Here is a 72,089-nt window from a genome sequence, read left to right as displayed (position 1 = left end):
TGCCCAAGCATACTTGCTCTTCCCCTCCAAACTGAAAATTATTATCAGGGACAGACTAGATTTTTCCTCTCTGAAATCCAGGCTAAGGAATTTCTGGGTACTATATAGTTATGAAGTTGGTGGCATTTGCTATATCTATTCAATTATTATTTTAGGGAGCCAGAGGACTAAGGGTGGATCAAGTCGATTGCATGGGGTGTTAACCCCTATCTACTCTTTACCATTTTTTTTTCGTTTCTGGAATCCAATTGTCTCTAACCCTTAGTCATTAACTATGAGGGGGTGAGGGGATCCAGATGAGAACGGATTAACCGGCTCATCCCATCACAAGGACCTAGGTCCTGTTGCCACATAAGGGGGTTGTAGGGGATGGGTGGGTGAGGGGGGGTCACTATGGTTTTGGATGCTTATGGCAGTTGTGGCCTTAAATCTGGTCAATGTTGTTATACGTCAGTTTATTTGTTTAAAATATTGGAAGGTTTACAGCGGGGCTTAAACTATTGTTTTGGTGCTGATGGGGCAGGGTAAACTTATTCTAAGTTCATGGAACATTTGTGGTCTCAATGATGCTAAAAAACGGGCACTATTCTCTAAAATTGTCTACACTATGCAACTAGATGTATTATGTATACAGGAGACGCATATACCTTGGGGAAGGCGTGAGTGCTTGAAGTTGTCTGGATATGACTTAATCGCATGCTCTAGACAGACTTCCATGACTTGAGGTGTGGCCATCTTGCTGAAGCGAGGAGTGGGGGTCTGTACCAAGGTCCGAGAGGACAGGGTGGGCAGATGGGTCTTAGCTGAAATGTGGTTGATAACAGACCATTCACAATATGTACGATATATGGGTCAAATTTAGACGACACGGAATTGTTTAAATATTTAAATGTAGAATTAGCTGCTTGGTCGTATCCACTGTTTGTCTGTGGGGATATGAATAATAATTTATCTAGTAATTTAAATTTTTCAGGGGATCATAAGTACTTTGGTAGGAAACCTAGAGTGTTTAAGTCTCTCCAGACCTTAGTGCAAGAACATGGTGTGATAGACTTGTGGTATCGACATATTAAACTTGATGATGGGTAAACATAATATTCTGCCCCCCACAATAAAATGGCCTGGTTGGATTATTTCTTTGCTTCTGACCAGGTGGCTGAAACAGCCTCTATCTTTGCTCCTCCTAGAATCTTATCAGATCATAATCCGTTGATTGTGGACTGCCCTTGGTCTCGCTTAGGTGGAGCCCCTAGGGCTTGGACCTTAGAAAGGAAACTTTTGTTGGATGAGGCTTACCAGGCTCATATGAAAAAGTGGTTAGTTGAATTTCTAAATGTCAATAAGGGGACTGCATCTCAGCATATGTTTTGGGATGCTCTATAGGCCGCAGTCCGTGGCGAGACCAAGAGCTTTGCCTCCTTTCGCTGGAAGGCAGGACAAGATTTGGTTAAGAGCCGTATTGAGGAGCTCAGGCTCGCAGAGTTGGAATTAGCTTCCAGAATCAAGAACGGCCTTAATATAGAGCAGTGTCAGCAGGCGGTCACCATAATGAAGTACAAACTCTTGCAGTCTTTTGGGCAGGACCTTGCTATCAAGTACCTTCAATATCGTACAATGATGTTTGAATATGGTGAAAATTCGGGCAAGGTACTGGCCAAGAGGCTCCAACAGAAAAGTCTGCAGAGTCGTGTCATTAAAATCCAGGATGAAAATGGGGTGGTTCAGGATACTTAGGAGGGAAAATCTATGTTTTCCAAAGGTGTTATGCTGCGCTCTATACCGAAGATATCAGGAGCGCCCTGGCGGAGTCTGAGATTGAGGAGTTCTTCCTGGGCTTAGATACCTCCAAGATTACAAATGAGCAGAATGAATTGCTATCGGTCCCTATTATGTGGGAGGAGGTTGAATTAGCTGTAAAAGCTTTAGCCAATGGAAAGGCCTCTGGTCCGGACGCTGTGCCTTTGAAGTTCTATAAAACAATTCTCGCAAATATCCGACAGGATCTCTTAACTGTTCTCAGCGCGGCCCAGAGAGGCGTCGTACCTGTTTCATGGCGCCAGACCACGATTGGTCTGTTTAAAAAAAAAGGGAACACCTGAGTTGAATCCATCATCTTTTCGACCAATTTCCCTCATAAACAGTGACAGTAAAATATACTCCAAAATCTTGGCATCCAGGCTGGCAGAGGTGATTGTCCCATTGGTTTCTTTGCGTCAGCATGGATTTATCCCGGATAGGGACACTGCGGACCATATCCGGCGTGTTATTGCTCTATTGGATTGGGCCCAGGTCTCTGCTTCTCCTCCCCGGGGTGATCCTGTTGGACGCCGAAAAGGCATTTGACAGGGTCTCCTGGGGGTTCCTGTGGGCTGTGCCCCGTTGGAAGGGCTGAATTTATTCAGGCCATTCGGGCGCTTTATGTTTATCCAGCAGCGGCACTGCGCGTCTCTAGTCAGGAGTCAGGGTATTTTAATAGCAGTAGAGGCACCAGGCAAGGGTGCCCCTGCTCATCCTTACTCTTTGCTCTGTACATCGATCGTTCCTCAGCAAAATTGAAGGGAACTTGGATATATCTCCAATAAGGATCGACGGTACAGAGTATCGGGCTCTGGCCTACTCGGACGATAATGTTGTGTTGACATCAGACATTTTTTATGCCTTTTCGTCCCTTAAGGTTTCTGCTGAACAGTTTGGAGTGGTATCAGGGTATAAGCTAAATGTGGCAAAAACTCAGGTTGTACAAACAACAAAAAAGCCATACTCCAAGGCCCCAGTGGTCAGCAAAGCAATATATCTAGAAGTTAAAATCACAGCTGCAGTAGAAACCATTCTGTTTTTAAATATTCTTCCGTAAACATCAAGCTGGAACGGCTAGTTCACTTACATCTTTCCCTTTACGGTCGTTGCAGCGTTCTTAAAATGTTGGTCCTCCCAAAGTTTTTATATCTTAGGGGGTGGTGGATCGTATAGTCTACACTACAGGCCTTCAGATAGCAATGAACCCCCTGCATTGTTTGCTGGCGTTAGTCCCCAAGCCCAAGAAAAGAATGCTCTCCTATAAACTTTTACAATTGATGTTGGTGCTTGCCAGCCACAGGGTGGCGATCACTTGGATGGGACAGAGGGCTCCAGAGGTGCCCACTTGGTTTAGGGATGTTAGGGAGTGGTCCCTGGCCGAGGAAACCCACATGCAACTTACTCGGAGAGACAAGAAACTACAGGAAGACTTACTCACCTGGCGCGTCATGTGTGCTTCGGGACTGGCGGAGAGGGTACGGTCCTCCCAGAGCGAATCTGGCAGTGTGAGTGGCGAGGTGTGTGCACCAGTTGGGTCAGGGGTGAGGGAGGGAATGAACCCTAGAGTTATATACCACCTATAGTTGTGACGTGCTTGGCTGCTTCCTCACGATGTTTTTTTATTTGTCTGCTATTCGGTCAACTCATGTGTCTGAACCTTTCTGGATACTGCCAACGTTCCTAAGTGCCAATAATGAGGTTGTCGAATTGTATGCATACATTGTAGTGATGCCAATTGGATGTTCTTGTAAAGGCTACGTAAACTGAAAAATAAAGTTTAACATTTTTTTTTATATCTTGTCAGGACAATTCCTTTAGAACTCTCACAAAGTAGTTTGGTGAAGGCTGATAGGATTTGTCATAGGTTTTTCTGGGGGTATCGCCGCTCCCGCAGGGCTGCCAAGTGGATGGGTCTCCCGCGCGACCGTGGTGGTTGGGCTGGTATTATATTACTGGTCCATGATGGTGCAATTTTTAGGAGTTCCACTGCCAGGAGATAGTTCTGGAATAGGTCTACTATTTATGAGATTGGCCTTCGTACGGCTGCAAAGGGTATTCTCACACAAGTCTGAAAGCCGAGTTATTTCAAGAAGACTAGGTTCAAGGTGATTATTGCTATGTTTCTAGTTTGGCAGAAGATCCGGAGGAAACTGTCTATTCCTAATGTTAATATCTACACATCGTTCAAAGCCGCCCGACTACTACCCTCTATTTTCCAGGATCAGACTATTTTTAGATGGCAGGTACTGGGTATTCAGGTTATAGGGGATTTAGTGGGGACTGGGCAAATACTTTATTTTTTTTATTTTTTAGGGATAAGTTTCAGTTGAATACTCATGATTTTTTTTAAATATCTTCAGGTTAGAAGTTTCATCTATAAACGTCTTAGTGAAACCCCCTCAATGCTAGACAAGTTAACTATATATGTGTGAACTGATTCAAAAGAAAGCCAGAATAGGTACAGTGTATCACCATCTACTATCTGGCCTTCCGGATGATCTGGAAGCACAAAATCTTAAGTGGGATGGCAAATTGGGGAAGACTGGGGTTGACCTGAGGCCTGCATTGGACTTAGCCAGCGATATTCTGGTCTCTGGTAGCCTCCGGACCCAAAGCTACATGGCAATGTTCGATCTTTATTACATGCCTGTAAAAATAGCGAAATGGGGCGACAGAAGGGTGATCAATGCGCACGGTGTGGGCTGCACGCAGCTGATTCTATTCATATGTTTTATTCTTGCCCGAGCCTGCGGGCATTCCTGTCCGATGTGGAGCGTTTTATCAATTCTCCGCTTAATATTCCATGTACACTCTCTTCGGAGATGGTGATAATGGGTCTTGAAGGTGCAGCAGGGGCTAGAGATACGTGGTATGTGTCTGCGTTTTTGTTTATAGCCATGTCAATGATTCTGCTGTGTATCACCTCACAGTGGTTATGCCCAGATGCACATACATTTTCTAATTGGAGAGCTAGGTTGATTGCTATACAATCTGGAGTTTTCAGTATTTTCATTAAAGGGTAGTCAGAGGCGGAAGCTGGCCTGTAAGATCTGGGCCGGGTCGAGGAATGGCTAAAATAGTTTGTGTGCCCACAATATTTAAGCGGCTTCTATCACGCTGGTATAGTTCCATGAATTATCTGATGTTTATTTGATTTTTTTTTTCTCTTTCTTTTTTGTAGCCCTACTCTACTGATGATTTTGCTTTATTGTTCATTGATTCCCGCTGTTTATGAAACCTGATGTATGTAATTGCTTTGTTATTGACAGCCACGACTGTACTGCTTGACTTTTTTTTATGTTCTGGATAGTAAAAAAAAAAGGAAACTCATGTAAGAAACCGAGCTATGGCACAAAGTAGTGGTATATACTAAACTATGGCATAGCCTGGTCACTGGCATATTCAGAACCTTGTGGTGATCAAAACGCTGCCCTTAACAGAGGACATTAATTAAAAAAATAATTGAATATGCAAACTGTTGTAGTTGGAGGGCAGGGTTGTCATACAAGAGTTAGTAGCCATTCAGGTAGGAGGCAAGTCCTCTATTCCATGTTAGGCACTAATGGTACAGTCACAATAGATTGGTACTGTTAGGGCTCTATTCTCCCTCAAACTGCAATCACTCTCAGGACCTGGTGTTTGGAGAAAAAATCTCTCAAAGGATGAAATCAGACTGCAGGGGTTGTTTTTTGTGACCCCCTCTAATTAGTTGATCAAGTCTTGATTTTGACTTGCAAACAGATGCAAAATTAATCTTGACACGGCTGAGCAGATATTTTGTTCATGTTCTGCCACCTCTGAAAAATGCTGCAAGCCGACGACTTTCTTTCCAGAGTTCTTCAACACTGTATGTAAGTTGGCAGTCAGGAGATCGTGCTCATGTCCCTCTGAACAACACAACCTTCCTCACTCTGACCGTCTATGAAAATCAATCTAGTCTAAGCTTTCTAACTTCAGTGATGCTCAAAAAATGAAAGAGAAATATTGATTGTCCACATTCCGAAAAGGAACATAAATCAGTTTGGTGACCTAAGCACACCTACATCTGGAGAGAAAAAATAACCCAATACATTGATATTGTGTCCTTAACTCAGCCTCAGACCCGTGCAGAGCAAATTGGCAGCTGCTCCTGTTCAGGAATTAATAAATTGCTGAATAGAAGAATAGCAACGAATGAGATTGTTCTAAAAGTAACATATAACGTGAATGTTGTTAATGCAGACTTACTTGCAGGGCTGGGAAAGTATTGCTCCACCATTCTGCAGGAATCTAGTCACTGTTAGTGGAGTAAGATGTGTGCCAATCGAAGCTCAAACACCGGTCTTGGCAGTGGAGGAGGGATGGGCGCGGGGGAACAAATGGAGCAAGAAAGACAGAGGGACACTATGCAGGGCTACCATCATTCTCCAGAATTGGGACCTACCATTGATAATTCACATCCAATTGATCATTTGTAGGAATCTGATGAGCATTGTTTCCTTAAACTCTTTTGATTCAAAGGTAGTTGCTGGACAGATTGGCTAGCTGGGCTCTTTATTGTTTCAGTCTAATGAGGCGATTTTTAAGCATGGTCTGTCTTTTGCCCTAAGATTTAATACAGAATTGTTCTTCTTGTACTGTTCCTAGATAGATTTTTCTGCTTTTATTATTGCAGATCCTGGATACAGTAAGACATATGCACTACCTGTGCATGTTTGAAACCCATCTTGTACCCTCCTGGCAGGTTGTTGAAACGGGTGAGTTCTACAGCTCATTGGTCTTCAGTTTTCCTGGAAGGGGGCCCACCTAGCTTTGGTTGATCCTGGAGCAGCTTTTCAAGGGCCATCTAACGGATCATCGCTACACATCTGTACTTCAAACTCCCTCTGTTTGTACATTACCTCTTTGGTGGTTTTCAGGGACGTTGCTGCAGACTTTGGATTGTTTTAGTATGTTTAGTTGCATTGTTTCCACAAGAATCAGCTTTACTGTTGTTGCAATGTTCTTTGGTCTATTAGATGTAAGGTTCTTGGTGTGTACAGTTATTTAAAATCTTTACTGAGGAATGTAATTTGCAAAAACCTGTAGATTTCCTGCGGTATCTAAAATCCTCGTTACTTAGTCTTCTAATTTAAAAATTAATGTCCACAATCCCCTTACAATAAATGGCCTTGGGAATGCAACGGCATTCCAAACAAGCATTGGCATAGCCAATAGGTCTCACTTTTGGGATCTTATAAGTATTTATTTATGCAGCACAATATCCTTTGTGCAACAACATCAACCGTTGCATGGCTAAACAATTATAATGTCCTAAAGGTGAGACCTATTGGCTATGCCAATGCTTGTTTAACTAGGGATGAGTAACAGCTCTTCTCCTAAGAAGGCCAGTAGTAGTCGGGTTCCTTTTCTCCTTGATAGGCTATTTCATGGGGTTCCTTTTAGGTCTGTAAATTTGTGATCTTCAAGTGAATAATGTGTGGGGAGGATGAGGACTATAGGCAGGAGTAGAAGGGTGGACAACTGCATCAACCTTTATACTTAAGGAGAGAGAATGTCAGTGGTCACCTTTGTCAGCCACTAAGTTCCGAGATGTGGGGATGTATCAGTAACCTTCCATCAGTAGGTGTCAGTGGATTCCCCCTCCAGGAGCGTCACCCTCTCTTTGTACTACCAATGGTCGACCCTCCTGACGGAGGTGTCTGCAGCCCGCTACCTTTTTGTAAAGGGGGTCTCTGTTGCCTCATCCCAATTGATGAGAAAATATCTTCTTGGGATATAGTTTCTTTGCTCCTAGTAAGAGGAGCTAGTCACTCTCCTTCTCCCTTGAGTTAAGGGAGTAGCGATAACCTTCTCTGCGAGTAACCTCTGGTTTATCCTCGTTCTTCCCCTCTGTTTGCACTGGTCACATCAGAGTACTCCTCACTCTAAGGTGTCAGTTAGAGGTAGGGGAGTGTCTCCAGTAGTATTATCCTCTTTCCAGGAAAGTAGATAGCCTCCTACCCAGTGATTACTCAAAGATGTAGCTACATTTCTATCACATCAGCACCCGTCCACACTCCCACCCCTGCCATACTCACAGACCGCACGCTCATCCGGATACGAGTCTCCAGGAGACATGCCATCACGGTACTCCCCCTCCCTGCCCGCATTGGCCGCCATGGAAAAAAAGAGGACTGGAACAGTGGTGTTCACCACAGTGAGACGTAGAACAGTGCTGTTGTCATCTTGGAAGGGAAGGTTTGAGTTTTCACTTTGCTTGAGCTAGCGCGATAACACCGTACACTACGCGATGTTTAAATCCTTGTTTTTTCACTGTTATTTAGAACGCATTGTTATACAGACTGTCCAAACACATTTGTAGCAAATAATTAGCTTTTAGATATATGCTGACATGAGTTAAGAATGCAGCAAGGACTTGCCTGTGATGTTACGTGATCTCTAAGTATGCATGTGTTTACTGGCAACAATATAAAAAGTGACCACCCGTTCACACGCACCTGGAGTCTGCACACAGGTTGGCACATGGGTAGTCTTCTTCTATATCTATGACACCAAGGTTCCGCACTGTGTGTGCTGGGGATATAATGGAATCTTCCTCCGCAGTTTCAACAAGCATTTACGCAAGACCTGTTGCATTGAAATGGGAGTGCGGGCGGGCGAGAAGGCATGAGCGGGAGTGGGGGGCCGAGAAGTCACCGACTGCGGGAGAGGGTGTGGGGGGGGGGGACACAGGGTAGTGCTGGAGTAAAGGGGCCAGTAGCCAGGGAAGGATACAAATGACAACATGGTCATCAGGAGGAGGGACTAACAAGTCTAAAACCAATAATAAGGCACCATTTAAGACCCAAGCCAATCAAACAGATGGGCGGAGAGTGGGGGGAGCTTCCACGAAGCTTCCACACTATAGTGTATACTGCATGCCTTAGCAAAGCGAGCAGTGCACGCACTGCAACGCTAGGCGAGACCTAAAAATCGACAAGGGGCTTTGGCGTCAAAAAGTTTGAAGACCTCTGCTCTAGTTGAACGAATAAACGCCAGCTTCAACAGCAACAAAGAAATATTTGCTATTGTTAAGTATTTCACCACACCCACCACTGCCACCGGCTACATCATACCATCACAAGATCTGTGTAACAAGCTCTAAAACTTCTTTTGCATTAAGATTACAACCACATACAGCAACTTCGCTCTGCAACCAAGTATCTTGACTTTCACCAGAAGCCTCAGCGTGATCTGTGGAGGAAATGCAAATCACTACACAGGACAGCATCAACACAGAGGAAATTACAGCAATAATGAAGACCATAAAGTCCCGCCCCGGAGGATCTCTGTCCTCCCACATCTTTGATAAAGGAGCGATCCCCATCAGTGAGGCCCTCATCCCCATTCTCAACACCTCCATTAGTACAGCCACCTTTCCAGAACCATCGAAACATGCAGGTATTAACGTCATCCTTAAGAAACTCTTAGCCGACCCAACCAAAGTCACCAAATACCAACCAATATGTCTCCTTCCCTACACAGCAATGTTCTTGAAAAAAGGCCATCAACAAGTGCCCCTTGACCACTTGGCCAATCACCAGTTTCAAGATGCCACACTATCAGGATTTAGACCAAACTACAGCACGGAAATCGCTCTCATGGTAGCTATGGATGATATCCACATGACACTTAACAGGGGGGAAACCATAGCACACATCCTCCTAGACCTATTAGACACCGTCTCCCATTCCGTTAAAATCCAAAGACTTCACTTCGTAGGCATTCAGGGACATGCCCTCCAATGGATCCGCTCCTTCCTCACCGGAAGAGCAGATATCATCAACATGCCCCCCTACTCCTCTGCAGCACAACGAGAACTTATCTACAGAGTCCCAACTCTTTTCAACATCTACATGACTCATCTGCCAATGTCACACGGACTCACAACATAAACATCCTCACATATGCTGACGACACACAACTGATACTATCCCCTCTGCAAAACACCCAACACCAGGGACAAATTCAATAAATGCATGATGGAAGTGGACACCTGAATGAAATCCAACTGCCTCAAACTGAACTTGGACAATACCAATTTGTTGGTCTTTGAGAGACGCTGTGCTATGGAACTCCACCTGGTGACCCAGAGACCACCAACTCACCACCCCATGTCCTGCTAACTAGCATAAAACCTCAGAATCATCATAGACAACCACCTTGATATCTCGACACAAGTCAATGAAGTGGCCTCGTCCTGCTTCAATACCCTAAGAATAGTGAACTTCTCATAACCGGCTGCTAAAGCCTGGGATAACCCCTCACAACACATCAAAGCCTCCTCCACTCTTCTTTACTTTTGATTGAAACTGAAGACCTGGCTCTTCAAGTAAGTTCATCAGCGTTGGCCTCACAAACCGGCTACAGAGCACCTGGATATAGTGTCCAGCAAATCTTATGTAAGACCATGTAGAATTGATGTGTATCTATATTTGGACTTTTTGGACAATAAATATTGACCAAGGTTTTGTCTAGTGTGTTCAATTTCGCAACTACAGTAACATACCTGCCCCCTTCAGCTGCTATACAACCATTAGTGAAAGTAAATTTTCCTGTTTATTAGATTAATCACTCCCCTTGAACTAGCAGAGTCGAGTAGGAAGAGAAGCCCCTTTGGTTACCCATTTATGGCACATGTGTGCTGTTTGAGGGCTCAGGTGTCTCTCCTACAACATGGCTATATCTATTTTATGACTGTCAAAATTTGTCATGATTATTACCATTTTCTTTGGATTGTCAAAACTTGGGATAACTCTGGTTGTGGTGCTGTATTTTATTAATATTGTTGCGCAGTTTGAGGGGTTTTCCGAATGCATTTCTTTTGCCCTGGCCTTCAAAGTGCTGCTTTGTTATCTTGTACATTTCGAACCCCACACAACATCCAACTTTAAGCCACCTCCCTCAACTACGTTGAGCCCAATTGTCAACTCCATCTTATATTTATGATGCAGGGTCTTGCCTGCTTCTTTGGTTAGTATATATAAACAGAAGTGGTATGCCGTTCTTAATATGTAGTGCAGGTAATGGTATGAGATCTGAGGGATATGTACAATCAGTAAGCAGGAGAAAAGTTTCCTCCTTTCGGAAAAAGACCCTCACACACCCAGCCAGCTAGGTGTCTTGCTTCATCATCGGGTCAGCTCCTTATCAGGTCGGAGCTGCAATACCCCGACTGGCACCCATGATGGGGCCTTCTTGGCGGAGATCTTTATTTCTAATGCCGTTGGGTGCAGTGCGTGTGAGGGCCCTAAAATAGTTGTGGTGACGATGATGTGTAGGGATCTGAGATTAAAACAGGGAATAGAGGTACACTCAGAACATTTTTAATGAATGTGGCCACTACCCTGACTAAAACCAAAAAAGGCGCGTACTATCACTCTAAGGTATGTGAGGTTATACGCTCATGAAATGGGTCAGAAAAGGGGGTGGTGATGAACAGAGTGTCTGAATTAAGCAGACCACTCTTACCCAGTCCAAAGATCAGGGCTTGATCCATCACCGTTATTTAGCTCACTGCCCCATCCCAGCTCAGAACCTGGCTATATGCAAATTAGTCTGTCCCTGGCCCAGTGCATCATGGGAACAGGGCAGACCAAACTACCAAGCCAATTCTTCACCAGAAAGGAGACAAGCTTCCGGGGACCGGTTTCTGCCATTCCAGGCGTCGTCGGCCCAGCTTGCTTGAATCCTGATGGAGCAGTGAGCAAGGGACTCATGTCTGAGTATACCCTTCCACGCTTATGGTGGACAAAATGATTCAGAAAAGGGGGTGGTGATGAACAGAGTGTCTGAATTAAGCAGACCACTCTTACCCAGTCCAAAGATCAGGGCTTGATCCATCACCGTTATTTAGCTCACTGCCCCATCCCAGCTCAGAACCTGGCTATATGCAAATTAGTCTGTCCCTGGCCCAGTGCATCATGGGAACAGGGCAGACCAAACTACCAAGCCAATTCTTCACCAGAAAGGAGACAAGCTTCCGGGGACCGGTTTCTGCCATTCCAGGCGTCGTCGGCCCGGCTTGCTTGAATCCTGATGGAGCAGTGAGCAAGGGACTCATGTCTGAGTATACCCTTCCACGCTTATGGTGGACAAAATGATTCAGAAAAGGGGGTGGTGATGAACAGAGTGTCTGAATTAAGCAGACCACTCTTACCCAGTCCAAAGATCAGGGCTTGATCCATCACCGTTATTTAGCTCACTGCCCCATCCCAGCTCAGAACCTGGCTATATGCAAATTAGTCTGTCCCTGGCCCAGTGCATCATGGGAACAGGGCAGACCAAACTACCAAGCCAATTCTTCACCAGAAAGGAGACAAGCTTCCGGGGACCGGTTTCTGCCATTCCAGGCGTCGTCGGCCCGGCTTGCTTGAATCCTGATGGAGCAGTGAGCAAGGGACTCATGTCTGAGTATACCCTTCCACGCTTATGGTGGACAAAATGATTCAGAAAAGGGGGTGGTGATGAACAGAGTGTCTGAATTAAGCAGACCACTCTTACCCAGTCCAAAGATCAGGGCTTGATCCATCACCGTTATTTAGCTCACTGCCCCATCCCAGCTCAGAACCTGGCTATATGCAAATTAGTCTGTCCCTGGCCCAGTGCATCATGGGAACAGGGCAGACCAAACTACCAAGCCAATTCTTCACCAGAAAGGAGACAAGCTTCCGGGGACCGGTTTCTGCCATTCCAGGCGTCGTCGGCCCGGCTTGCTTGAATCCTGATGGAGCAGTGAGCAAGGGACTCATGTCTGAGTATACCCTTCCACGCTTATGGTGGACAAAATGATTCAGAAAAGGGGGTGAAATGGGTCAACATGTTTCTTGCCGGTTATCTATTAGATGGCAATTCTTCAGGACCAAACTTAGATCTACCTACACTTTTTGGTGGTGGTCAGGAACTTAGTGAAGTGTAATTAAGACCACCCATACAGCACCCTAAAAAGTGGTACCTGTAGATCTATAACAAAACCTGCAACAAAACACAAAATGACAACATTACTATATCGTCTCCAAGTACTCTAGTTAATTACAATGTGGTAGGCGCACCATTAAACATCCATGGTGCTTCACACGCATGTAGAACACAGGTGAGCTGTGACATGCTTCATCTGTGAACTGGGTATAATAAAAACATAAAAGGCAGCAGACAAAACAACAAGGAAAAAACCAAGAACACCAATCTGTTGGTGGCATGGTCGTGGAACTCATCCTAATTGGGTCAAGAACTAGCCGCATCATTTACCGGGAGAGGCAGACACTAAGGTGTAGTGCCCTGGTAAATAAGAAAAACAGAGTTTGAACACCAGGTCCCAGATCTGGTGCCTCGTGGGCAACGCTACGACCAGAGTCAAGAACATGGAACCCCCGATCTGTGTCTCATCATGGTGGGGTATTAGTGTCAGAGAGATGCTCAGAGTTACTATACTGCTGTGGCAAATATACTGGCAGCGCAGAGCACCCCCCACTAGCAACGGCCGGTTACTACTCCGCCACCAACCGAGGTTAGTGTCAGACTTGCTCCCGGCAAACGCCGCGTGGGGCAATTCCACGCAGACCTTTCTACTTGACCGTGCAGTATTATAAAAAACGTATGTGCGGTGGGCATTGCTCCAAAGTCCAAAAGCGAGAAATTAAAAAGCTGATGCAGATCCCAACAGCCGTCTGCAGCCAGTCTGTCATGCTGGGTCAAACAACCGCTGAGCAGAATCACAAGGGACCTAGCTGCAAAGATCCGCGGCAGCTTAGGAGTCCTACAAGACCGCCTCTACGTCCCCCAAGCACCGAGACACACAGGAGGGCAGCGAGCACCCATATATTCACAGTTTTGTCACGAAGTATCAGCCGTATTCCTATCCCTTGCTCTACCGTTCCGGGTTGTTCTGAGTGCATTGTAGCTCGGACAGTTAACCCGGCTGGCCGAGTAGAGGGGGCGGTACTTCTGGTGAGTCCGGAAGAATCTGTGCAAGTGGCTGGAACGCTGACCCCTTCTCGCGGGTGCCATGTTGGAAAGGGCCTGTGTGATAGCACTACCACCACGCAAGTCAGCCACATATGGGGATGTTGGGTTACACTGTCATGGTTTATTAATGCCAATACCTAGAGTAATTTGTTACCATGTAGGTGGCAAAGAAAACGTTGCAAGAATGTCAGCACTCGCGTTTCCAATGGAAGAAAGAACTAATTAGAGTAGGGGTGTAAAACCTGGAGTAGTAGTGGGGTTTCAGGACTTGATGTCAACCAGGTTCCGTCATAATATTAAAATGTATTAAACTGGTGTCAGTGCTGATAATTACAGTAGAGGTCATCCCATATGAGGGAGGGGACGGATCTTTTTATGGTGACAACTGGGTAAGCAGCCAAGTTAAGAAATGCTGCTCAAATAAGCAAGAATGTACGGTCAGTTCAATGAATGGGTTAAGTGAGGAGGCTCCAGGGGATATCTTCGTTTAGCCCTCCCTTGTCAGTGGCTAATCGCAGGACCCAAATAATCAATGAGAGAATGGACACTTGTAGCTGCGTTACAATGATTCTCTTAGACAACCCTCATAAACGCTATGTTGATCTCGGTTGCGGTTTATTTTGTTTCTCCGCCCCACATATGCGTTATGGCATTATCACCGGGTTCTCTAAATTTGTGCTGTATGCCAGCCTCAAGCCTGAGGCAACCTCTGGTGTAACGCAGTAGTGTCCAGAGATATATATGAAGCCCACAAAAAAGTCATAAAAAACAAACCTACAACATAGAAATGTTTTATTCACCAAGGGATGAGGTTTGTTATTAAAATAGTCGGGTATACACACAGATCGAGTTACTTGGTCTGATTATACCACTTAAAAGATCAAAAAATAGTCAACATGTTTCTGCCCCACCTTGCCCAGCCGGGTCTAGAGGGCATTCGTCAGGACAAAAAGACTAAAAATAGTACTATACTCACACGATTTGTGTAGTAGTCACAGTGGGTCTTGTGTTGCCACTTAGTTTCTAAAGAGGTAATGTGCACCTGTAATAAGAGAAACATACAAAAATAGGGGGTGTGTATGTTATGTTATGTTATGTTATGTTATTTCGGTTCTTCTATAGCGCAACAGCTACTCCAGAAGGAGTGTCCCGGCGCTTTGGCGAAGGAAGCCTTCAAAACGGCAACACAACACGACAGCAAAGGATATATAGCAAAGTGTATACAGCACTTATTATTAAATTCTAAATTTGAGATAAAAATGCACAATTATGCTTATTGAATTCACAGGAATAGTCCTATATGGAGACCATCGTGTTTGGGCTGATGGATGATGGTATTATATTCTTCATAATTGGGGGGAAATGTTAGGTTCTTGATTATGTAGGGAAATGTCGATTTGTCATAGAAGTCGGCTTTCAAGCTCTCAAATATCACTAACCACACCTTCTATGACGCTCACACTCAACTGAGATTCGATTTTAAAAGACATTACCTCTGTTATATTATAGCTGCGTGGCGTCAGGGGAAAGTGGACACAATGGTCCCAGGCTGTAAGGGAAGCATACGAGGGTTTGTATTAAAAAGGGGGGGGTGTTGGATCTTACCCAACGATGCTCTCCCTCTCAAGACCGGCTATCAATCTCACCCGCAAATGGAGGCTCCTCCGCGTCTTGTGCTGGCTCTGCCCCTGGACGCGGAAGTCTCGTACGGAGCCTTCCTTTACTGTGTGTACCGCGAGGCATCGTAATATAGAGAGGACTGGCGTATTCTCGTCTTATTTGTGTTTTTTGTGTAAAACTATTCTTAGGGAATCGCACAATTACTCTAAAAGTGTTTATCGTGTACATTTCTACTGAATCTATAAATACAATAGTATTCTAAGTTTTGTATAACGATGTTATGCGTTCGATCTTTAATTATTCAAAATGTTTAACAATTTGTTAGGATAGTACATTAAATATCCATGGAGCGTCCTACATTAAGAAGATGTAGTTTTAGGGTTTGAAAGATACTTTGGACACACATTGTGATATGATCTGGGTACATATCCTCGTGCCTAAGTCATAGACTCCTGGTGGCCCCCCGCCCTGGGCACCGCACCAAAACGGACGGACCACGCACGCAACCTGGGCTTCATCCTGGACTCCTCCCTCTCCATGACCAGACAAGTCAACGCCGTCTCCTCGTCATGCTTCAACATCCTACGCATGCTACGGAAGATCTTCTGGTGGATCCTCACCGAGACCAGGAAGACTGTCACCCAGGCCCTCGTCACCAGCCGACTGGACTACGGCAACGCCCTCTACGCCGGAACCACCGCCAAGCTCCAGAAGAGACTCCAGCGGATCCAGAACGCCTCAGCCAGACTCATCCTCGACATCCCACGAAACAGCCACATCTCCGGACATCTGAGAGACCTGCACTGGCTCCCCGTCAACAAAAGAATCACCTTCCGTCTCCTCACCCACGCACACAAAGCCCTACACGACCAAGGCCCGAGCTACCTCAACAACCGAATCAACTTCTACGCTCCCAAGCGCCACCTCAGATCATCCAGCCACGCCCTCGCCGCCGTCCCACGCATCCGAAGAGCGACAACAGGAGGAAGGTCCTTCTCCTACCTGGCCGCCAAGACCTGGAACTCCCTCCCGACCGACCTGCGCCTGACCCAAGACCACCTCTCCTTCAGGAAGAAGCTCAAGACCTGGCTGTTCGAGCAGTAACGGCACCCCCCCCCCCTCCTAGCGCCTTGAGACCCTACGGGTGAGTAGTGCGCTCTATAAATGTATTGATTGATTGATTGATAGACATTAAAAAAGGACAACCGAGTTGTTCATATACTGCTCAGTATTCAATGAAAGTTGGAGAATGAGTTTGTAATACAATGTCTTCCTATCCTAAGTTAGATGTTAAAATAATTCTTATTCTCCAGGTTTAATCATAGTTATCACCTCATGGTTGGCGAGGTAAGTATAGTTGGAATGTTAGTATGATCAGATTTAGAATTTTTATTACGCAAATTGGTGCCACGGTATATTATCATTGAGTCCTTCTATATTAGTTCTCAATCGGTCTACCCATCTTTGTTCTTTTTCAAACAATGTTCTCTCTGCATTGATAGTTTTGCCATGTAGCATTTCGATCACAGTCCACCTGAGTTCTTCTGCTTTGTGACCGTATTCAGTGAAATGGGCAAATAATTTCGTAGTGATCTTTTTTGTCTTGATATTACTTTTGTGCTCCCTGATTCTTGTCTTCACTTTTCTGCAAGTCATGCCAATGTATTTCTTTCCACAGGGGCACAGAATCATGTAAATTACATGAGTAGAGTTACAGTTAGTGTGTTGTCTTTGAGTCCAGAGCAGGACAACAAATGCAATTTTTTCAGCCATACATACCGCACTATGCAGGTTGGATGAATCCCTATAATCAGGGAATGCAACCAATGCCTCACATGATGGGTCAACACATGCCGGGAACCGAAAATCCACACCAACAACCTCCTTTTTTAGCGAGAGATCAGAATCAACAAAGAGGACGCCGAAAGAATGTAACGTGGTATGATCAACAAAGAAACATGATGACCCGGAGCATGTCCTCATATAGGACGCTCCATGGATATTTAATGTACTATCCTCACAAATTGTTAAACATTTTGAATCATTAAAGATCGAACACATAACATCGTTGTACAAAACTTAGAATACTATTGTATATATAGATTCAGTAGAAATGTACACGATAAACACTTTTAGAGTAATTGTGCGATTCCCTAAGAATAGTTTTACACAAAAAACACAAATAAGACGAGAATACGCCAGTCCTCTCTCTATTACGATACCTCGCGGTACACACAGTAAAGGAAGGCTCCGTACGAGACTTCCTCGTCCAGGGGCAGAGCCAGCACAAGACGCGGAGGAGCCTACATTTGCGGGTGAGATTGATAGCCGGTTTTGAGAGGAAGAGCATCGTTGGGTAAGATACAACAACCGCCCCCCTTTTTAATACAAACCCTCATATGCTTCCCTTACAGCCTGGGACCATTGTGTCCACTTTCCCCTAACGACACGCAGCTATAATATAACAGATGTAATGTCTTTTAAAATCGAATCTCAGTGGAGTGTGAGCGTCATAGAAGGTGTGGTTAGTGATATCTGAGAGCTTGAAAGCCGACTTCCGTGAGAAATCGACACTTCCCTACATAATTAAGAACCTAACATTTTCCTCCAAGTATGAAGAATATAATACCATCTCCATCAGTCCAAACACGATGGTCTCCTTATAGGACTATTCCTGTGAATTCAATAAGCATAATTATGCATTTTTATCTCAAATTGAGAATTTAATAATAAGTGCTGTATACACACCCCCTATTTTTGTATGTTTCTCTTATTACAGGTGCACATTACCTCTTTAGAAACTAAGTGGCAACACAAAACCCACTGTGACTACTACACAAATCGTGTGAGTATAGTTCTATTTTTAGTCTTTTTATCCTGACGAATGCCCCGTAGACCCGGCTGGGCGAGGTGGGGCAGAAACATGTTGACTATTTTTTGATCTTTTAAGTGGTATAATCAGACCAAGTAACTCGATCTGTGTGTATACCCGACTATTTTAATAACAAACCTCATCCCTTGGTGAATAAAACATTTCTATGTTGTAGGTTTGTTTTTTATGACTTTTTTGTGGGCTTCATATATATCTCTGGACACTACTGCGTTACACCAGAGGTTGCCTCAGGCTTGAGGCTGGCATACAGCACAAATTTAGAGAACCCGATTATAATGCCATAACGCATATGTGGGGCGGAGAAACGAAATAAACCGCAACCGAGATCAACATAGCGTTTATGAGGGTTGTCTAAGAGAATCATTGTAACGCAGCTACAAGTGTCCATTCTCTCATTGATTATTTGGATTATTAAAGGAGAACTGAATGGACATCTATTCCTCCTCCCTATCTGGTGATCGATAATTGCAGGACCCATCCTTGTTCAAGGCGGAACAACGACATCTTTGGCATACCCGGGTGTGTTTCAAGTATGCCCCATTCATTGAAATGAGCCTGGGGCGTGTTTGGCCTGGTGAAAGTGTGCAGTCATCTTAGTGTTGGTTTTGCGGCATCTGAAGTTACTTCTATGTTCCATCATACAGACTTTGATCTGCCTTGTAGTCATTCCTATGTACAGGAGTCCGAATGGACAACTCAGTATATAGATACTGTTGGGTGAGTTGCAATTGGTGTGTGTTGTGATTTTCCAGGTAACTCCAATAGGGACGTCAGCTCTTTAATGATTTTATTTTGGGGGCACACTGAACAAGAACCTCAAGGGTAATTTCCCTTCATCGGTGGAAGATCCCATAATGTTCTCTGTGAACTATTCTGTTGCTTGTTTGTGTGTATGAGTAAATCCTTAAGGTTGCTTGTCCGTTTGAACACAAACCTTAGTGTGGGTAAGCTCAGTGTCCCTGTATTGAGAATATTTCAATGTTTACCAATGGTGTTTCACAACCGGTTGGAGTCGGGGGTGAAAGTGGTTACACATGTGATTGTGTGGTCTGGCTCTCTAGTTATGTTTTCCAGCAGGCTTTCACAGTTGTTAGGTCTTGCCCGTTTGAGAGCGAGAGCAACCACTTGTTTAGGGTATTCACTTTGACAAGATCTCTCAGCAGGGTGTCTGACTCTCTCTGGTAGTCTCCCAATGTAATGCAATTTCTTCTAATACAAAGGAATTTCCAGAAGGGTAAGTTCTGTCTCAGGGCCCTCGGATGAGGACTACTAAATAACAGAAGGCTATTCTTGTCGGTAGTTTTCCGATAGAGAGTAGTAGTAATCCTGTCTCCCTCTAGTTTAATCAATAGGTCAAGAAATGCGTTTGCTATCTCTGAAATCGTGTTGGTTAATTTCAGGAATGGATTCAATGTATTGATCCATGCGCAGAACTTGCATTTAGTGCGTTCTCCTTTCCATAGGACCAGAATAGGCATACCATTGTAGGGGTTTCTGGTGATTTGATTGGCAGCGTTGAGTTCTTCTATGGTTCCTCTGCTTAATGCTATCTGCAGAACCGGTTTAATTTTTGTTGTTAGTGTTCAAGTGTCTAATAGGGGTGGACAGAACTCGTGGAGTTTCACTCCATGAAATTAAGCGGAGTTACTCAAAAACTCAGCGAGAGTTCGCAGTTCCGCGAGCGGCAGAGTTGTGGTACATCTCACTGCTCGTGCAGATTTTTTGGCCCCGGGAGCTTGTCCTGTGCTGTAAAATCAGCTCAAATGGCACCCAAAGGGCACAGTTTCTTTCGGACGCTCAAGTAGATTTTCGAGCGGTGGCAACCTGCCGCAACCGACTGCGTTGAGAAATATCGCCGGGGCGGAGGTCTAGCATTTTATTTTCTTGTTTGCCAACGTACTGCTGGCGAGCTGCAAGCAAGAAAAAAATCTGGCAAGTGGCGGTTGCGAGAGGTTTTCCAAAAGTGCACACTCCAAATGGAGTGCGCTCCACGAATTCCGCCGCAGGAGTGGAGTTTACCATCCACCCCTAGTGTTTATCATGCCTGTTGCACTTTTCCATGTGTTTTATTAATCTTGTTTCCTAATGCTGCCTAATGACCGTCTGAGATGATTTCTGCCTTTGTGCTATAACTATAGCATGGCAGGGTACATCACTGTATATTCGATTTCCAGTTTGCATTGTCTTTTCTTTACTTCCTGTAGGTTTATCCCGTCTCCAGAACGGTCAGGGTGAAGTTGAGTAAAACAAGGTGTCTGTTCGGATGCTGTATTTTCTTATTTATTTCTGGCCCAGCACTCCATCATGACCAGTCTTGGAATTTAGGAGATATGCTTTCACTGATCATGGTGCTTGGCCTAGAGATGATTTAGACACCAACACTATGTGCACATGTTCTACTATGAATACACTTGAGAGGGAATTTTGATCAAACAATGTGCAGATAAACCATTCTATTTTCTCTTCCACTGGCCTTCTGCATTTGTTTCTGACACACCTACGATACAGAAACTGCTCCTCAGGGAGCAGCCGTCTAGATCTTGATTCTTAGTTCAATGCACTATATTTCAAGACTCTCACTATGACTTTTCCAAGTTTAGCAGACTTATTATATTGTATAAATTACTTACTTCTGTTTGGCTAACTGGCCCTTGTTGCAGTGCGCATTGCTACTACTTGAGTGAATTTATTTCCTACTCAGAGTCAGGCCTGCTGTGTCCTCAATTTTAGATTACTTTCAGGGTCCCTCACTCGGGCCTGCTGGGGTAGCCCTTGGTGTCTGAATTGTGTGGGGTGCCCACTTTTCACTCTGCAGCGTCCACGCTGTTATTACTTGGTGAGCCGTTGTAAAGGGCTGGAGAGCGATGCAGAGTTTTCCAAGAACACAGCCTACTTCCGTGGGTGGGTGCAAGCCTGGTTCTCGCCTGCACCCAAGAGTCACAGCTGCACAGGCACGCCACTTGGGTGAGGCTGCAAATTCTGCTGCTCCACTTACTATCACGGGTGGTTGGCACATGTTCATCTTTTGGGGTGCTCAACATTGTCCCGAAGTAGCTACCAACAGCTCCTCCCATCCGATATGGACCGTGGCCGCAATGCTGCGTATCTTACTGCTTTTTTGAAGGAAGAGCTCTTGACAATCTGCTTGTTTCCATACTCCCGACTGGCATTTATTTTGTATGTACAGCAATGGTGTATAAACAGATTTTACTGAATTCCCTTCCTGGTCATCTGAGTGCTGCAAATAAGCCGCCATATTTTACGCAGTTCTCCGACTCCTCCACACATCATTATAGAAACTGCAGCTTAAGAGCAAAGACAACATGAAACTAAATATTGTGTTATGAAGTTTTAGGAATAAATTAAACTGGTGTAGGTGGTCATTACATTTCAACTCTAACAAAAATATGAAATATAACAATAGAGGACACTGCTTTAAATAGAAAGCCAAAAATGAAGGTACCTCCTATCCTGGTTACCTGCTTGCTTTTGAGAAGAGCCAGTACTACTCTCCTTTTAAAAGTATTACACCAGTGCCGAGAAGTGCTGGTACTCTTCCTATCAAATTAAATTGCAGGTACTGCCTACCTGACAGTACCTGCCCATTTATCGAAAACAGTACAGAGGAGTTTGTCATGAAAATGTCCCATCAGATGCACGTCTTCAGGGCTTTCAAGTTACCCAGTTCCATATGGGAGTAGATCTTCCAGTGCAGGTATTTTTTTGCTTTCAGTTGCACCCACAGGGCAGCAGGTTTTGTGGATCCTAGGGGACACGTTTACTATTCTAACTCCAGCCCTCCAATATCTGGGGATGCAATATTTACCCAAAATAGTCCAGGGGGCTTATTACTATTCTAAAAATGTCCTGGAATACGTTGGGAAAGGTAACAAAACCCCATGTGTTAATTTTAGTAAATGGATGAAAAGCTGTAATTCTGAATTTTTGTCCTAAGGGCGCCAAACTAATAAACTTGAGAACTCTAAATATTTGTCTTGGGCCCTTCCTGAGCACAAAAGGGAGGGAACAAAACCCCAAAAATGCGCTCGTGCTCATCATAACTTTCCCCTTCTCCAACTATACTTAATTTACCATTTCTACCCCCTAAGTGCAAAGTAATACAATCACAAAGTTATCTCTGAGCGAAAAAGTGTCTCCACATTCGAAAAGGGGTCCTATAAAGTGAAGCAGAAAGTTGGCCATCCTAAAGTCATAAAAAAAACTCCTCTAGGTTTTTTACGAGAGTTGGCATGGAATCTCAATTAAATCTTAAATCCCAAAGCAACCCTTCTACCGACCTGCTCGCACCGTCCGCAACCTTACGGTTCACGCAGAGCCATCAGACAATTCTTTTCACTGAACTGAAAACGCTGACAGGAATGCTGGGAAGTTACTCGCCGCCTCACGCTCTTACGTCTACGTTGAAGAGCATGCTGGGAGTACTTTCAAGAGGGAGTTCTTAGGCACAGCGTCATGCCGGGACGGAGAGGCCGACGGGCTAACGCTATATGCGCTCTCTTACTGTCCTGCGCCGCCAGAGGCGGTATGTTCACTCCACAGTGCCCAGTAAATTTCGGTGAAAGGTGAGACGGGGTCGGGCCGTGATGCATTTACCCAGAGGAGGTTCGGAGCTCCCAAGCCACCACCGTTATAGCAAGACAACAAGGCCGCGGGTTCTGATATAACCAAGAAAGATCGACATCTCAAGCTGTTGCTTATGTTCTTTTAAAAGCGTTATCTGGTTTGTACGTTTGAACATTTTGTTGAGCATACAATACTGATTTTCTTGCATACAGGCCAACAGAACCTGGTCAGGTGGGAGACTCATTATTTAACTCTAAAAAGGGCTTAGTTTAACTGTTTCTCGCCTGAAACTGCCTTAATGTATGTCAGTCAGGAAAATGAAGCCCCCCCCCCCCCCCGTTTTTTTAAGTGTTGCATGCCTTCTTGTGAGAGGTATTGTATACAAAAAGGAGCTTGCAGCCCGTACATTTCTTAACATTAGTTGGCTTCCTTGTACATTTCTTAACATTAGTTGGCTTCCTTGTTACTATTATTTTCTACCTTCTAATTGGGCAGCGTGTGCTGCCTTCACGTCCTCTTTCTTGGGCTGGAGCATGGACGAGGTACTGATCACTCCAGCTTCATTGCTGTCCTTCTGCTGCTTGTGCTGGGATTGAGGCACTATTTTTATTTTTCTTCTTTCCAGTCATCCTTGTTGAACCTCTTGCCATTTATAACTATGTTTTACTATGCCACACACACCTCAACGAAGCCTTTTAAAATGTATGTTTTTGTGGCAACAGATGTTATCTGCTTCAAACTGTATTATCACTGAAATATGAATATGTGTGCAATTGCTTTCTTTATGTGATAGGATTTCTTGCCAAATGTCATTTTTTTTCTTTTTCACGCATGGGGAGATTTATTGGTTTACTCAGAATCACGGGTGTTGTGCCAATACCTAACCATCGTTGGCAAAGCCAGTTAATATTAATCCCTTGCATGCGGCGTGAATTTTCCCGCTGTGCGGGCGATTTGAATACTGGGCGGGATTCGGACGCCCCCCGGCCATCCTCCGCATACGCCCACCGTAACACATAACGGCCGGGGGCCGTCCCAAGCATGCAAGGGGTTGAGGGAAGGGCTGGTAGTGTTGCTTGGTTTGTTGCCACGACCCAAAAACAAGAACCTTAGTCAGAGGTTCGTCCTTTAGGGACTAGTATTAGTGAAATGCCGAATAGCTATTATGTGGCTGAGCCTCAACCTACCCAAAATGCAGCAATGGGTGCGGGATATGAAAGAGTGGGCGACAGCTGAGGTGTTGCGCCTATAGCGGACTAGACGTGATGAAAAGCTGGAGGATGACTTGAGGGCTTGGAGGGCAATGTTAGAGGACCTGAAAAGTGCCACAAGATGAATCCGCCGAGAATGCATTGTTGGGAGGAACCCCGGAGGGTCTGTAAGAAGGGGCGTAGAACACCCATCATAGGAATATTGGACAGCGTCTCATGCCAAACGGAAGGTAGAGGAGCTGGTCTATAATACAGGGATACACTTCAGACATGGAGGGGGAGTATGTTTTAGTTGTGGGGGAAGGGTTGGGTGTTGGGTTTATGCGATACAGGCAGGGTTTGGATATTGTGAAGACATGGACTGAGGCAATAATCCTTATGGGGAATGAGATCTGAAATGCAAATTCATGTATTGCTATTGTAGGAGTGGCATATGGGAGATGAAAGTTGAGTTTTTATTGTATAAAGTGGAATGAGCAATGGGCTGTGTTATGTAAGGCCAAGTTGGGCTGTGCATGGTTGTGGATGAGACTCGTTACTGGATGCCCGAGTGGCTGGTTAGTAGATGAGTTTTATTAATAATAATTGAGGGTGATGAATTTTGTGAGGAAGTGGGTTTGAATGTAATTGGATTTATATAGCGCTTAATACCTCTGATAAGGTGTTGAAGCACTTTACGGCGAGTAATACGCTACTCAGGAACCCAAGGTTAGTGGTTAATCTAGTGGTTATTGCGATTAGTTATGTGCTCTCACAGAAAAATTGCATGCATTTGCTCCAGTTAATTTGTGAAATATTTATAACAGGTAGGTGTGATTATTAGTGGGAGCTGCATGGTTTCAAGTGAAGGGTTAATGAGATAGATAGGCGACGAAGATTAGGTAATGTTTGATTACAGGAATATGGTTTTAAAGTGGAAAGGATATGATTTATGAAGTGAGTTATCGGCCAATTGCTGAATTACAATAATAAGGATTAAGGCAGATCAGCATGAGATTTAGAGGAGGCTGTACTCTGAAATAGAAGGTATGGAGAGGATATAAAGTAAGAAGACAGTCACTATCAAGAAAGAAAAAACGTCTGGTTAAATTTTTTATGCAGGGTTTTAGGAGTTTAGTGGGAAGGCTTTCTGAGATAGTAAGCAATTGGAGAATGTCAGCTGTAGAAATAACCATTATATCAGTGCTTCATGTCCAAGGCAGACAGCTTAAATATGTGATTTTAAGTGTACACATCATTTAAACATTAAGAGTCGGGCGTGACCAAGATGGCGGTCTTAAAAGACGTACTTCTGTGTCTCTCCGACTCTACCGACATTAGCATCGACCTAGCTTCCCCCCACGGAACGTTGCCGGGGAAGACTCTCGCTGGATCGGTTCTGAGGCCCATGTGGCACTAACAGCACTCAACGAAAGACGGAGGGGCAGTGTTCCAGGACCATATATGCTGCTGGCGGAGGCGGGCCTGGCATGGACCGGCAACCCGATGGTGGTGGACGGAGTGCTTGTGTGTTGGACCTCAAGAGGAAGAGAAGCGAGCTTCGGCCTCCCGGGCCGGACCGGCTAACAGAAGGCCCGGAGACCCCGCAAAGCCTATCGCTGGACAGGGGTAGCGCCAAACTGCTCACGCAACAGCTGCAAAGAAGAAGGAGGGCCCGGGTGCTCTGGGCCGGGCCTCGGACAGGCAGCACTCGGCTGCGGGGTGTGGCGCAGCCCCGCTCCCAGAGCAGCTGGGCAAAGTACAGGGACATTGGACTTGAGGCGGCAGGGCCTCCCTGCCTGCATTGATCCTGACTGAGACTGGATTGGGCCCGGGTGCCCCCCGAAAATGTAGTATGGAGCGGGGCCTCCACCCCTAGCGCGGTAAGTGCAAGGCGTGCAGGGAGCTGGTGCCAGCTAAAGACAGGCGGTGTGGTAGGCCTCGACCAAAGACCTTTAAGAGTGCGACGTGGCGCAGGCCAGAAAGGGCTCTTTAAAAGACTACGCAGGGTTTGCTCACTGCGCCGGGGGAGGGACTCCATCCCCGGCGATGTGCTGAATGGTGACCTGGGCCCGGCCCGTTTTAGATCAAGACCCGCAGCACCTTTACATCCCGTCACCATCAATCCATACATCACCTGCGGAGAGGGGCCCACGGGGGCGTAATAGGGCCTAGGCGCAGACTCGTTGACACACCACATCCTTGGGCGGTGCATTTCTCCTAACCAGGCGCATCACATAGGAACCGGTAATCTGTGCGGTCCACGACATACTGGCATTCCCCAGAGGGTTTGCAAGCGACTGGAGGGGAGGCCGGCCCTGCAAGGGTGCAAACCTGGAGACTGGTGCTATAGCCTGACCCACGGGAGGGGCCTTTGCCAGGCAATTTCTTGCTGCGAGATGTCTGGATTCTTTGCACCCCGGGGGAGCTGGGAAAAGGACAACATCCAGAGGCAGCACTATAACTCCCGCACAGGAGCGCTTGGTTCACGGCCCATGACTTCAGTCCCTTGGATGCGACACGCAACCTAGAACCCTCACACACAGCTGACGTTCGAAGTGAGAGTGAACCTCTGAGGGACAGCACGCACATTTCATCCCGGGACGACTGGGAGCCTTGACCACATAAGCCCAACTCCAAGGGGATCTCCCTGATATAACGGCCTCCGGTGGACCGAAGCTAGCCAAAATACAGCAAGAGTCTGACACGATGGTGGTGGCCCGGACAAAGAGAGAACACTCAGTGAAGGAATGCTGATGAAGCAGCCCTTGCCGAGTACCCTCAATGGGACTTCTCGGTATGGAGAGGGACAACAAGTGGGAGCAGAGGACGCTCCTGCCACCAAAGCAATCATGACTGCGCTGTTCACGTCCCTGCGCGAAGACCTACAAGAACTGAAGGGGCACCTGTCGACCGACCTGAAGGAGTTGAAGCGTGACATAGAGGAGGTGGGAAACCACGTAACGATCTTAGAAGAGCGCGACTACGATAATATAACATGTATTTGTAAAGCACACGTTCACTCATAGGTCTCTTGGCGCTGATTAACAGATGTTTATTGTTACCTAACTCATTGGTTCTCATTTTATCGACCTCAGATGGATGAAAGGCCCACTGAGTGGACCCACTGGGGTTTGATCCTTTGACCATGAGGTCGAATACAGGTCCCTGCAGTGAATGCATTAGTCCACTGAGCCACCAGACCCAGATGGAGACGAGGTGGACGGTAGAGACGAGGAGCTGGAAATGACGCAACCAAAAAATCATTTGATTAAAGGACCAACATACAGAGCTTCAGGCCCATGCGGAAGACCATGAAAACCGGTCTAGGCGCAACAACATCTGCATCAGAGGTGTACCTACAAACGCGGAAGGCAAAGACATCCGGGCCTACGTCCTGATCCTTTTCCGTTATCTCCTAGGTAGTGACAAAAACCCAGACATCAAGATCGACCGTGTGCATTGTGTGGGATAACCCAAGAGTGGCAAGGCCCCAGTGGCAGACATTTTGGCATGTGTACACGACTTTCAAGTTATAGAAAGTATCAGTCGCCAGGCAAGGGGTGCACACCTGGTGCAGTTCCAAGGACATTCACCAACACTCTTCCAGGATCTTTCCATGACCACACTCTACAAAAGGAGGGAATTCCGGTCAGTCACGACCCACCTTAGAGAGAAAGGGATTGCCTATTCATGGGGGTACCCCTTTCTGGATCATCATTCGGTACGAAGGTTAGATGATTCGGCTCCGTTCTCTGAAAGAGGCTCATGACCTCCTGGGGCTGACGGAGTCCAAGGCTCAGGAAGGTGGGGGCAACCTTCCGGAGGGCACTAGAAACATGCACCCAGCTGCCAAAAGGTTGGGAAGCCCTCCTCCATCCAGAAACTTGTCCTGGAGACAATAGCGGAAGAAAAGGAAGTGGTTATTAACTCGCTCTCTGGTTCACCGGATCAGGTGGTCGCAACCTGAATGGATTTATGTCAACGTGGGGGGACCTCAATGTAGGCGGGGTTCGCCCCTGCTTCCATCTCACCTCCAAAGTGAAACTGGATAAACACACCGATGAAGATGACACTCTGCAGGCATCCAGATGACCACGAGTCAGCATCACCAAAGGACTCTCCTACTTTGAGTAACTGATGTCAGTGTTTGCTTGTTGTTGGATTTTTTTTTGAGGAGTTTAGTTGTGGGTTTTTGGGGTGGGTGGGGTTTTCTGCACCGAAAGTTAGCGGGCATGTTCCTTTCCCCCCGCACCAGTCCCTGACTGGAGATGGCGATAGGCTAACACTATATTATACCTGCCCCCTTCCTACGACCACACATTGTCTAGGCATCATTACAGCACTCTCCCATAGTTAGATTTAATATAGGGAAAGACCTGAAGATCGTAAGCTTTAACACCCAAGGCCTTAGCCATCTGGTGAAACACTCTGCGAAGACATATGCCTTCTTCGAGAAACACACCTACTACCGAGGGATTTGGTTTGCATGGGATCCCTGCGCTTCCCTCGCCAATTTTGATCATCAAACCCCTCTAAAAAGAACGAGTTTGCTATACTCTTCGGAGTGAAATTCATTGGCAAAGTCGCCTCAACGCTATAGAAGTGAAGGGGGTGCTTACTTACGATTAGAATTCATTGGGAATCGATGCATTTCACACTAGCTAATACATACGCCCCAAACACCCAACAAGAACCCTTTATCATAAAGGCCCTTTCAGACATACGAGCATCCCCTGATGTAGCAATGCTAGTGGGAGGGGATGGTAATGGATATTGCGTTAGATAGGTCGTGCTCTGCCTCTGTGCAGTCGGGGGCATACTTGGCTGAAGGCAGGCGCTGGCTGGCGGAAAATGGCCTATGCGACACTTGGCGACAACAACACCCGGAGTGTCGAGACTACACCTTTTACTCAGTGGCCCACAAAGCGTACACATGCCTAGACCACTTTTGAGCCTCCTCCGCGTTATCCTCTAGACTGAAAGACCCGACCACAGAGCCGAGATCCTTATAGGATCACGCAATGATCACAGCCACGATACAGGCCGATGCGGACATTCAGCGCCCTCCCGAAGGAGACCGAGAGAGAGCCTTCTACAATCCCCAACGGTTATATCAGAGATGCGCGCAAAGCTATTAGACTACCTAAATATAAATAATGTGGGAGATCCTTCCTTGGCCGCAGTGTGGGAGGCATCGAAACTGGTGATGAGCTGGAAATTTATCTCAGTATCAACAGCCGAGAACCGCAAGCGCCGGTGAAAACGACAGAGCTTAGAACAAGAGGTGGTAGAGATGGAATCTATCTACAAACAGATCAGGGCGTCGAGAATATGGAGGGAACTGTATAAGAAGAGGCTCCTGCTGAAATGCCTGGACCTGGATAGGGCGGAGTATGCCCTCCTCTGGCTTAGGCACAAATTCTATTTGAGCAGTGACCGTTGTGGAAGACTGCTTGTACAAAGGCTTAGGGCCAAGACAAAGGAGGCAGCAATCGTCTAGATAAAACAGCTTACCGGTGAGGAAGTACAATCAGACGCGCAGATAGTCGAGACATTTAAAACTTTCTACCAAGCCCTGTTCTCCGTCACCGATCCTGCAAATCAAAACACTCACACTTATCTCAAAGACTGCCCAGTTACGCGTCTCCCAGAAACTATTGCAGCCCAACTTGACCAACCGATACAAATAGAGGAAGTGATTTCACCAATAGCTCAGCTAAAAGTGCAGAAAGCCCCAGGCCCTGATGGGTTTTCAGCACAATTCTACAAGGCCTTCTACCAGGAACTGGTGCCACTCTTGGTGCTATTGTTCAACTCCTTCCGTGAGACAGGCACACTCGCGGACTCCATGATGGAAGCCTCAGTATCAGTAATTCTAAACACCCCAGCGAGTGAGGGTCATACCGGCCTCTCTCTTTACTGAACATCGACGCAAAGCTATTTCCCGGGATCTTGGCAGCCCTTCTAAACCCGCTGATGGCTGAACTTGTGGATCCTCACCAGGCGGGTTTTATTCCCACACGCCAAGGAGGCGACAATTTTAAAAGACTCCTTGATCTTATGAACTGTATTCATAGAACGCACAAAGAAGCACTCCTCCTGTCAATCGATGCTGAAAAAGCGTTGACAGGGTCCACTGGAGGTATCTTTTTGACACGCTGCACCATTTTGGGTTTGGAGAAGGGTTCATAGGGTGGGTTAGCTGCATCTACTGTGCTCCTCGGGGATTTGTCTGAGTGAACCGGACGTCATCAGACTTGTTTCCAATTGCCCGTGGCACGAGACAGGGCTGCCCTCTGTCCCCCCTTCTTTTTGCTCTCTACATGGAGCAGCTAGCGCAAGGAATTCGAGACAATCCACGAATTGAGGGATTTGGAAAGGATTCCCACAAAATGTACCTCTATGCAGGCGATGTGAGCCTAACGTTGACTTACTCAATCTCTTCCCTCCTGGCGTTGCTCGATGAGCTAGAAAGCTTTGGGGAGCCCTCGTATTTCAAAGTCAACCCAAACAAATCACAGATCCTAAATCTCTTGGTCCCCCCCGGCTCGTGAAGAGACCCTCCGGAATAAATTCCAGCGGCACTGGTCAGAAAACTCCATACCCGATCTGGGCATCCTCCTGGCCCCCACTATACCTAGGAATTTAGCGCTCAATAACGCAGCACTCATAGACCAGACAGCTAAGGCCCTGGATGGGTGGAGCCACCTGAAACTGGCGTGGTTCGGACGTATTGCAGCAGTTAAGATGACGGTGTTCACCCGCATCCTGTACATCTTTCAGACACTGCCGTTGGCACCACCCCCAAGGGCTCTCCATACACTGCAACCTGCGATCAATACATTTGTATGGGTGGAAAACCACGACTGCCAATAGCTCAACTGACGTAACCTAAGCGAGAGGGTGGGCTGGGGCTACCACTGATCCATATATACCTAAAGGCAGCACACCTCCGCTATATAGTCGAATGGAACCGCCCCCTCTCTGAGAAATACTGGTCCTTTATGGACCAAACAGTGGCAGGAGTAAATATCTGGCGGCAAGGCTGACTTCCTCGTAAACATGGGGAATGGGGATTGTATTATAAAAGTATGGGAGGCAGTAGCCAGAAAGAAGGGCCGAACAACGCTCCCCTCCCCAATGTCCCCAATAGTAGACATCCCCGACTTTCCCCCAGGCTGCAGCTCGGAGGTGTTTCATAGATGGAGAGAACAAGGGTGCAAAAGGGTTGGTTCCCTATTCAACCCCAGTGGGATTATTCCTTTTGAGCAACTGAGGCAGGAGTACGCTCTCCCACAGGCTGATGCCTTCAGCTACCTTCAGGTACGACAATGGGTCACTTCTCCGGAATACCAGGCAGCGGCCTCAAGACAATTAATCGGTGATAACAAATTGGGGAGAGGAGTTGGCCTAACAGGTTGGGGCTGTCGACCTCAAATCTAGAGAACCAGATTCACAGGATGTCGCATGGCGCAACATCCTGTGATTCTGGGCAAACCGCTTATTCTCCCCATGCCTAACAAAACAAGCATTGGCATAGCCAATAGGTCTCACCTTTGGGACATTATAAGTGTTTAGCCATGCAACAGTTGATGTTGTTGCACCAAGGATATTGTGCTGCATAACTAAATACTTATAAGTTCCCAAAAGCGAGACCTATTGGCTATGCCAATGCTTGTTTAGTGGTAGTGCCCATTTTGTAACCATTAAGGTTTTCATAGAACGTTTTTGGATCGACTTGCGGAGGGGGAGGGGTCAGGTCGTCCGCAATTTAACAATAACATTGGCTGAAAGCAAAAGTATTGTTTCACATGGCACACATTACCATACTAGTCCCTGGCACTGAAGAAAATACTTTGCATGTGAAAGTAAGAGAGCAAGCAGAAGAGTGACATGAAATAAAAGCAAACAACGTCTTCAAATAAAGAGCAGGTGGGGGACCATGAAATAGCACTGGAATGGCTTAGTGAGAAAGTACGTACACTGAAACTGAGTAGACAAAAGACACTGAGCATAGGACTGAATAAAAGCGCACCAAAGTGATGAGGGGATCACTGTGGAAATACATGAAAGAGCACGGAGGGGACATTTGCACCTGAGAAAATGGAGACTGAAAGAGCCGGAAAGTTATGATAAATTAGAGCAAAGGGGCGCCAGGTTTGGAGGAAGAAAACACAAATTAAAAATATTTCTGAATGGACAATTTTTGTACGACAGTGGATACAGAGGTCAATTATACTGCACCGTCATAATAATGTCACTGGGATTTCAAACAAGTGTATGCCGGTATGTTCTCTCAAATGAGGCAGTCCTGCTGGCATTTAATGATGTGGCTCCATATGGTTTCTATTTAGAGCATCGTCGGCAACCGAAGATTTAATATTCGAGAAGGCGGTTAAGAATCCAAGTAAGCAGCAAGTGAGTAAAAAAAACAGAGGTTAATGTTAATGGACGCGGGAGCTCATTACCGGTGGGAGTCGAAAACCGGAGAATGGAAGGTGCATAAAAAAAACCATGATGCGCCGTTGCCGTCACCCCTCGCGTTATTCTCTCACATATCGCCTTATATTCATTACATGTCAACACCCTCATAAAGCGTTTAAGGGGCCGTCGGCAGGCAAGCACCATACACTCAACCTAATTTGAAAAATTACTTTTTCCGGCGAGGGTCTGTAATCTCTTTAGGGGTTAGGGGGTTGAGATAATGAAACAATTGAAATCAAAAGCCAGGAAATACTGCTAAAAATCAAAAGCCAGGATGTTCCACAAACGTATTAGTAGGACTGCCATTTCCACAGACCGTGAGGCACACTAGGGCTTCATCGGCAGCACTCAGAATGGCTGAAATGGGAAACAAAGCAAAGGCAGTCCTGGCAAAAATGCAATAAGCATTGGCCGCGCGCTCAAAGTAAAAAAAAAATAAGCCCGGGTGTTGTGTGCGCGCGCGCTGAAAGAAAAAATTAGCACGTGAGTGGTGCAGTATAGAAAGGTGGAGGGGGTAGGGGGGAGTGGAGGCCAGCAGTGTGACGCGATCTGTGGTGGGGGACGGGGAGAGAATTAAAGCGCGGAGAGAGGCACACAAGGCTTAATGAGTCTTGGCAGAAACCCACATGGCGGCTGCGCACGCGCACGCAAGCTTGAGGCCAAGAAAAGCCTCTGGTAGCACTTTGAAACCCCCCTTACTAAAAGTCAAGTCGAGCAAGAAGCGCATGCGCTGCTCTAGGCTCGACCTAAAAATGAATGTGTCCTCATGTAATGCGACTGGTGCTAATGTAAAGCGCTCGGATACCTGATACATTCGGGTCAAGTTTGCGCTATTTAAAACTCTTTAAAAAAATAATTACACCCCGTCCTGCATACATAGCTGGGACAAATATCGCTCGGAGAAACGCTGGAGGGGGTGCGGAATAACGGGCTCTCTGGTACACTTACTATGGCATTGCCCAAGATTGGTTAGCTTTTGAGTGCTGGTACTGGACGATATAGACAAAGCATTCAACACCACACTTCCACGTTTCCCAACATATACTCTATTGGGTCTGTCAAACCCTCTGACTTTCCCCCTATGCTCCTTGAAGGGAAGATAGATTGCATTATTACAGCTGGCAGTGCGTCAGGTAATCTTAGCCCACTGGGGCACCACCAGTATACCAGACCACATGGCATGGTTACACAAACTATGGTTAATACTAGCCATGGAACGCATGACATTAGTGGTAGAGCACAAGGCGGAGACCTACGCCGAGCTGTGGGCCCCCTTTCTTCATATCCTCTCGACAGACCTATGGGAGTTTATATGTCCTAAATACTTACAGATACAGCGACTCCTCCCGGGTAGTGGGGCAGAGGCTGTGTCAATCCCACAGGCAGCACCCAAAGACCAACAAGCGTCCTAATCGGCATACACGCTCCTTATGGCTTAGAGGGATAAGCGACTGGTGCTGGAAAATTGGATCCCTCTGGGGTTGTTCTGTTGTCCTGTTAGGATGTTTTGTTGTGGTACTTTTGATTAACATGTACCTACTATCGATGCCAGCCTTTGGGTTGTAGGCGCAAAGCTGTGTAGAACTGCACTCCTGGTTAATTGCTGCCGGCCATTGGTTGTAATATACAAACAAAGGGGGTGGGTCCTGCGTCACACAGCTAGGTTGGGCCAGTAAACATATAGAGAAAAAGAATCCTTGCTGCTCGTTTTAATGTGCTGTCTACCGTTAAACAGACTATGACCAAAATCCTTAGTAAGATGATCAAATCATTTAATCAGTATGTTTTTCTTCATTAATTTCATTAATTAACATTTTACACAAGAATGAGGACAAAACTAACTTCACAATTTACATAAATTCACAATCACACACAAACAGGTGAAAACAAAAAAAATTGAAAGGCAATTCAAGGGTGATTTTACAAGCAAACAATTTGATAAGTTCAAAACAACCAGACTTAAGCACATAAATGGGTTAAAACTGCTGTCAGTCAACAATAAAACATTGTAAGGTAACCCTATGGAAAGATCTCAGGGTACCGACCAACGGGGATATTTTGAGTTCAAGCAAAAAATAAACAACCTAATTAATAAAATTTTCTTAAATTGCTGTATAATTTATCACTCTAACTGCTCCACTGTTGCTAAAAGTGGTGCCAACGTGTTTCAAAGCCCTTATCAATAACAGGGCTTTTCTTCAGTGCTGTGACTGGGTTCTGTGAAACCGAAAAAAATATAACTTGTTTAGGGGGATTATTTACCAAATTAAATGAATAAAACCCCTCCTTTACCGAATGGTTAACCTTACTTTGTTACCTGTAATTTAGATCAAAACAGGCTCATGGGATTTGTTGGAGGCCCAACTAATTCACGTTGTGGACGTATTCTGGTAATTATCAACATTGTTAAGGGTGCATTTGAAAATGGCAGGGGTTGGAGTCTGTAAAAAACAACAACAGGCAATACCCATTTTTAGGTCTTGAGCCTAATGCTATACACTGCGCAGCAGTGTTCGCGCAGGCGAGAGTCCTTTTGTACGGGTTTTCAAAATGGACCTGGAAATTCCACACGCTTATGCGTGTTCATTTCCTATGGTCCATTTTGATTGGGCTTTGCGTCCGTGTTGTTGTTTAACAGAACACGCAATAGGGCATAGCTTCGCCCATGGCATATTGGTGTCTGTTACATGCACCAAAGTCCATATGTATTCAATTATCGTGCCCAGACATGGGCGCGATAATTGAAGACATATCCCTCGCAGTGGCACCACTCGTGGGCTTTTTTTTAGAATAGCGATCGCAAAAGTGATCGGTTTCAGTGCCTGCCTTCGGGTGATGCTTGCAGCCACTGCTGCTCTTCGGGTGGTGAGTGGTAGGTGTAGTTGGTGACGCTATCATCCTGGTGCCCTTAGGGTTATCAGCACTTGAGTCTTGCCCTCATGTTGAATAGGGCACTAAAGACCAGACTCAGCTGCTTGGGTGATGCTCCCGCCTCTCACCTTTAGGGTGATAGATAGGCATGTTTTTCAAACTGAGGTGGGTCACTGAAGGCCCAGCCTCAGCAGTTGGGGCGATGCTCCCGCCTCTCGCCTTTAGGGTGACCGCTCAGCCTGATCTTGGGGTGATGCTCTCTCCTTTAGGGTGATCGCTCAGCCTAGTCTTCACACTGAGGTAGGTCACCGAAGGCCCAGCCTCTGCAGCCGGGGTGATGCTCCCGCCTGTAGTGTGACAGCTCAGGCTGGTCTTGGGGTGATGCTCTCGCCTGTAGTGTGACAGCTCAGGCTGGTCTTCACACTGAGGTGGGTCACCGAAGGCCCTGTCGCTGCTGCTGGGTGATTGGTCTCTGCCTGTTGGCTTCAGGCGATGTTATTGTTCATCTAGCTCGTTGCTCCGGTTAAGAGTGGTTAATGCCCGGTCGCAGCCTGCGGTGCCCGGTGAGGCTGCTTAACTCTGGTTGCCCAGAGCTCCCTCCAGGGATAGGTAGCACGAGCCAGGACCTCCTCTGCGGCCCCCTCCTCAGCAGCAGACACGTCCCTGCGGTGCTGTCTGTCTCCCAGCGCTGCCTCCGCACAGCGCTCTCTCAGAATAGACAGAGTCCGTCTCTGTCACCACAGCGCTGGCTTTACACGGAGGCTTTGTCATGGCGACGGAGCTAATAATACTCGCGCGAGGGCCTGGTACCCGCAGTGCCACGGGGCAACATCACATGGGGGGGTGTGTGCCGCTGCTAGGCGCGTCGGGCTTCGTAGCGCTTTGACACAAGAGCAGCGCGGAGAGAGCCGTGTTATAGCAGGGCCGCAGAGACAGGGGCGGTGCTTGAGGCTGGGGGCTGGGTGGGAGCTTGTCTGAGGGTTGACTGTTTGTGATCTATGGAGGTTACGTTTTCCAGTGACCACCAGCCCCGTGGCGGTGAGAGTCGAGTGCTTTGGTCATTGCTGAGTCCCCATCGGTCACTGGTCAGCAGGGCCTCTCGCAGTATGGCCGTCGCTTCCAGATGCACTAGTTACCTTGAACACGGCTCGTGTAACAAACAACACTTTTGAAACAAGAGTCTGAAACGTGTGTGTTACGTGGGAATGATGGCCGGAGGCAGGGTGGGATGAGAAGCAGAGGCGGGCGAGTGAGGGGGAGGTGTAGGAAGGTTGCACGGATAGGGGTTTCAGGGTTGGAAGTCGCTGCGTTGTGTATATATGATACATAGATTGAAGAGTTACTACGGACTAAAAGCATGGCCTAGGCATGTATGGGCAGAGTTTGCTGCTGTCTGTCAGTTCTTCTATGGTGATGTTTCGTTATCCATCTAGACACCACCCCGTGAGGTGCCAGGACCACTCAGGTACCAGCTACATGTGCTCATGAACCAGGCTCCTGGCTTCAGCTTGTTGAACTGTGGCCCCTTCTTCAAAGCCAAGGCTTTTCCCTCCTTCACTGCTTGATGGACACTGCTGGTTGAGGGCAGGCCACAGGAGGAGCAGCCTTGTTCTATTGGTCTCCTGGGGATGCCCTCTGATCTCCCATACACACAGGTGAAGTACACACAGGGACCTGGCTGTGGTGTAAGACTGGCTTCACGTCTGAAAGCCAAGCCTACTTATGCTGTGGGTGCTCGCAATACCGTGCCCACCATTAGACCCGCCACGTGGACAGGACCCCTTCTCACTGAAGCTGCTGCCAGCATCGTGAATGACCGCATAAGATGGTGCGGTATCTGGCTTGGCTTAGAAATACACAATACACTCTTCCTGCACAAGCACCTCTGTCTCCATTTAGTCGTGAAGGTATACTGTACAAATGCCCCTTCCAAAGATTGCCTGGCCGCCTACATTTTCAATTGAAGGTCCTTGCTTTTTGGGAGCTGATACCCTTCCAGTGACCTGCACTCAATCACTCAAGGATTTTTTTTTTATTGGGTGGGGTGACTAACTTCCTAAGAGTTAGTGATAAAGGGCATATATCATAAATAGTTTGTCACAGAAGACACGTGGACAGTTCCAAGCACGAGAGGCCATGGTACGCGGTGTGGTGCTAATCTTTAAAAATAAATAAAAGGAGGAGTTCAGGTGACAGAAAATAACACTGAGGGTTTGACACCCACCCATGAGGCAAGCCGGCGAAGACCCCGATGATGCCATAGTGTGTTGGAAAGGCATTAGTTGGTCGGTATTTTTTAAAATAATAAACATCACCCAAATTCTGCACTTTATTTAAGAATGTAAAGGAGTCAGCTTGGTATACTGGTATATCTGCTAACAATGATAAAGCGCCACAAACATTTTAAACCACACAATTGTTTTTGCAATATGTTTCTCTCATTGTTTGTTGTTGTTAGAATATATTAAAACAGTTGTGTAAATCAAAAAGCAGTCCTAGACAGAAGTTTCTGACAGAGGTACTGTGAAGAAAAGTGTGCTGCTCTGACGAGTAACCACCGATCCCTAAGAGTGGCCCAAAGACCTTAGCAGTTACACCCTGAGGGTTCTGCTAGCACAGGGATTCGAAATTGACAGTTGACCTGGAGATCACAAAGAATAAGAATCTTACCCCCTCAGCTTCTCATTCTTGGGTTGGGCTTCTTACCATACCTCTGAAGGTAGCCCTGCAGGTACAATGAAGTGCCCGCGTGACAGTAAAGAAACTGCTGGTGATTACTGAATTCTGCTCATCATTTCCATATGTGGGGTGCAATAAAAGTGTCAAGCAAGAGAGTAGCCGGAAATTTAAAATACCCCCACTTAGAACCAAAGCACTGATGGTACCAAGCAAGTGAGCCTGAACCTCCCTAAAAGAGCTTCCTTATCTCTTCCATCGACGAAACTATCTATTAATCCTTTAAGCTTTCCATCCACCCGCTGATATCCACCATTTCACCTTTGCATTCTTTCATCTATCAGTCTTTCATCATTCCATCCATCTATTGGCCATTTTATCCAACCATCCATCTGTTCACACATCCGTCATCTATGCATCCATCCACCCACATATGACTTACCCATCCATTGATAAAGCCTTTCATCCACCAGTTGATCCTTTTATCCATTCATTCAATCCATCCATCCTCTCAGATTTCCATGTTCTCACCATCTTTTTACCCACTTATTTATCCATCCTCTCATATTTTCATTACACTGCTAACCTTTCGTCCACTGATCCATTCATTCACTATTTCGGATTTCCATTTACTCTACCATCTTTCACCCATCCACCCTATACCCATCCATCCTTCTACCCACCCATCCTTCTACTTACCCATCCTTTCACCCACTCATCCATCTATCATTTCACCCTCTCCTGCATCCACTCGTCCACCCTTCTTTCCCTTTTGTATCAACCCAACTTTCTTTCTTTAAACATGAATTCTGAGCTGTTTTCTGCCAAGTTGCAGATAAGAGGTCTATTGAGATCCCCACCTCCCCCTCTCTGCTGCAGCTGCTAAAGCGTAGAGGTTCACAACACCCCTGGTGTCAAACAGCATATAGGTTCTGAAGTACCATAGGCTCTGTTGGCACAGGTCCCCAACATTCAGTTCTGCCATCTTCATGATTTCCCTCCCACTAGATTGATAATATATGTGCGGTTTTACTCCCTTTACAATTTTCCGGAACCCCATTTCCGAGAGGCACCCATCCGCTGTCCCTCACTGAAGCACAGATGAGTTAGAATGCACACAGTGTAGCCGAGAAAGTGCAGTGCGGGGTGAGCGTATAATGAGGTTGGATACAGGGGTGTGCAAAGGATGAGTAAGGACGTTTGCATCGTTGTATGGCGTTCAGCGTATGAGCCTAATATGGTGGTGGGCACGGGTTATTTTCAGTAGTTAATGTTTTTGGCAAGCAGTTGCATGTAGCTCCTTGGTCTACCAGCAAAAAACATCATTAATTTTAATCTGTGTGTGTGAGGTAGTTAATAGTTGTGACTTTGAGATGGGAACATCTGAGAAACGAATAGAATAAAAATACTAGGAACTTCAAACTTGCATTGGAAACGGCTATATGTCTTTTCTTTTGAAAGGAGTTAGCTGATATTTTGGCTTTGCCAGTGCTTTTTGCTGATGTTGAACAGCATCAGTAAAAAGCCAAAGAAATGGTTGTTGTTGATGCTGAACGGCATTGACAAAGGCAACAAAAACAAGCATTTACAATGCAATATGTCTTGCTTTATTAAAGTTCGAGCTATTGGCATTGTAAATGACGATGCCTTTTATTCATTTGCATCGGTGCGTAAACAAGCACTTTGTACTTATAGTCCATGCTTATGAGAAGCAAGGCTGGCAGTCTCTTTTACTGCCATCCTTGCTCATCGTAAGCAAGGACTTTACGTTCAAAGTGCGTGTTTATGCACCGATTACAGGTTTTAAAAACAAATGAATAATAGACATTGTCATTTACAATGCCAATAGCTCAAACTTTAATAATGCGAGACCAATTGCATTGTAAATGCTTGTTACTGTAATCAGGAGTTATTACTGCTCGTTTGTAAAAAAATCCAGTAAAAAATGACTCGCACTTACTGAGAAGGCCAGGAGACTCCTGCCTTCAGAAACACTATAGGTGCTGCCCTATAGGGCTTTCCCGCTGTAGGCAGCAGAGACATAGCAAATATTATGTTCTAGAAAAGATAAGAAAATTACTAAGGGTTCAGATTCAAACTCTTCATGAAATTGTTTGAAAGATGCAAAGCAAGACTTACTTACCAGCCGGTTCTACCCAATATGCGGCCTGCCTCAGAAAGACAATTATGTAAAGCGCTGAGGTAAATATTCGTGAAGCGCGAGGATTCTATCAAAGAAGAATTACAATTGAGTTATCGTTAACCCCGCTAGCCTGGGCCTGGAAAATTAATAGGAGGGAAAAGACTCACAATTCAGTAGCGTGTTGTGACTGCAACTTCTGCACCGTGTTAAAGACCTGCCTCGAGCGGTGAAAAATGCTTTAAACTCCAAGATGAAAAAAAATCTAGAGGCGCGATGAGCGCTTTCAGACAGGATCTGTCAGAATAAGCGAGACATTGAAGGAGTGGAAGGACCACTCAAGAAGAGGCGGAGGCGTTATTGCAGGTAAAGTATTTATTCAACTTTAGGAGTAATAAGAGCGCCGGGAGCCGCGGCCGCTATCTTTGCGGGCTCCGCGCTAACTGCCGACATGGCGGTCAAGCTCTACGTCGTTACGTCACGACGTATAGACTAGAGCGCGACACTACATATCTCCCCCCTTTAACAACGGAGCACAATAGGAAAGATAATGTCCCAAAGTCTATCTGCTACCCAGTACGTTCACCTCTCCCATCTCAAAGTCTCTGTACCTCGCTGGTCTTACCACTGTTCTGCCTGCGCGGGTACATCTCACCGGGGTGCTGGAAGCATTCCTTGTATCTTCTCTGGAAGTCCTCAGCCACGGTCCATCTACACCCGTAGGTCTCCCCTTCGGTGTCGCTTCACTTGGGCCTTCTTGGCTTCCCTGTGTGTCCGGCTCATCCCCTTCCACTGACTCCGTCTCTCCCCGGGCGTCTCCAGAGGTAGCCTTCTCTTCCCTCGAAGGGAGGATCTCAGATGGATTTTCGTTGAGGTGTTCCGACTGTGACCTCTCTGCCTTTGTCCACTGCAGTATCTTGTTGAACTTGGACATCCGATCCTGGGACCAAATCCTGCAGTCACTCAGCAAGGCCGCTCTGTTGAAAACTTCCTTCACTTGCATGGGTGCACTAAACTTGCTGTCCCCATTTCTTCTCATCTGAGCCAGTTTGACTCTGACCCACTCTCCTCTCTCTAACGTCGTCTCCTTTATATTGCGTCATTTGTTGAAGTGTTCCATTTATACTCGTTGTGCTCTCTCCAGATTGTGATGGACCACTGCTGGTGACCACTTGCTCACGGTGGTGCGTTCCTTCCATGCCACGTTGTCCTTGGTAAAGGGGTCCCGTCCCCTGAGGATTTTGAAGGGACTGTATCCGGTGCCTGTTGGGGTGATCCGGTAGGCCCACAGCGTGTTCCTCAACTCCGTTTCCCAGTTCTTTCCTGCGCCGATTGCCGATTGTATCGAACCCATGATGACTCGGTTAAACCTTTCTGCTAAGCCATTTCCGGCAGGATGGTATACCGACGGGTGCTTGATCTTGATCCCGTTCCTTCCCATGTAGGCTTTCCACTTCTCGGATGTGAACTGGGGTCCATTGTCACTTAGGATGGAACGAGGGATACCTTCCCTTAGGAAGGTGGCTGTAAGAAACTTCAACACCGTCTCCGTGTCCATGTCCTCTTGTATGTCGATATCGGGCCATTTGGAATATCTGTCCATGAGCACCACCACATATTTCTGAACTCCTTGTGCGTCTAGCACCGGACCTAGGATGTCTATCGACAACTCCTCCCACGGGTTTGCTGGATTGTCAAACCTACCTATGGACGGTCGCATCAAGCTTTGGGATTTGTCGGCATTTTGACATTGCGTGCATTCTCTGACGTGTCTTTCTATCTGGCTGTCCATTGCCGGCCACCAGTACGTTTGTTTCGCCCGAAGTTTCGTATTCACTATACCTAAGTGTCGTTCATGCAGGATGGAGAGCAGGTGCGGCACCAAGGAAGTGGGAGGAACTACTTTATCTTCTCTTAGCAGGAAGGTGCCTTGGTCCCCAATGGATAATTCTTCCCGCACTTCGAAGAACCTCCTGTGCTCTGCACTCAAGCGTTTCTTTTCTGGCCACCTTTGTAGGATGAATTGCCTAACCGCCTTGATGTCTCTGTCGCTCTCATACGCCTCTTTTCATACCTGCGCGCTAATCATTTTTTCGTGGTCCTCCATGAATTCCACGCTGACGTCCGCTCCCTCTGCATCGTGAGGAGCTTCCTCCATAGCTGATGCTCTGCTGAGATAATCTGCAACCTTGTTTTTCTGTACTGGTATATATTCAACGTCATACCGGTAGTTCAACAACTTTAGCATCATCTTTGCTATGCGTTCGCATGTCTGCTTGACGTGAGCACCTTCACCAGTGGCTTGTGATCCGTCCTGAGCCGGAATCTGGAGCCCCATATGAACTGGCGGAACTTCTCCATGACCCAGACTGCCGCCAGCATCTCTTTTTCCACTACACTGAATTTCTGCTCCGTGGGCGACAGGGACCTGGACGCAAAGCTGATGGTGGTTACCTCACCTTCTTTTGTTTCTTGCATCAGGACAGCTCCCAGTCCCCTTTCACTTACGTCCGTGGTTAGTATGGACATCGCTTGTTGGTCGAACCTGTGAAGGGGAATAGCCGTGCTGATGTCTGCTTTAATGCTTTGAAATTCTTCTTGCGTCTCCTCTGTCTACACGAAGGATGTTTTGTCTTTGAGAAGTTGGCGCAAGTGGTGCGTCTTTGTGGCGAAGTGTGGCACAAATTTACTATAGAACTCGGCCATCCCCAAAAAGAAGCAAACCTCTTCCTTGTTTTTCGGTGGAGGCGCATAGGGTATGGCTTTGGCATTGGCTTGTTTGGGCGTAATCCCTTGGTCACTGATCTCGTGGCCTAGGTAAGTAACTGAAGACATTCCAAAACCACATTTCTCCCATTCGGCAGTGAGTCCATTTCGTGCCAGGATGTGCAACACTGTGGACAGTTTCGCATCATGGTCTGCCCGGTTCTTGCCCATTATCAGGATGTCATCTCGAAAGTACTGTACCCCTTCTGTGTCGTTGAACAGCTGATGCATGAGCTTTTGAAAGACGGCTGCCGCCGACGCTGGTCCAAATGGCATCCTGCTAAATTGGTAGCACCCAAATGGGGTTATGAAGGAAGTCAGCTTGCGGCACGTATGATGTAAGGCTATTTGATGGTACGCCGAGGTAAGGTAGATGGTGGAAAACCATTTCACATCCTTGGTCTTGGCCAGCATTTAGTTTTTCCTTGGTAGCGGGAACTTTTCAACTTCTATGTTTTTATTCAGTTCTCTCAAGTCCACGCATAGGCTACCTTGCCATTGGGATTTCTGGCCAATATCAACGGTGCCAACCATTCTGCGCTGTTTATCGGCTTGATGATGCCGTTGTCCTCTAGCCGGTGCAACTCCAGCTGTACTGTCTCTTTTATTGCCAACGGGATGGTTCTCACTTTGTGGCACACGGGCTTGGCATCTGCTTTAAGGTCTATTTTGTGCATGAATTTTGACAATTTTCCTATTTTTCCTCCAAACACTGTGGGAAACTTCTCCTTCCATTTGGTGGCATAAGGTTGTCGCTCCGGGCTGGTCATCAGCACCTGCGTGATACCTCCCGGGTCCAGTTGTATGCCCAACGCGCCCTGGTCGACCCATCCTAAGACTGAGGGCCCTTTTTCAGCTACGTACAGCTTGCAGTTCGCTCTTCGTTCCTTGAACTCAAGTTGCAGGATTCGGTACACCACCATGGGGATGGGCTCACCTGTGAACGTGACTGGTCGAATGTCCGGAGGTTCCAGGTGTGGCCCTAGGTGTTGCTTGAAGTGGTCGTCCCACACCTTGCGTTGTATTATGGTGTACGGGGACCCTGAGTCTGCCACCATTTTTGTTTGTACTCCCCCTATTGACAGTTCACATTGTGGTTTCTTGGAGCGAGTGCAGTCGATGCCCAGTATGTGTTCTTCTATGCATAATACATTATCATCTTCTTCGTCCCCGTCTCCTTCATTGTCTGATTCTTGTGCGACGTACTTGACCGCTGGTCTTCTCTTCTTACGGCGACACACTTTCTCCAAGTGCCCCATGATTCCACAGAACATATATTTGGCGCGGAAAGCTGGGCAACGTTTATCATGGTCTGCATGGGCATAGCTCCCACACCTGTAGCACATGTTCCTGTCTCCACTTGTGGATTTCTTCACTGGTGATGGTCTGGGGACATATCAGGTCTGCGTCTTCGTGTTTCCTGCCTCTCCCTTGCTCCTGTCTGGTAGGCCTGCTTCTAAAACTTTGTTGACCATGGTCCTCGTGGTGTTCTCTCCTTTGCAGCCTCAGCACATCTTTTAGATAGTTCTGATTTTTTTCACCATGGCGATGACTTCCTTAAGGGATGCATCTCCATTGACCCATCGTTTTTCTTGGATCGAAGTGTTCGTTGTGGGCATGACTATTTGTTCCTTAATGAACTTGTTGTGTAAAGTGCCAAACATACCTGTGATTGCCAGTTTATTTAGTGCTGCTATACATTCATCTATAGACTCTCCCTCTTCCTGTTTTCTCTGTTGGAAGTTGTATCTGTCTATGGACGTGCACACCACCGGTCTATAGTGGTTGTCTAGGTCTTCGATCGCGTGTTGGAACACGTCGTCGTCATCAGCTTGTCGTGTTTTAGGTACTAGATTTCGTAAAACTCTGATGCCTTCGGGACCCAGATTATGGAGTAGTATCATCTTCTTTCTTTTGCTGGGAATCTCTCCTCCACTTTCATCTTCTAAAACCTATAAATAGTTCATGAAGTATTCCCTCCAATCTTCCCACTTCATTGAGGGTTCCCCTGTCCTGGGCAGGAAGGGGACCGGCTTTGTGAGCGAGGAGGCTTGGGGGCTCATCTCTGCTTGTCCCCCGGGAGCTCTTCTTCCCCTCTGGGACTCCCTGGCGCACTATACCTGTGCTGGCGTGGTGGGCTCTCTTGAGGCGCAGGTTCGCTACCTGCGCTGTGCCATGCTTGCTCCGCCAGGGCCACTGGCGGAATTGTCAGCTACCGCGAGCGTGGTGCCTGGTACTGCTGTGCAAATTCGAGTGTCTTGCTGCCACGCTTTACTAACCTCCTCCCGGGCTGCTGTACTCACTTTGGGCGCTGGTCCTGCTGCACGGGTATGCCCGTGTTTGGCGCGTCTCCCTGGCTGGTATTTATACACGCCTCTACCTGCACCTGTGGTCGTGTTGACCCATCCTCCGGTCACGGGGCGGTCACTGCGTGCGGTGGGCCGGTGTGGTGGCTGCGGCTGCTCTCCTCTGCTACGCTCTATACTCTTCGTGGTACCTGCCGTGAACCTCCTTTGCTTCCTCGTGGTCGTGGCTCTCTTCGGGTTGCCCTCGGGACGCAATGGTCCCCAGCAACGCTTTCGATCCCGACCTCGTCACCAATTAGTAGGAGTGGAAGGACCACTCAAGAAGAGGCGGAGACGTTATTGCAGGTAAAGTATTTATTCAACTTTAGGAGTAATAAGAGCGCCGGGACCCGCGTCCGCTATCTTCGCGGGCTACGCGCTAACTGCCGACATGGCGGTCACGCTCTACGTCATTACGTCACGGCGTATCGACTAGAGCGCGACACTACAGGCATACGTAATTATGTTAACCACCAAACGGAGACTAATGGCAGTGCAAATAATCAAAATTTTACCTAACTGGATATTGGGACTGTTGTAAATCCAGCTCCGCTTGCTGAAACTAACCCGAGGTGGCTGTGCTCAGATAGTTTAAATCCGAGGAACACGGACTTCGAATAAGGGCAGCAGGGCTTTGTAGTTCAATTAACCACAAGGCCAATCAGTGTATGGCTTGCTTTCATTAAATGCAACTTTTGTTTTAAAAGTTCAAAATCTGTACAAAGAATGTACTGGCGATCCTACGATTACAAAAATTGGAAATTTATGCTCTGGATAGTTCAGACATCTCATTGAGTCCTGATGTGGCACTGTTAAATTTAAGGATGAGGTAAGCCTCTTTTTGCAGCAGAATTCTCTCGAGGTCTCTGCCCCTCACAGTTGGTTTAATAACACACTTGCATGTAACATAACGAAAATGTGAAAGAAGGTCACGGTAACTACAGTCATGGGAAGACTATATTGTTACAGCGCATTACCTCTGCAGACAGCAGCAGCAGAGCCCCTGCACACCTGCCCACAGCATCATCGACAGGAAAGGGACGCCTTGGGTTGGTATACAAGGTTAACAGCATCACTGCCATCGTGAGGTAAAAGGATTGAGCTTTAGCATAAATGTGTGCCATGTTTACGTAAACGTTTTAACACCACAAGAGAAGTCAGTGGCTGGAGTAAAGAAACAATCATGATTTTACTGCATTGCCATGACAAGAACAGAGTTATATAAATCCTTTTTAACTGCAGTTTTTACAGGGTTCCAAATATAAAATGAAATGTCTGAAATTTTTTGTACCAGGGCTCGAAAAATCGAAAAGATTTTACTAGACCTGCAGGTCTAGTAACTTGAAAAATCTACTCGACCTAACTGTAATGTATTTGACCCATGAACTTGTCTCGACACGATTGTCACACAGTTCACTTTTCAAAATCCTCTAACTACAGTTATAGAAAGAAAAGTAAATGTAGGAAGACAAACTCACTTCTGACCTCTGTCTCTGAAAGCCAAACAAATGTGACAATATAACAAGATTTAAAGGCATCTTTATTGCTTAATTACTGTGTGAGCAAGCAGAACACCTATTGTCGGATCACAAGAAAGGGTGAGTAGGCCCTGAAAATAGCTTGCGGTGATTAAATCTGCTTCGCCATAGCGACTGGACAAGGGGATTTTTCGAGCCCTGTTGTAAGCTATTGTGAGTCAAGACATGTTCAGTTTAAAATCAAGGGTCAGGCGTGCTAATTTAAGGATCCTTTCGTAGAAGTTGGTCAAAATAAAATCTTCACATAATATTACAGGAACGCAGCTAAGTAAAGTTTGCTTTGAAACTAGGTAGAACATGCCTCCCTCTGCTTCTGTAAACTCTCTAAAATCCAGGAAATGCTTTTTTCCCCCTCAAAAATCTGCAGGCAGGGGAACTTGTTTGGGATGACTTCCGTTTCAAGTACCTGTCTACCCAGTTATGTAGACACAGCCTTAGTGTAGTGTGATGCTCTTCACAGGGGAGTCTACAGATTGAAGCACCCACAACAAAGGCACAAAGAGGTCTGAACTATCTGCACCTTGCTAAGCACAGCTACACGGCAAAGATGAGGAAAGAGACAAAGAAATGCTTTTATCTAAAAGACCCTTCTCACTCTGAACAACAGACTGAAGATCCACCTTTACCTCCTTCATTCAAGAAGTAGCAACATCACAGGAAGGACCTAATCAAATTTCTATAGGAGCCGTATCTCCTATGTCTTCACTTCACTGCCTAGGTCTCCTCCCTCCTGCATCCTGATACACTTACTCTGTCTGGAAAAACAAAATCACGCCCATCATGTACACAGAAATAGGTCCAGGATGTTCAAAATAGAACCCACAGACCTTCATCACTCTGCTTTGCTTATAAATACAATGCATATACTACAATAGTCACATACATAAAAACATGCACAACATACACCTGAATTGGATCCAGTGACAAAACAGAGTATAAATCTGACTGCATTGAAAAGATCTCCCAGCCAGTGACAAATGGCTCATTTTTAGTGAGGGAAAAAAACGTATTTACAGAATAATGAGGAAAAACCTTTAAATGAGACCTTTTCTTTTATTCTGTTCCAACTCCTCTTGTGCAGTGTACAGACCCTGTACCACAGTTAGGGTACCCTAGACTATGTTTAATAGGGATGCCCTAGGCTTGGCACACAATAGGCTGGGACTCTTAATGTTTATGAGACTAATCTGTTCATTCAGAGAAATCCAGAGCTTCATTTACACAGCTGAGTGCCTACAACCAATGGCCCATTTCCAAATATGTAAACGTCTTCCTAAAATCCTTTATTGAGCAGGTCCCATCGTATCTGAGAGATACGATGGACTTCATAAACAAAGTGGAAGGCCTTTAGCCAATTAACCCTGGTGTTAATTGGCTCGTTTCATTTGATGTTGTATCTTTGTATACACAAATCCTCCAGTATGAAGCCCTTGAACCATTGGAATCCTACTTGGTCACTAGGGAACAACCGCACCAGGTCCCCACTGAATTTATTCTTCAACTAGCATCAGTGGCTTTGAAAAAAAACTTTTTCAAATTTGAAGATAAGTTTATATCCAGACTATGGGGACCACTATGTGATGCCCTTTTGCGACTGAAATGACAGTCCTCTTCATGGCCAGGTTTGAAGAGAAGTTTGTTTTCGAGAATAATCCCTACAGACAACATCTGGCAAAATGGTACTGGTACATAGACGATATTTGGTGCCTTTGGGAGGGCACTGAAGCAATCTATCCCTCTTTTTGACAGGTTATACACCAGACGTGCAGATATCAAATTCACAATAACCAAGAGCAAGACTGAACATACATTTCTCGATGTGGAAGTCATGCCTATAAATGAAGAGTTGAGGACAACATTGCACCGCAAACCAACTGACAGAAACATGATCCTTCACTATAAAAGTTTACACCCCGGAACCTTCTGGATAACTTGCCATACGGGCAGTTATTAGGAATTAGAAGGAACTGCTCTAGGAATGAGGATTTCGATGTTCATGCCACTGCTTTTTGTGACCAACTAAGGGAAAGAGGCTACCCTAAGCGTCTATTGAAACAAGCCAAAAGATGTGCTTGGTTCACTCCCAGAGGTTGTCTTCTCTCTAAGAAGGGGAAAGAACCCATCTCCCAAATTGTGTGTGAGTCGACCTTCGGTCGACTCACACACAATTTGGTTAACCAAATGATTTTAATAAATTGCCATTTACTTCAAGATTTGGAATGTCCATTCAAAAGACCACTCTTTGCTATGAAGAGGGAACAGAGTATAGGTCAACAACTGGTTAGAGCCGATTGTACCATACTAACTAAAAAACAAAATCTTCGCTCTCAATGGAACTTGAAGCCAATAGGACACCATAAATGTGGTAATTGTGTGTCCTATGAGACAACGAGTGAAGGACCCGTGTTTGAGCATAACTTTATTAAATGAACTCACAGGATAATTTCGAATTGCAAAACTAAAATTATAGCTCATGGCATCACTTGTCCGTGTGGCAGGCTGTATATTGGTAAAACTAATCAAGAGTTTCGATCATGAATTGTGCAACAAAGGTCGAGAATTCGCACAAGAGTAATGTCCGCGCCGATGTTAAGTCACTTTGTAGAAGTTAACCACAGTGACAGAGATATGAAATGGACAGTCCTGTGAAAAATAGAGTCTCTGGGTGTGATAGGCCCCGGAAGGGGGCCCCCACTCACCCACGAGGATAGATCTGGATGGGGTCTATCGTGACCAAAGTCAGTATGAACGCTGCTCCACACTGAGGCCCAAACTGCAACCTATGGGTCTCCGAGGTACTGGAAATGGGCCCTGTAGGATCAGTCTGTCTCTCCCATAGAGGACGCCCTGGTAATGCTCTCCAGGACAGCCTTGCATTCATGGATGGTGACCTTGGGCTTGGCTTTGAAAGTTTCTTGCCCCTCTGTCTCCTCAACTGCGTCTCCCAGCGCCCTCCTCCTGCCCCGGCCTCGTCCGCGCTCCCTGCCTGAGACTCCGGCTGTGCGATCTTAAGGAGGCCACATGCTGCTTGAAGTGAACTGATCAGGTGAGTCTGACCTTCCCAGTCAAAAATTATACGGAAAGGGTGGCCCCAAGCATAGGAGATGCCAAGGCCACAAAGATGCAATGTCACTGGGCCAAATTATCGCCGCTTCTGGAGGGCGACAGTAGACAGGACCTGAAACAGTTGGAGGGAATGACCCCGAAAGCTAATGGAACCGGACTGTTTGCAGAATTCGTTCCTTCATGGGTAATCTGTGGACACAAGCCAGGATGTCCGGGAGGAGTCTGTTGGAAGCACGGGGAGACCGACCCGGTGTACACGGTCAAGGCATTTCTCAGAGATTGGTACATCTTTCAAGATCTATGCAAGGAGGGCCTGGACAAACTCCTCAACATCCCCTGCCTCTGCCTCTGCTGAGATCAGCACATTCTGAATACTCACATTGTTGCGTCTCAATCTATTCTCTAGGTCTTCAGCATGTGCCTGTAAGTCAATCTGTCTGTCAGAGAGGCAAATTATTTCTTGGCGGGGCAATTCAATTTCTTCACCATTAACGGTGTTGTTGGACTCCAAGGAGTCCACTCTATCTTCAATCTCTGTTACATCACCCCGGACACCCCTGCAAGTCCTTAGCCATGTCGTTCTTGATCTGCTGGAGGTCCAAAGGGAGCGTGAAACTTTCCAACCTGTGGGGCACTATACGGAATCGTCAGCACAGAGCTCGCCAGCAGGGACTCCCAAAGCATCTGGTTCCAAGGGAAACCACCAAGGGAGAACCCTCTGATTCACTACCGGCAGAGGGGTGCGCCACAACCTGGGCCACAGAGAAAGTGCTAGCAACCAGTTAAGCAGTAGGTCCCCTCACAGTCCGGTCCCACTGCCAGGACCCTTCCAGGCTCAGCCCCACACCGTCCTGCCACACACCGCCGCTGGAAACTAGAAGCCACTAGGTCGGCCCTCCCCCTAGGCCCTCACTAGGATCCACCAACTAATGCCTTCCTCCAGCAGTAAGGGCCGAGACTAGGGGGGAAGGGGATTGAGCCGCAGTCCTGTCACAGGGCCCTGGCCCCCTAGGCAGTCAAGGCAACGTAAAGAGCCTTCGTAAATGAGGGGGGTCGGCCTCAGGCGGGGTCCCCAACTGCTGATGAACTTCGGAGTGTCAACAGGGGGAGCACAGCGCTGCCCTCCCCAGGGGCCGTGGAACCAAGCTGCCAAATATATGGTGATGAGCAGGGGGGGGGGGGGGCGATCGCTTCCCCAGGAGGATCCGCCGTACCTTCAAAGTCTGGCGAGGAAGGCCAGGCGGCGCTGCCTCTCTGACGCCTCTATGCCCCACAGGAGATGCCAGTGACAACGCAGTTGCGGGTGGCTGCTCCGATAACGACCCTTCCTCCGTGGGCCGTTGCATGAGAAGCGGATGGGGATCAATGAGCAGGTGTGGACGATGAGGAGGCTTCACACTCCAACGGTCGGGCCTCCACTCCCTGGGCCAACACCGTTTTAGGCCCACCGAGCCACAGCAGATGGTGCGGCAAGCCCTGCCCTCTCGGGTCCTTGTGAGCCTGCTCAACAGTGCCGATGCTTCGTCCAAACCCCCGCGATGGGCTCCAAAATCCCCTCAGTGCCGCAACAGCAACATATGGGCCCCCGAGGATCCTGGGGCACAGCTCTGTAAGTGAAAAAAATCCAGGTCCGGAGCAGCTGCAAAGCACATCCGCTCACTCCACCATCTTGGCTACGCCCAGTGAGTCCCATTTCAGCACTCCAGCAAGCCTGGTTCACGTTGACACCATCTGTGCCTCTTGGCCACTTTCTCCTACCCTTTCTCTTTGGAACTGTGCGACTGTGCCCACAGACCACAGAGAATGAGCTTATTGGATGAGTATCATGTCTTTTTCTCTCTATTTGCCATCTTGCTGAGCAACCTGATCTTGGCTCACTTCAAACAGCCCTAGTTGTTTTCCGATCACTCATACTTTTATGAGTGAGTGAATGTATCGCATTGTATAGTACAACAACTGCCCAAAGGGTGTGCTGGCACTATATAGAAAAGACAGTGACATTATCTTAAGCCTGTTGAAATAACCACTTGACATTTGCTTCAGAGAGACAGGCTCTAATGCCTAGTGCGATTTCATTCCAAAATGTAACAAGCATTTTCAATGCAATAGGTCTTGCATTTGTGCGAGATTAAGCTATTGGCATTGTAAATGACAATGCCTTTTATTTATTTTTTTAAAAAGCAAAACAAAACAAAACAAAAAAGGCATTGTCATTTAGAATGCCAATAGCTCAAATTCTCGTAATTGCGAGACCTGTTGCATGGCAAATTCTTGTTTTACTTTCCTTGGCCTGAAGCTACCGGCCGACCCCCTGCTGTGTCCCCAGGATATTAGCTTGTTCTCCAGGTAGATGACATGACGAGCTGATGTGCAAAGCCTCGGTGCACAAGTGACACAGGTGTGGCTGCCCTGCTGTGTCCAGGCTTTGCTTAACCTACTGCAGTTGCATCAGGAGACGTGATCAGCACCATATCACGAGCACTGTACATATGTAACCCTTTTTTTAACCCTCTTCACCCAGTGACCCCATAATCTGCCATCTACATACACCGTCATTGTTGCCTGTGTCTGCCCCAAGCTATCTCACCTGCAAGCAGGTCAAACTCAACAGCGTTGTTATCCAGTGACCGTGTCCTGCGGCTGTGGTTAACCCCCAAGCTACCATGTCACTGCCAACTAGAAACTGTCCTTGTTAACTTCCCCGGGCTGTGTTTTTGTGCTGAAATAATAAATGTCTTGCACATGTGCTTGTTGGATAAAAGTACATTCACATTTTCCCAAACATGGTAATAAACACGAGTCTGTGTTGGTGAAACCCAAACTGTTCAATAGTTTGAGTACCGGCCCCAACCCCTGAGCTTGTCTGCTTGCCTTAACCTGTAATAATATCACTTGTTTGTACATCCTGAGACTACTCTGATACAGATAACTTGATCAAGTCCTGCTAACCATCTCTTAAAGAACAAAACGACAAGGTCCTGAGTGCAATGCGCTGTGAGTTAAACAAAAGCAGCACTAGACTAGGCTGCAGCCGGACGGCACAGGAGGCCCGGAGCAGCAGAGCCTGGGAGAGGGCGGCGGACAGCGGGCTCGGGATTACTGTGCAAAGGGCGCCATCTTCTGACCATTAGTTGCATCAGTATATTTATGTATTTGGTCATAATTTTTTCGGTTATCTCTCGCTGTTTCAAAGGGGATGTCATTGAAGTTGCTGGAATGATTAACAATTAACTGGACTATGCTGTCACATAGCTAAAGTTTTCGAGAGTCCGATAGTAGTTTAAGCGGAACCGCGGTTCGACCAAGCGCTTTCTAGCACGCATAGATGCAGGAACTTATTCAGCAAGGAAACAAACAAGTGCCCACCATTGCTGGAAGGCAGATGCTTGTTTATATTTGCATTGTGCTTTCACTTTAAGAGAAAGCGCGATGCAAATATAAACACTCGGCTGAGTGAAAACAGATGGCCCCCTAAAGATAAGAAATTGCTTTGCGACAGCCGCAAAGCAAACAACCCTGTCCAGATCGGCTGGACAAAAAGGCAAAAGGGTGGCAACCAAAAAAAGAAATTTCCAATGGCAGGTACCGTTTAGCATAAACGGTGACGCCAGCCAATGAAAAGGAGGGGAGGGGCTACTGAAATCTCCTTGCTCACAAGATGTCTCGCAGAGCGAGCAGCGCATTGCGCTGCAACGCTACGCGAGACCTAAAAACGAGAAACAAGAAAGAGCATCCTCCTTTTCAAATCCTACAAACACAGGGTTTTAGCAGCAACCTGTTGGATGATCTAAGCTATATATCATGTTTATAATGGTGAAATCCGTGCCTCAGATTTTTACGGCCTGTTCCATGAAAGGCCCTGCATGTTAACACCACTTCATTTTAAATAGATGCATTTTGAATGGGTAAGTAGTGCAGTTCTTTCAGGTGGTTTGCAACGGGCTGCTGACTCAGGATATTCAATAGTAACCTAACTGCAGCGTTTTGAACCATTTGCAATCAGTGTAACACACATTGAGGCAGACGCAGATATAGAATATTGGTATAGTCCAACTTTGTGGTGATTATTGAGTGGACAATGCTATAGCAAATGTTTTCAGGGAGCAGTTTCACAATTTGTATAAGAGAGCATAAAAGTCCAAAACAGGTTGATGTCACTGATCCAACTTGAGGGCAAAAAGACAGCTCATTATCGAATTTAATGCCTAGATTTCTGCCCATAGTCGCAAGTGAAGGTAGTTACCTAAATCAGTTGGCCATCCGAGGCCGTGCAGTGCCAAAACAAAAATGTAATTTTGTTCTGAATCTAGTTTCAGACAGTCTTTCCTCATCCAACCTGCCATCCTTGTGAGCTAGATTTAAACACCTCTTGAGGGGCGATGTTCACGTTCTGAAAAGAAAACATAAGCCGAGTGTCATTGCCAAATAATATCATCTTAATGCTGAAGGACTGGATGATTGTTGCAAGATGGTTCATCTATTCTTTGAGCAATGTAGGGCTCAGAGATGCGCTCACTGTTTCATCGTGTCTCAGTGGCTTGGAAAATGAGGAGAAAGGGGAAGGTGAACTGTCTGGTCCCTGTCTACTAAAAAGGATGAAGCCGAGGCAGAGTTTCACAATAGACTCCTACATCACCCACCCATTCAAACAAGATGGAGTGAGACACTGTGTCAAAGTTGGTCAGAAGGCCTAATAGTGCTAAGGTAACTGATTGGTCTAGGTCTTTGTTCATCTTGGCAAACTCAGATACTTCGATAAGTGCTGACTCGGTGACACAGCTGGGTTAAAAAACAGATTGAGTATAATGAAGGAGAACATGCTGCTCGAGATCTGAGGACAGTTGCTTGTTCACCTTATTTTAGAGCATTTTCGATGCAGCCGGTTGGGGTCTGCCATTAATTTTTTTTAAATAATGGAATAAGCTGCACCTGTTACATTTACAGTTACATGCACGTTGGCTGTCCTCAAAGAGAAATAAGTAATTCAATCTAAGGTTGACTACTGAAAGAGCTTTAGAGAGGTTATGCAGATGACAGGGGTCCAAAGGTGAGCCAGTACTGACCATACCGAACAGTTTTCTCTTATTCTTCCTGAGTGATCTGGCTGAATTCTGCTAGAGAAGGACCGGATTAAAGAGTAACAATGTTAGCCAAGTGGCCATCTGTCAGAGGAGCATCAAACTCAGTGTAGGTATTCTCTTTTTTATTGGGAAAGAAGTTGGAAAATTCTTCACAAAGATCAGCTGTTGGAATAGTCTCGTTGCAGGAAAAGAAAGGAGGATTTCAAAAACCTCTCTAAGGGTGTTTAACTTAGTCGAAATTTGTTCGGCAATGAACTTAGTTTGCCCTTCATTAGTACAGTTGTGTTCATTCACATTTCTCCTTACTGTAGCAATGCTGCAAGATCTAGGTTTAGGCATGTGTGGGTGTTTTTAATTTGCTGTTGAAAGGAGGGGAACTAGGGCCATATGTACGAACACATTTTTCCATAGACACAGAATGGGCAAAACCCTTTGATACATTTGGCCCCTAGAATCTTATGGGCTAGCCACCTAATAGTCTTGCTGTGTGGCCATGCCCTGAGTTGGGCCATCTCATAAGAGTAAGAGTTGGGCCATCACTTATCAGTACCTTCTTTTCATGAGCTACACATTTTGCCTGTAATAGTTAGTTCTTCGTTTTATACTCAATATACAGTTTTACGTTATGTATAATAAGTTCTGCTCTATATAGAAGGAGCCAGGGGAGGCTCGTAACTTTTGTAATTGTCAGGGTGCATAATAGTAAATGCTTACTGTGCACACTGCTTAATTAAACAAAAACAAACATTGATGTCTTAGGTTATTTGCAGGATTCCCAATTCAGTGGCACATGTTCAGCTGCAAATTGTTCACAATCCCCTCCCTACCGAAGTTGAATCCTCCTGCTTTATGCACTGCCTGGCTTTGAACATGTGCATGCAGGGCAATGCCATCCCAGTAAATCCGAGCTCTGCTCTCATGTTGCTTATAATACTAACCAGCATAAGTTAAGAGCAGTGCCAAGATTGGCTGTAGCAGGCAAACACAGCGCTCAATCGGAGATGAATGGTGCTGTCTCTCTTGCCTCACAGCTCCCAGATAGCAGTGATTGTGGAAGCTTGAACTGCGCATGTCATGCTGGCCACAGCAAAAACACTGGCCAGTCTGACATGTGCAATTCAGTTAGCTGTTTTTAAAATCAACCATGGCCCTAGTAAACTTTACTCAGAGATTGGGAAGAAGACCGCCCGAGGAGATGATTCGCATCTACAAGGCTAAATGTATTAGTACTGCCATCTACCGGGCCAGGGTGTGGGGCTACGTTCAGGCGGAAGCTCTTCAAAAAGTGGAGAACAGCTTTTTGAGGTTTCTCCTCGCTGTTCCCCAGGGTACATCTACATTCAGTTGCCACTTAGAACTAGGCTTGCCATACATCATTGATATTATAAAGATACAGCCTATTCTTTTGTGGCACCACCTTTGGACATCAAATAAGCTAGCTTTTACCCAAAGAATCCTAAAGGACTGTCTTCTGCTTTTAAAATATTAGTAAGATTGGCTGGCTCCGATATGTCAAGAAGTTTTTTTACGATCTGGGTCTAGAGCAATTTTACCACAGCCCTCTAGAATTGGAACAGCTCTCTAGGAAAACGTTACAAAATCAATGTTTAACCCCCTTAGCGGATCTTCGGGTGGTAGCTGAATTCAACAAAATCTCGGCTCAGCATTCCCTGTTGACCCAAACCTCCTCAGAGATTCAGCCTTATTTAACATGGAATTTAAGCAGTTATGACAGATTTCTGTTGACTCGGTTTTGGCTTAACACTTTCTACCGATTCATTACTTTTCCAACTGTAAACGATTGGTCACAGCTGCTATGCCTATGCCCTTGTGATGGCATTTCCCCTCAATCTCTTTTACATCTGTCCCTTTTCTGTAAATTGTACATTGTACACTGATGGCTAACACCAATCTTAAAAACTCTGGGGCTACGCCAATGTTGTCCAGCTTTCTTGGTACTCCAACTTTTGGAGTCTGATTTTCTAGCTCTAAATATAGCCAGGTTTTTAAAAAATGTTATTCGTCACAGAACTAACTTATCACCGAAGCCTGTTGCGCTGGAATCCTTTGCTGCATAATTTTTTTGGTTTTTTTTGGGGGGGGGGGAATTTCAAATGATCCTGTATTGTATCTAATGTACTTTTAAGAAATAATACATGTTTTTTTAAAATCAAATGTATTAATATGATATGTATGTACTTTTATGGTTTTCTCCTAATTCAAACCGAATAAAGTAAACAACAACAACAGTTAACTGTGTCCCAGTCAATTAGTCCTAGCATATGCTGAAACATACCTTCTGCTTTGCGGGAAAGAGAGCTCCGTGGCTGCTTCCTTAAAGGAAGCAAAAAAATGACGGTATGACCGACCATGGGTGTCCGCAGGGGGGGACAAGAGGGGGCGCTTGCCCCCCCCTGGATCCAGGCCCGGTTCTAGAGGATGGGCCCACATACCTGGGCCGACTTTCCTGCTGGGGCAACACCTGAAAGGCTGCTACAGCCCGAGTGTGAGTCCCAGCAGGTCACAGAGTCAGCCGTTCCATTGTCATGGGCAGAATGACAATGGGCCGGCAGAGGAGACACAGCATGGCGCATCTCCTCCCATCCCAGGCCTCAGGAGATAACGCTGAGTTCTTGGGGAGCTGCTGATGCTTTCAAGCAGCGCAATTAGCAAGTCTTTGGCAGGGGACGTGAGCTTTAGTCCCTCACAGCAGGCCACAACGATTAGATAAAAAGCTAAGGGGTGCGGGTGAACGGCGTCGTTTGGGGAGCGGGGTTAGTGCCAACATTTTTAGTTTAAAAACTGTGAAGTGACAGACCGGATTGAAAAGTTTCATTCTCATGAATTTGTGCAATGGGGAAAGTGCTGTATACAGCTAAGAGTAAAAAAACTCCGGGAAAAAAAAGTAAGGACTGAAATAACTACATTTAAAGAACAATATGACTAAGAGTGGAAAAAAATGAAAATTCGATTTTGACAATATTGTAGTGGGAAAATGTATTTAACCCTCCATGTTGAGGCCAAGTGAGACATAAGAGCAGAGGAGAGATATAGAGAGAGACAGAGCCAAAAGGAAAAATAAGAGACGGAGTGGGGAGAGGAAAGAGGGAGAAATGATTGACGAGAGAAGATAGTAAAAGAGGCGAGGGGGGACATTATTATACATAAGCACAATGATGCAGGGAGACAGAGGGAGACAGACCGAGAGAGAGGGAAAGATAAGGGAGACCGAGAGAGAGAGAGACCGAGAGAGGGAGACCGAAAGAGATGGAGACCGAGAGGGAGGGAGACCGAGGGAGGGAGACAGAGGGGGGGGAGACAGAGGGGGGGAGACAGAGGGAGGGAGGCAGAGGGACGGAGACTGAGGGACGGAGACTGAGGGACAGAGACAGAGACACACAGAGGGAGACAGAGAGAGAAAGAGACCGATAGGGTGGGGGACAGAGGGGCAGAGAGAGAGAGGGAGGGAGACAGAGGGCAACAGACAGAGGGAGGGCGTGATAGAGGGAGGGAGACAGACAGGGAGAGAGACAGACAGAGGGAGGGAGACAGAGAGACAGGGAAACACAGAGAGAGGAAGACAGAGAGAGGAAGACAGAGAGAGGGAGACAGCGGGAGGGAGACAGACAGAGAGGGAGAAATAGAGAGAGGGAGACAGAGAGGGAGGGAGGCAGAGGGAGGGAGGGTGAGGGAGGGAGACAGAGGGAGGGAGGGAGGGAGAGGGAGGGAGACTGAGGGACGGAGACTGAGGGAGGGAGACAGAGAAAGACAGAGGGAGACTGAGAGAGAGGGAGAAAGATAGGGCAGGGGACCGATAGGGCAGGGACAGAAGGAGCGAGAGAGAGAGAGAGAGGGAGGGAGACAGATGGAGGGAGACAGAGGGCAACAGAAAGAGGGAGGGGGCGACAGAGGGAGGGAGACAGATAGAGGGAGACAGACAGAGACAAACAGAGGGAGGGAGACAAAGAGAGGGAGGGAGACAGAGGGAGGGAGACAGAGGGAGGGAGACAGAGGGAGACAGAGAGAGGGAGACATAGAGAGAAGGAGACAGAGAAGGAGGGAGACAGAGGGAGGGAGACGGAGGGAGACAGAGGGAGGGAGACAGACAGAGGGCGACAGACAGAGGGCGACAGACAGAGGGAGTGAGACAGAGGGCGGCAGACAGGGGCGATAGACAGAGGGCGACAGACAGAGGGCGACAGAGAGAGGGAGGGAGTTAGAGGGAGGGAGACAAAGGGAGTGAGACAGAGAGAGAGCCATGGAGACAGAGGGAGGGAGACAGGGAGACAGATTAAGGGAGACAGACATAGACAAACAGAGGGAGGGAGACAAACAGAGGGAGGGAGACAGAGAGAGGGAGGGAGACCGAGAGACAGGAAGACAGTGGGAGGGAGACAGAGGGAGGCAGACGGAGACATAGAGGGAGACATCGAGAGAGGGAGATAGGGAGGGAGACTGAGGGACGGAGACTGAGGAAGAGAGACAGAGACAGACAGAGGGAGACAGAGAGAGAGGGAGACAGGGTGGGGACAGATAGGGCGGGGGACAGAGGGAGAGAGAGAGAGAGGGATGGAGACAGAGGGAGGGGGCAATAGCGGGAGGGAGACAGATTGGGAGAGAGACAGACAGAGGGAGGGAGACAGACAGAGGGAGGGAGACAGAGAGAGGAAGACAGAGAGAGGGAGACAGGGAGGGAGACAGACAGAGAGGGAGACATAGAGAGAAGGAGACAGAGGGAGGGAGAAGGAGGGAGACAGAGAGAGGGAGACAAGGGGAGGGAGGCAGAGGGAGACAGACGGAGGGAGGCTGAGGGAGGGAGACACAGACAGACAGAGGGAGGCTGAGAGAGAGGGAGACAGATAGGGCAGGGGACAGATAGGGCGGGGTACAGAGGGGGAGAGAGAGAGAGAGAGAGAGGGAGGGAGGCAGATGGAGGGAGACAGATGGAGGGAGACAGAGGGCAACAGAAAGAGGGAGGGGGAACAGAGGGAGGGAGACAGACAGGGAGACAGATAAAGGGAGACAGGCAGAGACAAACAGGGAGGGAGACATACAGAGGGAGGGGGACAGACAGAGGGAGGGAGACAGAGAGGGAAATAGAGAGAGAGAAAGACAGAGAGAAGGAGACAGAGGGAGGGAGACAGAGGGAGACAGAGGGATGGAGACATAGAGAGAGGGAGACATAGAGAGAGGGAGACAGAGAGGGAGGGAGACAGAGGGAGGGAGGGAGACAGACAGAGGGAGACAGACAGAGGGAGACAGACAGAGGACGACAGACAGAGGGCGACAGACAGAGGGCAGGAGACAGACAGGGGTGACAGACAGAGGGCGACAGACAGGGAGGGAGACAGAGAGAGAGATGGAGACAGAGGGAGGGAGACAGACCGAGGAAGACAGACAGAGGGAGACAGACAGAGGGTGACAGACAGGGGTGACAGACAGAGGGTGACAGACAGGGAGGGAGACAGAGGGAGGGAGACAGAGAGAGAGATGGAGACAGAGGGAGGGAGGGAGACAGACAGAGGAAGACAGACAGAGGGAGACAGACAGACAGAGGGCAACAGACAGACAGAGGGCAACAGACAGACAGAGGGCGACAGACAGAGGGCGGGAGACAAAGAGAGGGAGACAAAGGGAGTGAGACAAAGGGGGTGAGACAGAGAGGGAGAGAGAGAGGGGGAGGGAGACAGACAGACAGAGGGCGACAGACAGAGGGTGACAGACAGAGGGAGGGTGACAGAAAGAGGGAGGGCGGAGACAGACAGACAGAGGGAGGGAGAGAGAGGGGGAGGGAGAGGGAGAGAGAGGGAGGGAGAGAGAGGGAGAGAGAGAGAGGGAGGGAGAGAGAGGGAGGGTGAGAGACAGGGAGAGAGACGGAGGGAGGGAGGGAGAGAGGGAGGGAGAGGGATGGAGACAGGGAGAGAGACAGAGGGAGAGAGGGAGATAGAGAGGGAGAGAGAGGGAGGGAGAGGGAGGAAGAGGGAGGGAGAGAGAGATAGACAGAGTGAGTGAGACAGAGGGAGACAGAGAGAGGGAGAGGGGGAGATAGAGAGAGGGAGGGAGACAGAGAAAGAGGGAGGGAGACAGAGAGAAAGGGAGGGAGACAGAGAGAGAGGGGGACAGAGAGAGAGAGAAAGAAAGATGTGTGTATGCCGGGTCTGGTGGCTCAGCGGACGAAGGCGTCCGCTGCAGGGACCTGTGTTCAACCTCATGGTCATAGTTTTTTTGTTGCTCTAGCCCCACCCCCCTCCCTCACTGACCCCGCCCCCCGGTGCGGCCCTCGGCCACAAACCACACTGTAAATTTGGCTCCCGAGAGAAAATTTGTGAGTACCCATGCTCTAGAACCGCATCAACGAGATTTAGAATGTTTTTGTTTTTTCCGGTCATTTTTAGTTTTTCCCTCTTTTTTATTACTTGCCAGGTTGTCTGCTGTGGCGCCTCACAAGATTTTTCTCTTCCCCCTATGGGTTTCTTTGTTTATTTAAGCTCTTTGTCTTATTAGATTTTTTTTAATGTATTTAATACTTGTGCTCAATCATGTCGGAGTATGGTGATGAAGTTAAAATGTTGCCCCCCCCCCCCCCTGGAAACATTTCTGCGGTTGCCAGTTTTTAAAGGAAAAATATTAATAATGAGTGTGTCTGGGATGTACTGGCAAAAAGAGGGAGGGAGGGGCGGGGTCAACGCCCCAAAGATCCTATGAAGCAGCTGTGCCGTGCCAATATTCTATGGTGAACTGCTCCTATTATGTAAGTGGATTACGGATAGAATAATGTTTTAATTCACGAGCTCGCAGTTCTTTGCAATGGCACCTGCTATTTGGTCTTCTTGTACGTATAATTCGTTTACAGACCACAATACATTTGTAGTGCTTGGTTTGATTCTTATTTATGTATTTTACAGAGTTGTAAAGTGCCTACACAGCTGTGAAACTATATCAGAACCCGGGAGTGGAAGGAGAAAGTCCATAGAATAAACCCACTGGGCCACAGGATAAAGTTGTCAGATGTCACAAGGATCCGCAGGCAGAGCAGACACAGCTGTATTTCAACAGCTCCTCTGGGCTTCATGTATTCTGGTTCCAGTTAGAGGTGAGGCTCGCGAGAGTTGTACATAGTAGAGCCCTATGTATGATTGTACAGGGAGTTCCCCATAACATTTGTACTTTTTTAAAGATGGACAGTCAGTTTCAGGAAGCCACCCTCGCCGTCTGGTCCTGTGTTCAAAATCTGAAAATTGCTTTAACGAATCTGTAAACACAAATTAGAAAAATATGCAAATAAAATAAAAGTGAACGTGGTTCAATATGTTGTGATTTGAACCTCTGTTGTAGTCTGTAAAAATCATTGAATATGAAATTTATATGAAAGTATCAACAATTTTAAAAATTCGCACATTAACCTACTTTTTTATCTTGTTTTTTTTTAGGTATGAGAAATGATTGCAGTTTGTAGAAGGTTTAAAATGCTGGGAAGTTTGATTATGGTAAATATCGTTATCTATTTAATTATGGCAATCTCAAAAAGTGGCAACCAAGAGAAAAAAGAGAAACGTCAAAATATAGTAGTGCCACATAGAAAGTTCTGGAAGAAGTTTTCCCGAAACAAAGGCTACTGGAATGAAGAACAACTTAAGCTTGACAGGTTGTGGAACCCTATTTTGGCATTCATGGACAGCATGACTGTTGAAGAAAGTTTGTCTCTGAATGGAAAGCTTGGGCGTTCATGTGATGCAGATTCAGCAGTTAAAGCAGATGTGAAGGATTTTGCAAAGCTGCCAGAGAGATTCAAGGACTTCTTATTATACATGAGGTGCAGGAACTATTCATTGCTGATTGATCAACCCCACAAGTGTAACAATAAACCCTTTTTACTGCTGGCTATAAAATCTGTTATCCAACATTTTATCCGAAGACAAGCAATAAGGGAATCTTGGGGAACAGAAGTAAGCGTTGGTCATTTAAAGGTGGTAACGGTGTTCTTGTTGGGAAAAATGCCAACCGATGATTACTTTCCAGATCTTTCCAACATAGTGAAATACGAAAGTGAAACGTATAAGGACATTTTACTTTGGAATTATAGAGACACATTCTTGAATTTGACCATAAAGGAGGTTTTGTTCTTGAAGTGGGTCAGTGATTCCTGTGCTGATGTCCAATTTATTTTTAAAGGTGATGATGATGTTTTTGTGAATACCCACCTGATGCTGGACTACTTGAAAAACGTATCTATGGACAGAACAAGTGATTTATTTATTGGCGATGTAATAGAAAAAGCCAATCCTGTCAGGAATAGAAAATTGAAGTACTTCGTCCCAGAAAGTGTATATGAAGGTTCATACCCTCCATACGCAGGTGGTGGTGGTTTTTTGTTCTCTGGCAAACTGGCCCTTAGATTATATAATGTAACACACAAGATCCTTCTCTATCCAATTGATGATGTTTATACTGGCATGTGCCTTAGGAAGATTGGGCTTAGGCCAGAAAAACATGATGGATTCAAAACGTTTGATATTGGTGAAAAGCAAAAAAAGAACGTTTGCTCATACAAAAACTTAATGTTAGTACATAGCAGAGCTCCTCAAGAGATTATTAAGATCTGGACCTTTTTGCAAGATCCACACCTAAAGTGCTAAGGTGCAAAGTACATTTTTGTATCATGCTCTATATAGCCTTAGGAGTATAGAATGTTTCCAAAGATAATTTTTACATGCAACTAGACAACTGATGTAATGAGACATGCCAAAAGAAATTCAAGCAGTGCCCTTGAATGCGTATGCTATGCATTTTTTTCTTCCTTACGTTTAATCTTTGCTGAGATATACACGTTCTTGTCATTATTACTGCTGTTTCAAAAAGTTGCCTTTATAGTGACCACGTTATGATTTGGTCCAGGCTTATTTTCTTTATGCACAAAAGGCAGCAGGTGACTGTCTGGAAAAAGTCATCTACCCTTCACACATTTAAGTGAGGTTGTCTTGTTTCTGTGTCCATGGCCCTGTCTTCTATTTCAGACTCACCATGCATTTATACCTCCTGCACTTAGAAGTGCAACTGCCTGTGTGCGGCTTGTGGTAAAGGAGAGATTTGAGAGTCACTTAGTCAACGAGTAGTACCTCCTTCCCATTCCACCTGTGTCTTCATTTTACCTGCTTGGACAGGCTGCAGGGAGACTCCCCGTCACCAGCTGCCTTTTACGTCATACTCATATCCCCTCTAACTCGTATGCCTCTTCCTACCCTGGTGGTGTTCCTATATGCCAGCTGGTCCTCCCTTACTTTATTCACTGTTTCTCGGAGATGGTCTTAAGGCTGTAGCAGTGGCGGCTCCTCCGCCCCACCCCTCCCCCCTTGCTGCGTGACCCCTGGCCTCGCCACCCGCGAGCTATTCTGGCCGTCACTGGCCTCTAGTAAAGCCCCAAGTCACCAGCTACTCCTGAATCTTTGTAAGGGTCCGAGTTTGTCTATTTTCTTATTAATTCTGACAATTGATTTTCCATTTCCATTTGTACATTACTCCATTTATGATTGTTATTGCAGTTGCAATTAGCAGCAAACTAACCCCTAATACAGCATCTAACATTGGCCATGTTGCAGCTGTGGTTTACGGTAGTGTTTTGCCGTCTAGGTGTGGGTCATTGTACTCTGACCCCAGACTGTCTGACGGGTTGTTCATTCACTTGATCAAGTAAACAGCTTTGCCCTCGTTCATGGTTGGGAAGCAGTGTCCAACTGCTCATTCAAGGGGCCCTTAACGAGCTCAGTTGAGAATCAACAACAGATAGATGTCCCTTTCAAGGGGACAGAAAAAATCCAGGAGGATTATGGAATAGCTTTGCCTTTGTCCATACACCTAGAGCCTGAGTGGGACCTGAGATTTAAATCAGTTGATAACAGTAGACGGTTTGCCTGCTCATTAGTTGGGACTGCAGAGAAGAGGGCAAGGGGTGATGGAATTCTACCTCATTTGCCAGTTTAACTGATGCTTCCTAAAGGTATGTGCGCGTTTCCGTTTCTTTTTAGCTAGTATACCTTTGGTGTGTAAAATGTTACACGTTCTTGAATATTTACTGCATGACATCTGCCTTCTGTGTGCCGTCCTTTGTTGGTAATGCCAGCGCTGGACTGTGTAAGTGCAAGAGGCTATATTAAACTTTGATTTGTGTTCTATTGTATTAACATAACATATATATTCTGTAAGGGAGAACTGTATTTTCTCAACCGAAGATTGTAATACCAAGTTAGCACTACAAATACCCAACCCAGTGCCTTTGTTAATATTAAATGTTAAAAACATCATTGTTTTAACTTTTCCAGTCTATCATTTTAATCCGCTCTTAACGTGCTCTCCCTTTATTTTGAACCAAGTGCGAACACTTATACTCAGAGGCTCCCTCTGTATACTAAAGTTCTCGAAATTATGTGTCATTGGACCATTTTTCTCACAACATAAAATCAACCCCAGTGTGCTCTTTGCTGCAGTATTTTATATTAAGTTTCTTAACTATAAATAAATGTTAATCCTTATGAAGGGGTTATGTTGGTAAATCACCTTTCACCAATCCATAAGAACACCCTGCCATTACTAATACCAGTCGTCAACTGAGAAAATGTTGTGCAACATTTTTAAATGGCTGGCAGTCACGCGAGGTTTGGTCGCATCCCGTACATTGAATGTGTTTAAGACAATGTGCAACAAACTCGAACAGAGGGGTTAGCTGCGAATAGTGCATCAAATGGAGTGGTACAGGGGGTTCGCTGCATTCTAATATGCTGAAATCAGGTTTCACTATCCAAGTGGGGTGCAAAGGGATACATTTTTTTCTTGCTTGTGTTAGAGGGCATGACACCCATGCTACACCACAAAGCTAGAATGGCTTAATTTAAACAGTTGCCGACATATTTTGTCATGCATAGCATACGCCTCATTTAATTTACATACTTTTCAGCCCCTAAATCTTTCTCCAACCTTAATAGTAAATAAATAACTGCCATGCAACCAAACCTTCAATTTTCTGCGTCTGCCCTAATAGCTCTGCTCAGACATATTGCCTTCTATGTTAGCCAAGACTCTACTAGACAAGTCAGCCCAAAAGAGCCCCGAACCTTCTCTTTCTACCTTCCCCTTCCGTCGCGTGAGTGAATTGTTGCTACATATATTTCAGCTGACATATATGTAACCAATGATGAGAGTTTTCTCTTCGAGCACTGCTAAAGACTCGGACCCACACCACGCTTGGCCTTTTAAGTAATTTACACTCAGTGAAAATAGTTTTCTTGAGGTTTACTTTATAGTCATCCCCACCACAGGACAGAAAAAACCCAGAAAGTAAAGATGACTCATCTCATTCTTCTGGGTGCTATAAGAGTGCTATATCCTTCCCAGCGTTCTTCCTGGTTTTTTTTCTTGTCTCCTGCTGCAGCACTGGCAAGTTTCTACAAGCCATGCGTGATGTGCTGCTCTAATCCAGGATTTTTCTTCGAATTCTGTGATTTGTAGCCTAGTATATTCCATTATAAAACAGGACACCAAGCTCAAACATTCAAAGGAAAAAACCTGTACTGGAGCAATACATCACACATGGGCCTGGGAAGCTTGGCAGCTAATCTCATGGCTGAGTGAGATAAGAACACGAAGGCAGGCTGACTCCTGGTTTTGGGTCTCTGAAGCCCTGCCTGGGATTTTTCTGTGCCAGTCACAGGGAGCAGAAAGGTTGTGACAATGCTTAATTTGTTTTTAAAAAAAAGTGCTAGAGCTCTTGTCAAGAGGCCGCTCCACCTATACCTGCCAGTGACGGTAACTACACAACTACTAATCATCACACTGCTACGACTGAGGCAAATCAGACAGACTGTTAGAGGCCCTAAAAGCTCAAGAATAGTATGGGTGTCATGCGTTCGTTCTTTTCAGTTCTTAAACATCTGTTGCCCTACTCATCTCCAAATTACACCGACACCTAGAAGCTGTCATAAGTGTGGGTGTTGACAAATGCTGGTGCTGAGCACCGAAAACCACTGAATGAAATTAAGCACTATGTTGTGAGGACTGACACGAATCTCCACAAAGGTATATGTGGATCCTCATCACAGAGGTATTTGGAAATCTGATGAGGAGGTATAGAGATAAGAGGAAAGTTGTTTGTCGTTATTTACATGTAAGTGCTGTTGTGGAAGGAGCAGTGTGGGCTTCCTGGTGTAAGCACTGTCTCAGATATGCTTACCGAGACACATGTTTGAGAAGCGTATGGAGAGCATTTTGTTTTTCCTTCCATGCCCAGCACCCACCTTTTGGGAATATAAACAGTGCGTGCTGGCCAGGTAAGTGTTTATATTGTATTCCTGAGCATATTGTGGAAGTTATTTATTGAAGCATGGGGAATACTCCTGAAAGAGGAATAGAAAATTGTCTAGCCTACGAGAAGGTAAGTTTCAATTCTAGTAAGGATGCGGAGGCGAGGATTATGCTCATTCTTTCTTCGCATTTATTAACAACATTTCAACAGCAGCTTATCACCGTCTTATAACAAAACTACATTTCCCATAAAACCAAGGAAAGAAAAAACAGTCTCTTATGAAGTCCTTTCACAGTGTCCATGACTCTCAGCCAATAAATCATCCTGCCACTTCCTGCACTTCCTCTTTCTTCGCTGGAGGGTCTCTCCCATGGGTACGCATTCTGTTTCGCATTTTCGTTTCCTGAAAGAAACCACAGAGATTAATCACGGCCTAACACCACGGAAAACAATGCAAGCAAACTACAACTTCAATTGTATATGTAATAATAATAATAATATGTAAAGTCGATATCGTAATACAAAAGCAACAACCATCTTTTCATAAAAGCCCGCCAGTCTTGTGTCATAAGACTCTAGAAATTGAAAAATGATTACTTACATCCATACGCGGCGGGACAGCAACCAACGCGCTTGCTGGGAGGGATAATCCTCACCTCCGCGTCCTTAATAGAATTGAAACTTACCTTCTCGTAGGCTAGGCAAATTTCTATTCTATGTCAGGACCGGAGGCGAGGATTATGCTCCTTTACTTGGATGCTAATGACAAGGGTAACTCGTCATGGAGTTCCCATTCATTTCAATGGAATTTAGTTAAAAATCCTTCAAGTGCCTTAGCATCCAAGTGGTTAGCTTGTCTACGACCACTTGAGCCATATTCAGCAGCGGCTTAAAGTAGAACCTTTTAAAGGTAGAGTCCGATGACCAATCCGGTGCTCTCATAAGGTCCTCCAAGCGCACCCCAAGGCTGAACGCCTTTGAGGCCATCGCATCTCGAGCAGAATGCGCACCAAAAGCTCTTGTATTAATGCCCGCCTCTTGCATGATCCACCGCACCCAGCGGGCTATAGTGGGAGAGGAAACTGCTTTGAAAGGCTTCTTGAGGGCTATCAGGAGTTGTCGCTCGCCCGGAGGGTAAACTTCCTCCGTGGCTACCTCATAGGCTTTTAAGCATTGTACCACACAGAGCTTCGGTGACTCTAGAAAGCAGGATAAGAAATTGTGCTAGTATTGAACTTATATGTCTACTCACCATGAATGTAACTCCCTCGGGGGAGAAAACCCTTGCTGTAATATCCAAAGCTCGGACATCTGATACTCACCTGCACGACACCAAACATAACAACATCACCAATTTGGGAGACAACTCCTTCCTAGAGAAGAAACGATTTGGTTGCCAGGACAACAATAAATTCAGAACCTGGTTCACGTCCCAAAGGACAGAATAGCGGGGTTCCGGCGGTAACGATAATCTGATGCCCCATAGCAGTTTGCAAACAAAAGGATGTTCCCCCAAAGGGGCTCCATCCACTGGAGCATGCCCCGCCGAAATAGCCGAACGGGCCGTGTTCACTGACCTATACGCCAGACCTTTCTGAGGCAAATCCGCAAGATAATTTAGAACGTGTGCCAGATCTGCAACCACGGTATCCACTTCCCGTTGCATACACCAACACACCGATCGCATCCAGGTCGATTTGTATCGTTTTGACCTCCTGTCCGCCCAAGCTCTGGACAATAGGAGCTCAGCTTGTCTCGAAAGGCCCTGCAATCTCCAGCGTTGCCTGTAATCCGCCATGCCATAAGCCGGAGCGAGCCTTCCTCCACCAACCGGTGAGGAGTCCCCTCCGGACTCAACAGGAGATTGGGAGTTGGGAGGAGTCGGATTGGAGAATCCCAAGAAAGTTCCAGAAGAACCGGAAACCAGACTTGCGACCTCCAAAATGCCATTATCAGAACCACAGAGGCTCTCTGCCTGCGAACCTGGGCGGCCACCCGGGTGATCATGAGAAGGGAGGAAACGCATATCCGCTCTCCTGACTCCTCTCCTGGCTGAACGCATCTGATGCTACCAGGATCAGGCCTCCAACTCAAGAACCGGGGAAGTTGTCAGTCTAGGTGACAAGCAAAGAGGTTGATGTAGAAAGGGCCCCAATGTTCCTGCAGGTACTGAAAAATCACCGGATCCAGCTTCCAAACACTGGCGTCCCGGAAATAGTGGGAGTGCCAATCTGCCACCAAGTTCTCCTTTCCCGGAAGGTAATCCGCTGTGACCGATATGTGATTGGAGAGGCAGAACTCCCAAAACTGCTTCGCCATGTTCGCCAAGGCCTTGGACTGAGTGCCACCCAGGTGATTGATATTCCTGACCGCCGACACGCTGTCCATTTTCAGGAGAACTGAAGCTTGTACACGGTCCTTGGTGCAGCACCTGACCTCAAAGGAGCACGCCAGGAGTTTGAGACAATTGATATGAAGTTGTTGCTCTTGAGGAGACCAACTTCCGCCGGTGGAGTATTCCCCACACCGGGAAGTCGGGAGCGGAACCGAAGATGCTCTTTCGTTCCAGGCCTCCATGTGGGATAGCCAAGACTCCAACTCCTCGCGTACCTCATCTGTCAGCGAAACCACCTGAGAGTACGTCAGGCCCTTCCGCAGATGATGCACTTTTAAGCGCTGAAGGGCCCGGTAGAGCAATGGGCTCGGACAAAAATTGCTTGAATAGAGGCCGAGAAGAGACCTACCAGACGGGCTATCTGTCTTAAGGAAGTCCCCTGCTTGGCCAGAGTTTGACGGATTTCGTGACGGATCTCCGCCACCTTCCTGGAGGGAAGACTGAGCGTGGCTGAGATGGAGTCTATCACAAAACCTAGAAAAGAAGCCTTCTGAGTCGGGACCAGGCGGGAGTTCTGTTCGTTGATTACGAACCCCAAATCCTGAAGCAAGGACACTGCCATCCGCAGATGGGCCCGTAACTGTAAGGGACACCAGGCCAGGATAAGAATATCGTCAAAGTAGATGATCAAGCTGACCCCGTGCACTCTCAAGTAATCCACCGCCAGCTTGAGGACCTTGGTGAAGCACCACGGGCAGAGGAAAGCCCGAGCAGAAGGCATCGGAACTCGTAAGCCTGTCCCCGCCAAAGTAACTGAAGGAACCGCCTGTGCGGATGAAAAATCGGCACCACCAGGTACGCGTCCTTCTAGCCTCACCATCCAATCGAGTGTCAGAAGTACATCTCTGAGCAGTTGAATGCCCTCCATCTTGAAATGTCTGTACACCAGCCACTCATAGAATTCCCGAAGATTGATGACCGGTCTCCGACCCCCGACGACCTTGTCCACCAAAAAGATGTTGCTGAGGAATCCCGTGGGATGAACCTCCGTCCGGCACACCGCCCCTTTGCAAAACAACTCAGCCACCTCCTCGTCTACCATAGCCGCATCTGCTGCACAGAAAACTATAGGAGATGAACGTCCTGATGGGGAGAACTGTAAAACTCTATCTGGAACCCCCTTACCGTTTGAAGTACCCAGGCATCCACAGTTAGAGCTTCCCAAGTGGGGAAAAACTGTGCGAGCCTGCCCTCGACTCGCAACTGCGCAGCGGACAAAACACTCACCGTTGGCATTGCCGTCGTGGCCTCTGTAGCCTCCTCGGCCTTGGAAGGGCGTGCCCACCTGGTCGGGTAGAAGTTATTAAATCGCTGATCTGTCTGGTAATGTCCACGCCCGGAGCCTTGCCTCCTGCCCTGGGGATGCTGGTTCTGAGCACGGCCGGGCGGGCAGCTCCTGCCCGGCCAGCCCCGCGGAAAACGTGAGGACTAAAGACCCTCTTGATATTTGCCTGTGCCTTATCTAAGGACGTGAACGTGGCGACAAACTTTCCTAGCTCTTTAATAAAAGGTTCACCAAACAAACCCCCTTGCACTAATGCCCCGGCATCTGAGCATGCTAGATCGCCAAGCTTGGGATCAACTTTTATTAAACGTGATCTACGCCTCTCCGTCGAGAGAGCGCAGTTCACATTCCCCATAAAGCAAATTGTACGCTGCGCCCAAGCTGACAAGACTTCCGGGTCAATTAGGGAACCCGAGCTACGGGCCCTCCTCCGCCATGTCCAATATCTTCGTCATTGGACCAATGGCGTGCGTGCCACGAACGATCTATTCCTTTCTTGGGGTCCTTTATAAACTTAGCCAGAAAGGTAGCCATTTTCCTGTCAATCTCGGGAGTGAGCGACACCTTACCATCTAGTGCACTTACAATATTTCGGTTCACACACACAGATCCAAGGCGCCGGGAAACCCTCTGGGTAGCTGTTGCGCCATACAAATGTAATAAATAAATAAATAGTGCAGGCCGGGGGCATTCAGCTCACAATCTACTCCTAGCCTCATTCTCCAAGGGCTTACTAAGGCGAGACGCCACATACAAGGCCGCCTTCTCTGCGGGGAACCCATTCCGCCGACAGGGTGTACAATCTCATCTGGGTCCAGCATATTCACTCTGCCTGCCTTCGGAGGGTCAGTAGACCCCGATGGCCTCCAAGACCTCGAGGAGCCCGCCTCATCGTCTAAAACATCCAGGGTGTCCCCTTGCTGAGTCTGAGGTGAAGCCGGTTGGGGCTCCTCACTCTGAGGAGCGGGATCCTGGAGGAGTACTATGGGAGCCGTATGCTCTAAGAAAGCCTGCTTAAGGCGCTCAAAAGCATCCTTGTCAACCCCCCCTTCGCACTTCTTCTTGGGGGAGGGGGCCC

The 72,089-nt window shown here is 46.7% G+C and overlaps 1 protein-coding gene across 8 annotated transcripts; it reads left to right on the top strand.

Annotated features, from left to right (window-relative positions):
* Nucleotides 1-22,700: 22,700 nt before the first annotated feature.
* LOC144763657 (N-acetyllactosaminide beta-1,3-N-acetylglucosaminyltransferase 2-like) lies at nucleotides 22,701-65,337 on the top strand. Of its 8 annotated transcripts, none has more exons than XM_078649467.1 (3): nucleotides 22,701-22,838; nucleotides 61,945-62,132; nucleotides 62,470-65,337. In XM_078649467.1, the coding sequence occupies exon 3, from the start codon at nucleotides 62,479-62,481 to the stop codon at nucleotides 63,673-63,675; it is 1,197 nt and encodes a 398-aa protein (XP_078505593.1). In that variant the 5' UTR covers nucleotides 22,701-22,838; nucleotides 61,945-62,132; nucleotides 62,470-62,478; the 3' UTR covers nucleotides 63,676-65,337. The 8 variants fall into 8 exon arrangements, with proteins under 8 accessions (XP_078505593.1, XP_078505587.1, XP_078505588.1 ...); XM_078649461.1 differs by having other exon boundaries at nucleotides 22,722-23,036; XM_078649462.1 differs by having other exon boundaries at nucleotides 22,722-23,040.
* Nucleotides 65,338-72,089: the final 6,752 nt, after the last annotated feature.

Source organism: Lissotriton helveticus, chromosome 6 (assembly GCF_964261635.1).
Source record: "Lissotriton helveticus chromosome 6, aLisHel1.1, whole genome shotgun sequence".
NCBI lineage: Eukaryota > Metazoa > Chordata > Amphibia > Caudata > Salamandridae > Lissotriton > Lissotriton helveticus.
The sequence above is the reverse complement of the archived record's forward strand: the minus strand, read 5'-3'. Positions and strand labels throughout refer to the sequence as shown.

Bases quoted from the DNA above. Each gene is read 5' to 3' on its own strand.
- LOC144763657 (XM_078649467.1), top strand. From the start codon at position 62,479: ATGATTGCAGTTTGTAGAAGGTTTAAAATGCTGGGAAGTTTGATTATG.